This window comes from Pan paniscus, chromosome 20 (genome assembly GCF_029289425.2).
Source record: "Pan paniscus chromosome 20, NHGRI_mPanPan1-v2.0_pri, whole genome shotgun sequence".
Classification (NCBI taxonomy): domain Eukaryota; kingdom Metazoa; phylum Chordata; class Mammalia; order Primates; family Hominidae; genus Pan; species Pan paniscus.
The window spans coordinates 60,741,334-60,802,281 of NC_073269.2; the positions used below are offsets into that span (position 1 = coordinate 60,741,334).

Sequence of the window (60,948 nt, forward strand, 5' to 3'; positions counted from 1 at the left end):
TACCCTATACCTAAAGCCAAGATTTTTCCCTTTGAATATTAGTTTCTTCATCACTGTAGATAAGCAGGGAAAGAAAAAATTATTATACTATACTAGCCTTTTATGTGACCATGAGGATTTGGGGTAAGTAGGTGGACAGCTTAGATAATTCACCAGGATATTGATATAGGCTCCACAGCTGGAAATAACCAAGGATGAGTGCTGTGTTTTGAGTGGTCTCCCCCAGAAACGTTTGTTGAAATCCTAACCCCTAGTATGTATGAATGTGAACTCATATTATATAAAAAGGAATAAATAGCCCGAGCACAGCGGCTCACATCTGTAATCCCAGCACTTTGGGAGGCCAAAGCAGGTGGATCATTTGAGGTCAGGAGTTCTGGCCAATATGGCAAAACTTCATCTCTACAAAAAAAAAAATACAGAAAAAAAATTGGCTGGGTATGGTGGTGCATGCCTGTAGTCCCAGCTACTCAGGAGGCTGAGGCAGGAATTGCTGAAACCTGGAAGGCAGAGGTTGCAGTGAGCCAAGATCATGCCACTGCACTCCAGCCTGGGTGAGACAGCAAGATATTCTGTCAAAAATAAATAAATAAAAAACAGAAGAAGAAATACAAGAATGACAGCAAACTTTGTATTCAAAACTATGAAAGTAAGAAATAGGTGGACCAACATTTTTAAAGTGCTACAAGAAAATATTTCAAACTAGAATCTTTCAACCTGAAAAGGAAAACATTTTTCTGCAATAAAGGTGCCATTAAAAATGTCTCACAATTTATTACATGAAGCATTGTTCTACAATAAATGTTAAGCTCTTGAAGCAAAGATTAATGATACCATTTAGTAACTTGAATTTCAAAAAAGTGGAAGTATCACAAGAGGCAAATACGTGTGAAATTATTAAATGTTTCATATCAACACCCAACCTTATGCTGTCTACATAAGCTGCACTTCAAATACTAATCCACAAGATGTAAATATTGAAAGAATGACATTACATTGTCATGATAATGCCCAGTGCAAAATATGCTTCTAGTCAGCTGTATACATAGAATAGGTAAATGTTTGTAATAAAAGGTATTCCTCAATAGAAGTTTCTTAACTCAAAGAATGAAATATTTCACCATGCACATACAAAGAAGAGAAATATGGAGATATGAAGAGGAGTACTTCATAATGACAAAGAGGCAAATTCATAAATAAGACATAATCATCCTAAATGCCTACACACCTAAAGCTGGAACCTCAAAACACATTAAATTAAAGGCATAATTCAAAACATAATCAATCACATCCAAATTGCAGCTAGAGATAGCAACATTCACCTCACTTCCAGAACAAGTACACAGAAAATTATTAAGCATATGAAAGACTTGAAAAACATTTGTGTAGGTGGCGGGTGCATAAGGTTGGTGTTGATATGAAACATTTCATAATGGCAATAATCCTAGCACTTTGGGAGGCCAAAATGGGAGGATCACTTGAGGCCAGGAGTTTGAGACCAGCCTGGGCACCATAGCGAGACCCCGTCTCTATTTTTTTTAAATAAAGAAAAACATTTGAATGATTTTTTTCTTAATTGACATTTAGAAAACATCCACCTCAAATCTTCCTAATCCACAAACTTGTCTAGCACCCCTGGAACATTCACCAAAATAAAATTTTAAATGCTGAATCATAGGTAATATGATAGATGAAACAGTTGAATTAAATTATAAATGTACAACAAGGAAATGCTGGGGAAATTATCAAATATTTGAAAATTAATAAACACACATAGCAATAAACAATGAGTGGAAGAAAAACATTTCAAAGAAAGGTGGAAAATATTTTGTATCAATTAAAAATGAAAACACATCTCGGCAAATGACTGGGGATACAGATAGAACAGTGTTAAGGGACAATACGCCTCAAATGTCTATGTTAGAAAAGAAGGAAGAGCTGAGTAAATAGGTAACTTTCACTTGCAGAAATACTACACATCAGCAAATTAATTCCAAAGTAACGTTGAGGAAAAACATAAAATGGCAAGCAAATATATACGTGCATATGTACATACATTCATAAATGACAAACAGGACAGAAAAATCAGTGACATCAATTTTGTTCCTTAGAAGAAACAGGAAAATTGACCTCCAAAAAATTTCCAGGCCACATTTGGTCATGATGGAAATATTTTGGCACTTCCTGGTTAAGCTCAACACCAACTTGCACCCAAAACCAATAATTTCATTTCTAGGTAAATATGTCTAATTAATTCAGCATATGTATGCAAGGGATCACACAGAAACATGATTATCAAGGCCCGAGTTATAAAAGAGAAAATCCGGAAACAACACAAAGGTCCATGATAAAAAGAATGGATAATTACATGTTGATAAAGTTATGCATGGACTATTAAACTGCAATCCAAAAGAATAAAATAGAGCTATAAAATTCAATATGTATATGGTGTCATAGAAACATAAATGTGAGAAAAAGAAAGAAAAACACAAAATTTCTATTTTTTAAAATTTGAAACAACTATATATGTGAGTGCTTGGGGTATGTGTGTGTGTGTGTGTGTGTGTGTGTGTGTGTATAACCATATGTATATAAACGCACACATACACACACATATAGAATGTCCTGGCCAGGCATGGTGGCTCACACCTGTAATCTCAGCACTTTGGGAGGCTGAAGTGGACAGATCACTTGAGGTTAGGAGTTCAAGACCAGCCTGGCCAACATGGAGAAACCTCCTCTACTAAAAGTACAAAAATTAGGTGGGCGTGGTGGTGGGTGCCTGTAAATCCAGCTACTTAGGAGGCTGAGGCATGAGAATTGCTTGAACCTGGGAGGTGGAGGCCGCAATGAGCCAAGGTCTCACCACTGCATTCCAAACTGGGTGATGAAGTGAGATTGCATCTCAAAAAAAAAAAATGTTCTAAAAGTTGTGACTTGGGTGTGGCAGGTTGTGACATACTGCCAGCTGCTAGAAATGCTGGGGCAGGAGGATTGCTTGAACTCTGAAGTCAAAGAACAGCCTGGGGAAAATAGCACATGAAGAAGAGTTTGAATCTCAGATAAAAACAACAAAAATACATCAAAAGTCTTTAATGTAAGCCAAGCATTCAGTCATCTCCTGTATGACAGATTGGATCTGAGACGTGTTTTGAGTTGGTCATAGTGAAGGATGCAAGGTGTCAATTCTAGTAGGAACAATTTCCAGGAAGCCATGTTCCGCTCTTGACCAAACAGCCACTGGGCCTCATGCAAGGTAGAAATAGCCTGCATACGTCATCCTCCCATGATGTGGTCAGCATGTAAACTGCGTGAGCCCCTCACAACATCCTGTGTGCTGCTGAACTGAGCTGGGGCGCAGCCGCCTGTCTGCACCGGCAGCACCATGTCGCTCATGGTCGTCAGCATGGCATGTGTTGGTGAGTCCTGGAAGGGAATCGAGGGAGGGAGCGCTGGGGTGGAGATCTGGGCCTGGAGTGGAGATATGGGCCTGGAGTGGAGATATGGGCCTGGAGTGGAGATATAGGCCTCGAGTGGAGATATGGGCCTGGGGTGGAGATATGGGCCTGGAGTGGAGATATGGGCCTGGAACTGTAGATATGGGCCTGGAGTAGAGATATGGGCCTGGAACTGTAGATATGGGCCTGGAGTAGAGATATGGGCCTGGAGTGGAGATATTGGCTTGGAGTGCAGATATGGGCCTGGAATGGAGACATGGGCCTGGAGGTGGAGATACAGGCCTGGAGGTGGAGATATGGGCCTGCAGTGTAGATATGGGCCTGGAGTAGAGATATGGGCCTGGAACTATAGATATGGGCCTGGAGTGGAGATATTGGGCCTGGAGTGGAGATATGGGCCTGGAGTGGAGATGTTGGCTTGGAGTGCAGATATGGGCCTGGAAAGGAGACATGGGCCTGGAGGTGGAGATACAGGCCTGGAGGTGGAGATATGGGCCTAGAGTGGAGATATGGGCCTGGAGGTGGAGATATGGGCCTGGAACTGTAGATATGGGCCTGGAGTAGAGTTATGAGCCTGGAGTGGAGATGTTGGCTTGGAGTGCAGATATGGGCCTGGAATGGAGACATGGGCCTGGAGGTGGAGATACAGGCCTGGAGGTGGAGATATGGGCCTGGAGTGTAGATATGGGCCTGGAGTAGAGATATAGGCCTGGAGGTGGAGATATAGGCCTGGAGTGGAGATATGGGCCTGGAGTAGAGATATAGGCCGGAGGTGGAGATATGGGCCTGGAGTGGAGATATGGGCCTGGAGGTGGAGATATGGGCCTGGAGTGGAGATATGGGCCTGGAGGTGATGTACAGATGGATCATCCATCATGATCTTTCTTTCCAGGGTTCTTCTTGCTGCAGGGGCCCTGGTCACATGTGGGTGAGTCCTTCCCCCAAACCTTAGGTTGTCATCTCCCCACATAAGATGATGTTCCTGAAACGGGAGGCAGGTGACACAGGGGGTTGACTGATGGGCTGACCATGGGAAGCCATGTGGGAATCTCTCATGAGCTAGGAAAAGGAAGCCAGGGGAAGCTTCGCCACAGTTCTGTCCTAGCCCTCCCCAGCCTTTCTTTCCCTTGGCTGAGTCTGTGGGGACCCAGTGGGAGACTGAAGTGCTCAAAGGAGCGGTGTGCGGGGAGGAAGTGGTGTCACCGGCAGAGGAAGGGAGAGAAGCAGTGCAAGGAACAACAGGCCTCTGAGGACAAGAGCATAACTCACACCCTCCAGCGTTTCCATGACGGTAGGGGCTGCAGTGTGGCTGCTGTCATTCTACCTAAGAGGTGGGGGAACCACAGTCATGACCCTGACATTCCAGATCTTCTAATAGGAGCTCAGTTGTTTATTATGGTTCATGCATTAGCTGATCATGCCCTCCATCCTGTGTCTACCTTGTGTTCTTTTATGTAAGTAATTTTGCAGTATTAAAATCTAGTAAGAGTCGCTTATTCAGCACTTGCTTAAAGTTCTCAGCTGACACTTGCTGTAGGGAGACGCTATGTCTATGCGGGGTGGGTCCTTCCTGTAGCCCTGGGCACCCTGGTGTGGTAGGAGCCTTAGAAATGTGGAAATGGGAGAATCTTCTGAGCACAGGGAGGGAGGGGCGGCTCCACATCTTCCTGTCTAAGGCGGCGCCTCCTTCTCCCCAAGGTGGTCAGGACAAGCCCTTCCTCTCTGCCTGGCCCAGCACTGTGGTGTCTGAAGGACAACATGTGACTCTTCAGTGTCGCTCTCGTCTTGGGTTTAACGAATTCAGTCTGTCCAAAGAAGACGGGATGCCTGTCCCTGAGCTCTACAACAGAATATTCCGGAACAGCTTTCTCATGGGCCCTGTGACCCCAGCACATGCAGGAACCTACAGATGTTGCAGTTCACACCCACACTCCCCCACTGGGTGGTCGGCACCCAGCAACCCTGTGGTGATCATGGTCACAGGTCAGAGGCTTTCTGTCTGGGCTTCTCACTGTCCCACCTCCTGAATCCCAGAGCTTCTGGTGGGGGCGTCCATCAGGGTCCAATCATCCAGGCCCCGACTGTATTTGGGGTAAAGGGGGATTCAGTACAGAGAAATAGTTGCTGTGGTGGGAAGAATAATTGTCCCCAGTGATGGCTACATGGTAATCCATGGACCCTGTGACTATTTATGTTATAGGGCAGGGGACTGAAGGGGAAGATGGAGCTCAGGTTGTTGATGAGTTGACCTTGAGAAGGGGAGACAGCCTGGACTGTCCTGCTGTGCTCAGTGTAATCACAAGGGTCCTCATGAGAGGAGGAGGAAGAGGAGAGTGGGGTTAGAGCAACGTCGTGGGAGGGAGACTCCATCAGCCACAGCGGGCTTTGAAGATGGGGGAAGGCCATGAGTCACAAAGGCAGGTGGCCTCTAAGGGCTGGAGAAGTCAAGGGAACTGATTCTTCCCTGAGTCTCCAGAGGAAACACAACCCTGCAGATGCCTTGATTTTAGCCCAGAGAGAACTGGGCCCGATTTCTGTTCTCCAGAAGTGGAAGGGGTCATTGTATTCTCTCCTGCCCCATGTGTGTGACAATTTTCTCCAGCAGCAACAGGAAACCAACACAGGAACCCAGGTCAAGCACAAGTTAAGAAACCAAACAAGGAGAAGGTTGGCTACACTGATTTTAGCACGGGTGGGATACTGATGCTACCACCAGGCTCAATCCACATAGGGAGGGGTTGATGCTCCTGGAACCAGCACCAGGGGCCACCCTATGGAAGCTGGGGCCATGGAGAAGGCACAGACATGACAGGAGAGGCTCCCAATCCCCATCAGGAACAGGGACACTGATGCCTGCCTTACTGATGAGTTCGTACCTCCTGCCGGCCTTTCCAATCTGTCCAAAAGAGATTGATTCAGGCTGCTAAGAGCCTGGACATGCAGCCTGTCGTAGTTCCTCTTCCACCCCCACATAAACACCAGGAAAGAGATTAGTGGGAAACAGATACAACAGCCTAAGAGGTGACGCTGAGCACAGTGGGAAGGGAATCAGGGCTACTAGAGACAGAGAGACAGGGAAGAGGGAGGGAGACAGATGGAGGGACCTGCAACAGGGGTTATGGGCACAAAAGAACACGGAGACACAGAGAGGAAGGAGAGAGATAGACACCATGGAGGGGAAGCCTCACTTATTTCAGGTCCCATGAATGGGATGAGAAAGGGAGACGCCTTCTGAACTCACAACCTCTCTTCTTAGGAGTCCACAGAAAACCTTCCCTCCTGGCCCACCCAGGTCCCCTGGTGAAATCGGGAGAGACGGTCATCCTGCAATGTTGGTCAGATGTCAGGTTTGAGCGCTTCCTTCTGCACAGAGAGGGGATCACTGAGGACCCCTTGCGCCTCGTTGGACAGCTCCACGATGCGGGTTCCCAGGTCAACTACTCCATGGGTCCCATGACACCTGCCCTTGCAGGGACCTACAGATGCTTTGGTTCTGTCACTCACTTACCCTATGAGTTGTCGGCTCCCAGTGACCCTCTGGACATCGTGGTCATAGGTGAGAGAATACAGACCTGCCTCTCACCCTTGCTGGGAGAGGGAGTGAATGATCTAGGACTGGAAGCCCCAGGTGGTCATGAGGAAGATGAGTGTGGGGTTCCTATGGAGAGAAAGTGACTTGGTGAGGTCTGTACCAACAAAGGCAGAGAAACAGGAGACACAAGTACAGACCTCATGTCATAACATAGAAGCCAGACACAGGGGCCATACAAGGTGTTAGAAAAAGAGATAAAGAGGTAAAGAAGACACAGAGAGACAGACATGTCCCAGAGAGAGGTGTCCTTCCATGCTGACTTTGTTCAGAGACCAGGCACAGGTTAGAAGGTTCCATTCTGTTTTACCTCTACAAAGTGTTCTCTCCCAGGAGAACCCAAAGAGACACATCTATCTGGCCTGAGTTGGGCCCTGTGGCCCCAGGCTTGTGTCACCTACAGATGCTGTGTTTATTCTTAAACCTCTGCCTTCCATGCAGTGGAGCTGTCATCGTCCCAGGACACCATGGCCCCAGGTGAGGGAGCAGAACACCAACCCCTGTATGCTGTGAGTTCCTGGAGTCCCCAGACCGGATTCTGAGGCTCATATTCAAATAACACCACATGTTATAGGATTACTGAGAACAAAAGCCCACAGAGAGACACGGAGTGAAATCAGGGAAATCAAAAAGCAAAGACATGAACACACACACAGAATGAGACAGAAGAAGGGAATTGAGAGACTCACAGACACATAAAGAGATAGAAAAAGGGGGCAGAGAAGTGGAGCGTATGATGGAAGGAAGCAGAGAAAAGCCCTAAAATCAGAGCCCTGAGGGAGGGGCACAAAAACAGGGAAAGATAAAGATGTGGGGTTGGATTGCAGAGATTCCAAAAGGGAACTAGAGAGACTGAGAGGCAGAGAAAGACAAGGAGATGGAGAGAGACAGATGATAGATGGGTAGATAGATATAGATAGATGAAAGATAAAAGGTAGATGATAGATAATAGAGAGATAGGTGATAGATAAATAGATGATGAATGACAGATAGATGATATAGATAGATAAGTAGACAGACAGATTATATATAAATAGACATAGAGAGATAGATAAACACATGATGATAGATGGATAGATGCATACATACATACATTGATTGATAGATGATAGATAACAGAGAGATAGGTCATAGATACACAGATGATGATAGATGATAGATACATACATAGATAAATGATAGATCAATCAATAGATAATAGATAGAAATATGCAGAAAATTGTGAACAAGACAGAAAGTGAGAGACTGAGACTTAAAGAAAGAGAAGATCAAGTCAACCAATCCAAGAAGGGTCAGAGAGAATAAAACAGTACAAAAAAAGAAAACATAGCTAGGGATGGAGAAGTGAGGTCAGAGACCTAGAGAGAGAGAGAAGGTGGAAGGAGGAAATAGACATGAAGAGAGATGGGGGTGGAGGGTGAGACAGAGAAAGAGAGCATTAAGTCATAGAGCAGGGGAGTGAGTTCTCAGCTCAGGTGTGAGGGGAGCTGTGACAAGGAAGAACCTCCCTGAGGAAACTGCCTCTTCTCCTTCCAGGTCTATATGGGAAACCTTCTCTCTCAGCCCAGCCGGGCCCCACGGTTCAGGCAGGAGAGAATGTGACCTTGTCCTGCAGCTCGCGGAGCTTGTTTGACATTTACCATCTATCCAGGGAGGCGGAGGCCCGTGAACTTAGGCTCACTGCAGTGCTGAGGGTCAATGGAACATTCCAGGCCAACTTCCCTCTGGGCCCTGTGACCCACGGAGGGAGCTACAGATGCTTCGGCTCTTTCCGTGCCCTGCCCCACGTGTGGTCACACCCGAGTGACCCACTGCCCGTTTCTGTCACAGGTGAGAAAACACCATGCCTGTCCCATGTCTTGTGATCCTAGAGCCATAGCTGAGGAGCTTCCTGCTGATGATGGAGAGAAGCATGGACAGATGCCGAGAGAGAACATAGAGCATGGGTGCAAGGGTGGGGTCAGGGTGCAGGATGGCAGATAGGGCACCTCCAAACCCTCCTGTATGGCCTGCAAGGAGGCCCTTGATCAGGGCTCCAGGCACCCAGGCAGATGGAGAAAGAGGTCAGAACAGACCCAGAGGAGGGAGACTGGGCTCTGCCTGGGAAGATCAGAGGTTCCCTCAGCCCCTCAACCTTACCCACTTCCCAGAAGCCCATCCTGGCCTGTCACCCACAGAGAGATGTCATCACCAGCAACCCCTACACCCTTTTCTTTTTGTTTGAAGAAATATTTATTGAGGTGAAATATACCTATAAAGTTTGCCACCTTCACCATTTTTAAGTGTGAAGTCTACTGTTCATAAATACATTTATAGGCTGGGCACGGTGGCTCACGGTTGTAATCGCAACACTTTGAGAGGCCAAGGCAGGTGGATCATTTGAGATCAGGGGCTCAAGACCACCCTGGCCAACATGGGGAAAATCCATCTGTACTAAAAATACAAAATAATAATAATAATGATAATAATTAGCCGAGCATGGTGGCACATGCCTGTAGTCCCAGCTACTTGGGAGGGTTAGGCAGGAGATGCACTTAATTGCAGGAGGCGGAGGTTGCAGTGAGCTGAGATCATGCCACTGCACTGCAGCCTGGGCAACAGAGAGAGACACTCTCTCCAAATTAATTAATTAATTAATTAGTATTCTTTTTTTTACCCTCCACCCTTCCCTTCCTGGCCTCTGGTAGCCACCATTCTACTCTCTACCTTCGTGAGATCCACCTTTTAGCTCCTGCATATGAGTGAGAAATGGAAATACTTCTAATGACCTCCAGTTCCATTCATGTGGCTGTAAATGACAGGATGTTACTCTTTCTGTGGATGAGTTGTCCCTATTGTGTGTGTGTACCACATTCTCTCCATCCATTCATCCACTGATGGGCAGGTAGGTTGACTCCACATCTTGGCTACTGTGAACAGTGCTGGAACAGTCATGGGAGTGCAGATATCACTTCGATACACTGATGTTCTTTCCTTTGGGTTTACACCCAGTCATGGAATTGCTAGATTCTCTGGAAGTGTCTTTTTATGTTTTGTTTTATGGTTTTTGTTTTTGTTTTTGTTTTTTTTAGACAGTTTCACTCTTGTTGCCCAGGCTGGAGTGCAGTGGCGCCATCTGGGCTCACTGCAACCTCCACCTCCAGGATTCAAGAGATTCCCCAGCCTCAGCCTCCCAAGTAGCTGGGTTACTGGCTCCCAAGTAGCTGGGTTACTGGCTCCCACCACCACACTCGGCTAATTTTTATATTTTTAGTAGAGACAGAGTTTCGCTATATTGGCCAGGCTGCTCTTCAACTCCTGACCTCAAGTGACCTACCCACCTCGGCCTCCCAATGTGCTGGGATTACAGGCATGAACCACTGTGCCCGACCTCATTTTATCTTTTGAGGAACTTCCATACTCTTCTCCGTAATGGCTGTACTAATTTACATTCGTATCAACAGTGCACCAGATGCAACCCTGGTTGACTCAGCAGACAGAGCAAGAGACGTGCAGTAAGAGAGAATTTAGCTTATTTATGCACACAACACTTCCACTCACTCACTCGTTCAGCCAATGCCCCATGCTCAGGCTGTGCAGTGTGGAATATTTTCCTATTGTTGCCATAACAAATTTCCACAAGCTTCGTGGATGAAAACATGTTTTTCTTAATTATCTCATGGTGCTGTAACTCAGAAGTATGAAATGCATCTCACTGGGCTGATATCAAAGGGACAGTAAGGCTGAATTTCTTTTTAAGGTTCCAAGCAAGAATCTGCTTGGATCACGTTTCCCAGCTCCTAGAGGCTCTCACGTTCCTTGGCCCCTGGTCCCCTTCCTCCTTCCTCAAAGCCCACAAAGGCTGGTCACATCTCACATGGCATCATTCAGACTCTTCTTCTTTACCCACACCTTTTTCTCTGAATCCTGCTCTGCCTTCTTCCTCATCTTTTAAGGACTTTGGGATTCTATTGGGGTCACCAAGATAATCCATCTCAATCTCCCTAAAATCATCCAGCATACCCTCTTTTTAAGTTCAGCTGATTAGCAACCGTAATTCCATCTGCAATCTTCATTCCTCCTTTCCTGTAAAATAACATATTCACAAGCTATGGAGGCTAAGACAGGGACGTTTTGGGGTGGGGCAGCATTCTCTTGCCTTCCACAAATGGTAAACAGGATGCATTTGGCCTCTGCTCTTGGGACACTGATATTGCAGATGAGTAAATGCGAGGGCAGAAAATGAATGCACAAGGGTACCAATAAATGAATGATCCATTGGGAAGCATCTGTGCACCAAATCTGGGTTTTTTGTTTTTTGTGGGTTTTTTTTTTTTTTTTTTTTTTTTGAGGTAGAGTCTTGCTCTGTCCCACAGGCTGGAGTGCAGTGGCACAATCTCAGCTCACTGCAACCTCTGCCTCCTGGGTTCATGCGATTCTCCTGCCTCAGCCTACCGAGTAGCTGGGATTACAGCCACACGCCACCACACTTGGCTCATTTTTTGGTATATTTTTTAGTGGAGATGAGGTTTCACCATGTTGTGCAGGCTGTCTCAAAGTCCCAATCTCAAGTGATCTCACCACCTTAGCCTCCCTAAGTGCAAGGATTACAGGTGAGAGCCACTGCACCCAGCCAGGATTTAAAATAAATAATAGATAATGGTGAGTATATAATTTCAGGTGGCAGAGAAGATCTCACTGATCAGATAATATTTGTGACCTTAATGAAAAAAACGGATTCAACCCTTGGAATATTGATGGAAGGATTTTCCACACTGAGCTCTCAGCCTTGAAGGCATAAAGGTGGAAACATTCTTACATTCAAGGAAGTGGCTCTGCCTCAAATGCTGGGAATGAGATGGGGAGAATGACAAGACAACTGTAGAGAGATGGAGAGCACACTGGGTACACAGGAAACTAAGGAGGAACAAGGAGTGTGTGTTTGATACTCACAGACATTGGATTCAACTCAGGGCTAACAAGGAATCCCTACCTGATTAATAGTGACTGACATGAAAATAAGGGAGGCCCAGGTGCGTAACTGGAATCTAGGAGACCGTGGAAAAGGCAATTCCCGCCCCACTGGTGAAACGTAGGGTTGATTTACACACTAAATGAATGAAAGATGGATATAAGCTATGCTTGTGAGATACAATCATTTGCAGGGAGGGCTTGCTGGGTTTGATTTTTCCTAGTAGTTTAATCCTTGTTTCATTAATTTCTTTCTGAGATGTGTTTTTTTTTTCTACATCTAAATCAATACCTGGCAGAGGAGCGATAGACACATGAGAGGTGGTGCAAATGAAGGGACCTAGTATAATATAATATACAAGACTGTGGATGGGGGCTCACACCTGTAACCCAACACTTTGGGAGGCCAAGGCGGGTAGATCACTTAAGGGTAGGAGTTTGAGACCAGCCTGGCCAACATGGTGAAACCCTGTCTGTGCTAAAAATACAAAAATTAGCCCGATGCATTGGTGCCTGCCTGTAATCCCAGCGACTGGAGAGGCTGAAGCAGGAGAATGGCTTCAACCCTGGAGGCAGAGGTTGAGCTGAGATCCCATCACTGTACTCCAGCCTGACACAGGGGGACTCTGTCTCAAAAAATAAAAATAAAACATACATAATTATAATATGACACACAGAAATTACAAAGGCAACTGAATACCATCCATCGTTTTTCTATTTCTCTGTATTTAATTCTTTGACCCTTTATCTTATCCATTAAACAATCAGGCTAAAACCTCTTCCTTATTTGGCTTTCTGTGAGCTTGAGATCATATGGAAAATGTGAAAGCCTCCTGCACCCACCAGCACAGGTCCTGGAATAGAACACGTGCTCTGTTCATGGCATAAAACTTGCCCCTTCACCAAAATCCCCCAATTCATCTCTACTTCCAATCACCTATGGAGATACAGATAGATCTTGGGGAGGTAAACACTAATACTCTTTGGAGTGAGCTCAGATCTTGGACTCAGAGACCAGTGCCAGCACTAGCCCCTGGTCACATTTCGTACTAACTCACAGAAGGACAGGCTGTATTGAAACAATAAACGACGGAGAGGGTGGTCCTTCCCCGTGCTTCCCGGGTGGAATAGCAGCCTAATATATGTCTCAGGAGATCACAAAAAGTAGCACGTTGTTCCTGGGCTACATCATTATTTCATGGCTGTTTGATTTAAGTCAGTTCTACTTCACTTTTTTATCTTGATTTCATTTTTTCTTTCTTTTCTTGGAGAATGTAATTTTTTTGAGTCAAGAGGGTTGTGGAGGTAGAAACTGTAAAGCACATTCACCGTGTTTCAATCCCAGTCCAGTCTTCCCAGAGAAGACTCTAAACACCTCCTGGACTGCACCTGGGCCTATGCCAATTCCTATCACTCACCGTCACTCCAGGGAGACAGAACACACAGAGAATACGTTACACAGGCAGGTTCATTACTAACAGATAAGCAGCGAGTGACAACAGAAGCCTACATTTCAATGTGAGCCAGTCCCTCAAGGCTCAGAAAAGCTGCTCGAGACATGTGGAGTCACCCCATATGCAGTGTATCTGGGGGAACTCAAAAAGCAGCCCAGCCTGGGTTTTGTACCCTGGAGCCACAGGAAGCACTCAGCTAAAGCACTGCGTGACGTCCTCCTCCAGGAAGAACAGGAAGACAGCCCAGGCTGTTCTGGAACATTCCTCCTGATCTCAGGACGTTGCTGTCTTAGTCCATTTTTGTTGCTATAAAAGAACACTTGAGCCGGGTAACTTCTAAAGAAAAGAGATTGGTTTGCCTCACCGTTCTGCAGGCTGTACTGGAAGCATGGCACCAGCAGCTATTTCTTGTGACGGCCTCAGGCTGCTCCCACTCTGGCAGAAGGGAAGGAGGGTCTGTCTGTGCAGAGACCACAGAGATCACACGGCAAGAGAGAGAGCAAGGGGGAGGGGGAGCGATGGAGCTTCCAAGCTCTTTTGAACAACCAGCTCTCCAGGAACTAATAGAGGGGGAACTTGCTAACCCCATCTCCTTGGGACAGCATTGATCTGTTCATGATGGATCCACCTCCATGACCCAAACACCTCTCAAGAGGCCCAACCTCCCACCCTGGGGGTTAAATTTCAATGTGAGGTTTGAAGGGGTCAAACATCTAAACTAAAGTAGTTGTATCCTCAGCACGTTCTATGGTTACTATAACTGAGAAAGCAGGAGAAAGCTGGGTCTCCCGCCATCTGGGTGCTTGTCCTAAAGAGGTGTTTAATGTGGTTACCTGTCAATCAAAAAATGTGAGACAATTCATAAAGAGGAACTGCTATGATTAGCTTCTTATTGGTGTCTCGTCTTCTTCCAGGTAACCGCAGACACCTGCACCTTCTGATTGGGACCTCAGTGGTCATCATCCTCCTCATCCTCCTCCTCTTCTTTCTCCTTCATCGCTGGTGCTCCAACAAAAAAAAGTAAGTCTCACAAAGCAGAGGCCAGAGAGCTCAGGGCCATGTGGGGAAGCAGGATGGGAGCACTCAGGTGTGTGTTCCTCACCGGCAGGATGGTCCCTGGCCCAAGGCAGCAGCCACAGAGGCAGGACTTTCTAGAGAGAGCACCAGACTCCCTGCCCCTGCCTTCAGCTCACAGACCATTGCCTGACTCTGAACTGTATCCTCACGTCCCCTGCAGCCACTCACATCCAGAAGAAGGTTCCATGACAGGCAGAAAGTGGGAGACAGATCAATGGGATGGGAACTCAGAGCTATTCATGGGATGGGAACTCAGAGCTATTCATGGGATGGGAACTCAGAGCTATTCATGGGATGGGAACTCAGAGCTATTCATGGGATGGGAACTCAGAGCTATTCATGGGATGGGAACTCAGAGCTATTCATGGGATGGGTCCTTGAGCTCAGAGAGATAGAATGTCTGAGTCTGCTGTTGGCAACTGAGGGACCTCAGGCACCTATGGCCTCCCCCTGTGTGTTGGTATCTGCTTATGAAATGTGGACCCAGAAGTGCCCTCCAAGCTGTTTTGTTGATTTCTGTCTCCTACAGATGCTGCTGTAATGGACCAAGAGCCTGCAGGGAACAGAACAGTGAACAGGGAGGTAGGTGCTCCTCGGCCCAGCCTCGTGGCTAGTGTTATTCCCAAAGAGTCCTGGAAAATGTGAGCACCCTCCCTCACTCAGCATTTCCCTCTCTCCAGGACTCTGATGAACAAGACCCTCAGGAGGTGACATACGCACAGTTGAATCACTGCGTTTTCACACAGAGAAAAATCAATCCCCCTTCTCAGAGGCCCAAGACACCCCCAACAGATACCAGCGTGTACATGGAACTTCCAAATGCTGAGCCCAGATCCAAAGTTGTCTCCTGCCCATGAGCACCACAGTCAGGCCTTGATGGGATCTTCTGGGGAGACAACAGCCCTGTCTCAAAACCGGGTTGCCAGCTCCCATGTACTAGCAGCTGGAATCTGAAGGCATCAGTCTTCATCTTAGGGCATCGCTCTTCCTCACACCACGAATCTCAACATGCCTCTCTCTTGCTTACAAATGTCTAAGGTCCCTACCGCCTGCTGGAGAGAAAACACACTCCTTTGCTTAGCCCACAATTCTCCATTTCACTTGACCCCTGCCCACCTCTCCAACCTAACTGGCTTACCTCCTAGTCTACCTAAGGCTGTGATCACACTGAGGAACTCACAATTCCAAACATACAAGAGGCTCCCTCTTAACACGGCACTTAGGCACGTGCTGTTCCACCTTCCCTCATGCTGTTCCACCTCCCCTCAGACTATCTTTCAGCCTTCTGTCAGCAGTAAAACTTATACATTTTTTTAAATAATTTCAATGTAGTTTTCCCTCCTTCAAATAAACATGTCTGCCCTCATGGTTTCGGTAATGGGACTCTTTTCTTGCCTAAGGCTCCCGGTGTTATCAGTACTATGTCCATGTAACCCCATCTGTTCTCCACTGGGTTCTCACCCCTGGACTCTGAGCTTCTGGAAGCAGGGTGGAGCCTGATTGGTCTCTGAGACTCCAATTTCCATCCAAAGATGCAGCACACAGGAGGTTCCAAGGATCGTGAATCAGATGAACAAGTCATATTCTTACTCCCTGCAGACCTGCAAAGATGGCAGAGTCATTCCATGATGAAACATTTGTAGAGTCATAAGCCCTGTTAGTCTCATCTCCACAGGGACACACATCAACACATCATCTTTCATAATATAAATATACAGTCACTCCTCCATATCTGTGGGGTTTACAGGTGTTTATTGAACCAACAATAAATAAAAAATATTTTGAGGAAAAAATCCCCGAAGTTTCAAAAAGCAAAAAACTATGTTGAATCGACACAAATTGAGTGGCGTGTAGGCTGTGTCAGGAATTATAAGTAATCAAGAGATGATTTCATGTATACAGGAGGATGTGCATGGGTTCTATGCAATTGCTATGCTATTTTTTTTTTTTTTTTGAGACAGTCTCACTCTCTCACCCAGGCTGGAGTGCAGTGGCACGATCTCAGCTCACTGCAACCTCCGCCTCCCAGGTTCAAGCGATTCTCTTCCCTCAGCCTCCCCAGTAGCCTCCCCTAGGATTACAGGCACGTGCCACCATGCACAGATAAATTTTTTTTTTTTTGTATTTTTAGTAGAGATGGGGTTTCAGAATGTTGGACGGGCTGGTCTTGAACTCCTGACCTTGTGATCTACCCAACTCAGCCTCCCAAAGTGCTGGGATTACAGGCATGAGCCACGGTGCCCAGCTTCACTATGCCATTTCATGCAAGAGGCTTGAGCATCTGCAGATTTTGGTATCTGAATGGGGATCCTGGAACCAATCACCCAGGGATAGTGAAGGACCACGGTATATAATTTTTATTTGTCAATCTTAAAAATAAAGCATAAAAAATTTACAACAACAAGATAAAAAATAAGAAGCGTTTTTAAAGTGTGAGGATAAGTTTAGATTTATTTTTTCCTACGTGTAACCCTATGGTCCTGTGTTATTTTTTGAGAAAATATTCTATTCCACCTTAAACTACATGGCAGCCTTTGTCAACTATAAAGGGACTGTGTATCCACAGATGTATTTTAGACACACTTTTCTGTCCAGTGGTTCTCTGTATCCCCTCTCATGAGGATGCTGCATTTTATATAAACTTACAGAACCCCTTAAAATTTGGTAACCTCAGTCCTCTGATTTGTTATTATAGGTTATTTAGTTTGCTTTTTTTTTTTTTTCTTGAGACACACTCTTCCTCTGTCACCCAAGCTGGAGTTCAGTGGCTCGAGCTCAGCTCAATGCAACCTCCGCCTCCCAGGTTCAAGCAGTTCTCGTGCCTCTGGTTTAGTACTAGAAACTCAAGCAGGAAAATTAGAATGGCTTTTTGTCACAATTACTCTGATAATGTTAATAATACCTCTTAGATATTTTGCACATTACACATGAAGAAGAGTTTGAATCTCAGATAAAAACAAAAATTCATCAAAAGTCTTTAATGAAAGCACAGAATTCAATCATCTCGTGTGTGAGAGTTTGGATCTGAGACGTCTTTTGAGTCTGGTCATAGTGAAGGACGCAAGGTGTCAATTCTAGTGAGAACAATTTCCAGGAAGCCATGTTCCGCTCTTGAGCGAGCACCCACTGGGCCTCATGCAAGGTAGAAAGAGCCTGCGTACGTCACCCTCCCATGATGTGGTCAGCATGTAAACTGCATGGGCAGGGCGCCAAAAAACATCCTGTGCGCTGCTGAGCTGAGCTGGGGCGCGGCCGCCTGTCTGCACCGGCAGCACCATATCGCTCATGGTCGTCAGCATGGCGTGTGTTGGTGAGTCCTGGAAGGGAATCGAGGGAGGGAGTGCGGGGATGGAGATCTGGGCCTAGAGGTAAAGATCTGGGCCTGGAGTGGAGATATGGGTCTGATGTGGAGATATGGGCCTGGAGTGGAGATATGGGCCTGGAGTGGAGATCTGGGCCAGGAAGTGTTGATCTGGGCCTGGAGTGGAGATCTGGGCCAGGAAGTGTTGATCTGGGCCTGGAGCCTGGGTCTCTCCACAGCCGAGAGCCCTGTTCTTGGCAGCAGGTAGGCAGGGAGGCTAAGTTTACCTTCAGCCAATCAGGGGCCTGGCTACCAAGACTCACAGCCCAGTCGGGGCAGCAAGGGAGGCCTGGTTTGCCTGCAGGTGGATGGTCCATCATGATCTTTCTTTCCAGGGTTCTTCTTGCTGCAGGGGTCCTGGCCACACATGGGTGAGTCCTTCTCCAAACCTTAGGTTGTCATCTCCCCACATAAGAGGATTTTCCTGAAACAGGAGGGAAGCCCGGTGGGGGATTTTCTTATAAACAAGGATGACGAGACCCTGGGGTGCTCAGCCCACAGTTCCGACCTTGCCCTCCCCAGCCTTCCTTTCCCTGGGCTGAGTCAGGTTCTGTGGGAACCCGGGAGGGTAGACTGGGGTCCTCCAAGCTGTGCTGTGCGGCGGGGATGTGGTGTCACTGGCAGAGGCAGGGAGCAAAGCAGTGCTAGGAACAGCAGGCCTCTGAGGACAAAGGTGTAACTCACACCCTCCAGCGTTTCCATGACGGTAGGGGCTGCAGTGTGGCTGCTGTCATTCTACCTAAGAGGTGGGGGAACCCCAGCCATGGCCCTGACATTCCAAATCCTCTGATGGGGGCTCAGTTGTGTATTGTGGTTCACACATTGGCTGCTATTCCATTCACAAAGGACATGCCCTCGACTCCATGTCTATTTGTGTTGTTTTACGTGAGTAATCTTGCACTATTAAAATCTAGTAAGAGTCGCTTATTCAGCACCTGCTCAAAGTTCTCAGCTGACACTTTTGTTGCAGGGAGACGCCATGTCTATGCGGGATGGGTCCTTCCTGTAGCCCTGGGCACCCAGGTGTGGTAGGAGCCTTAGAAAGTGGAAATAGGAGAATCTTCTGAGCACAAGGAGGGAGGGGCGGCTCCACATCTTCCTGTCTAAGGCGGCGCCTCCTTCTCCCCAAGGTGGTCAGGACAAGCCCTTCCTCTCTGCCTGGCCCAGCGCTGTGGTGTCTGAAGGAGAATATGTGACTCTTCAGTGTCGCTCTCGTCTTGGGTTTAACGAATTCAGTCTGTCCAAAGAAGACGGGATGCCTGTCCCTGAGCTCTACAACAGAGTATTCCGGAACAGCCTTTTCATGGGCCCTGTGACCCCAGCACATGCAGGGACCTACAGATGTCGGGGTTCACACCCACACTTCCTCACTGGGTGGTCGGCACCCAGCAACCCCCTGGTGATCATGGTCACAGGTAAGAGGGCTCCTGTCTGGGATTTTCCTTGTCCCACCTCCTGAGTCCCAGAGCTTCTGGTGGGGGTGTCCACCAGCGTCCCATCATCCAGACCCTAACTGTATTTGGGGTAAAGGGGGATTGAATGCAGGGAAATGGCTGCTGTGGTGGGAAGAATAATTGTCCCCAGTGATGACTACATTCTAATCCCTGGAGTCTGTGACTATTTATGTTATAAGGGAAGGGACAGAAGGGGAAGATGGAGCTCAGGTTGTTGATTAGTTGACCTTGAGATGGGGAGATGGCCTCGACTGTCCTGCTGGGCTCAGTGTAATCACAAGTGTCCACATGAAAGGAGGAGGAAGAGGGGAGTGGGGATTAGAGTAGCGTAATGGGAGACTCCATCAGCTTTGAAGGTGGAGGAAGGCCATGAGCCATGAATGCAGGTGGCCTATAGAGGCTGGAAAAGTCAAGGAACTGATTCTCCTGTGTCTCCAGAGGGAACACAGCCCTGCAGATGCCTTGATTTTAGCCCAGGAAAAACAGGGTCCGATTTCTGTCTCCAGAATTGGAAGGGGTCAGTGTGCTCTCTCCTGCTGCCATGCTTCTGATAATTTTCTACAGCAGCAACAGGAAACCAACACTGGAACCCACGTCAAGGACAAGTTAAGAAAGGACACAAGGATAGCCAGGCATGGTGGCAGGTGCATGTAATCCTAGCGACTCGGGAGGCTGAGGGCAGGAGAATCACTTGAACCCAGGAGGCAGACGTTGCAGTGAGCCTAGACCACACCACTTCACTCCAGCCTGGGCGAAGGAGTGAGACTCTGTCTCTAAAATTAATTAATTAATTAAAGAAACCAAACAAGGAGAAGGTTGGCTACACCGAGATCAGCAAGGGTGGGATTATGATGCCACCACCAGGCTCCATCCACATAGGGAGGGGTTGATACTCCTCCAACCAGCACCAGTAGCCAGCCTATGGAAGCTGGCACAGGCATGGCAACAGTGGCTCCCAGTCCCCACCAGGAACAGGGTGTGTGGACACTGGTGCCTGCCTTACTGATCAGTTCATACCTCCTGCCAAGGATTCCAATTCGTCCAAAACAGATTGAACCAGGCTGCTAAGAGCCGGGACGTGCAGCCTATCCTGGTTCCTCTTCCACCCCCACATCGACAGCAGGAAAGACATTAGAGTGAAATAGGTACAACAGCCCAAGAGATGAGGCTGAGCCCAGCAGCAAGGGAATCAGAGGCTACTAGAGACAGAGGGACAGAGAAGAGGTAGGGAGACAGATGGAAGGACCTGCACCAGGAGTTATGGGCACAGAAAAGAACATGAAGACACAGAGAGGAAGGAGAGGGATAAGACACCAGCGAGGGGAAGCCTCACTCATTCCAGGTGCCATGGATGGGATGATAAAGAGAGACACCTTCTAAATTCACAAACTGTCTTCCTAGGAGTCCACAGAAAACCTTCCCTCCTGGCCCACCCAGGTCGCCTGGTGAAATCAGAAGAGACAGTCATCCTGCAATGTTGGTCAGATGTCATGTTTGAGCACTTCCTTCTGCACAGAAAGGGGATGTTTAACGACACTTTGAGCCTCACTGGAGAGCACCATGATGGGGTCTCCAAGGCCAACTTCTCCATCGGTCCCATGACGGAAGACCTGGCAGGGACCTACAGATGCTACGGTTCTGTTCCTCACTCCCCCTATCAGTTGTCGGCTCCCAGTGACCCTCTGGACATCGTGATCACAGGTGAGAGTGTCCAGACATTCTTCTCATTGTCATTGGGATGCAGAGTGAAATGATCCACGACTTGGAGGCCCAGGTGGTTGTAAGGAAGATGAGCTTGGTATTCTTATGGAGAGAGACTGACTTGGTGAGGTCTGTACCAACAGAGACAGAGAAACAGGAGACACAAGTACAGACCAGGTGTCATAACAGAGGACAGATACTGAGAGTTAGAAAAGAAAGAAAGAGTTAAAGGAGACAGACAGACAGACATGTCCCAGAGAGAGGTGTCCGTCCATGCTGACTTTGCTCACAGACCTGGCACAGGTTAGAAGTTTCATTTCTGTTTTACCTCCACAAAGTGTTCTCTACCAGGAAAACCCAAGGACACCCATATTTCTGACCTGAGTTGTGTCCTGTGGCCTCAGGCTTTCTGGCACCTACAGATGCCGTGTTTATTCTGACACCTCTGCCTTCCATGAAATGGAGAGTAATCGTCCCAGGATATCATGGCCCCAGAACGCCAACCCCTGTATGCTGTGTGAACTTGCAGTCCCCAGACTAGATTCTGAGGCTCACATTCCAAATAACCCCACATATGATAGGATCACTGAGAGACACAGAGAGAAATCAGGGACACCAAAAAGCAAAGACATAAACACACAGAGAAAGAGCCAGAGGAAGGAGATTGAGAGACTCACAGACACATAAAGAGAGAGAAAAGAGGGCAGAGAAATGGAGACAATGATGGAAGAGAGCAGAGAAAAGCACTAAAATTAGAGTCTTGAGGGAGAGGCACAAGGACATAGAAAGATAGAGATGTGGGGATGAATTGCAGAGATTCCAAAGAGAACTAGAGAGACTGAGAGGCAGAGCGAGACAGATGATAGATGGATAGATACAGATAGATGGTAAATAGGTAGATGATAAATAATAGGTTATAGATACATAGATGATGATTGATTGATTCATTAATAGATGATACATAGACATCATGAAGATGAAGATAGATATATAGATAATACATAGAGATAGAGAGGCAGAAAAAGAGAGAAATCATAGAGAGAGACAGATGATACATAGATATAGATAATAGATGATTGATGGATAGATAGACGATGGATAAATAGATGATATATAGATATAGATGGCAGGTAGAGAATTTGTAGTTAGACACTGAATAGATAAATAGATAGATCAATAGATAATAGATAGAAATATGCAGAAAGTTATGAACAGGACACAAAGTGAGAAACTCAGAATTTAAAAAAGTAACATCAAGTCAACCAATCCAAGGAGAGTCAGAGAGAATAAAACAATCCAAAAAGGGAAAACATATCTAGAGGTGGGGAAGTGAGGTCAGAGACCTAGAGAGACAGAGAAGGTGGAAGGAGGAAATAGACATGAAGAGAGATGAGTGGAGGGTGAGAGAGAGAGAGAGCATTAGGCCATAGAGCAGGGGACTGAGTTCTCAGCTCAGGTGGGAGGGGAGCTGTGACAAGGAAGAACCTCCCTGAGGAAACTGCCTCTTCTCCTTCCAGGTCTATATGAGAAACCTTCTCTCTCAGCCCAGCCGGGCCCCACGGTTCTGGCAGGAGAGAATGTGACCTTGTCCTGCAGCTCCCGGAGCTCCTATGACATGTACCATCTATCCAGGGAGGGGGAGGCCCATGAACATAGGCTCCCTGCAGTGACCAAGGTCAACGGAACATTCCAGGCTGACTTTCCGCTGGGCCCTGCCACCCAGGGAGGGACCTACAGATGCTTCGGCTCTTTCCGTGTATCTCCCTACGAGTGGTCAAACTCGAGTGACCCACTGCTTGTTTCTGTCACAGGTGAGGAAAGCCCATGCCTGTCCTATGTCTTATGATCCTAGAGCCTTAGCTGAGGAACTTCCTGCTGATGATGGAGAGAAGCGTGGACAGATGCAGAGAGAAGATGAAGCCTGCATGTGAGGGAGGGATCAGGGCACAGGATGGCAGACAGGGCACCTCCAAACCCTCCTGCACGGCCTGCATGGAGGCCCGCGGCCAGGGCTCCAGGCACCCAGGCAGATGGAGAAAGCGGTCAGGAGACACCCAGAGGAGGGAGACTGGGCTAAGTTTGGGGACATCAGAGGTTCCCTCAGCCCCTTAACCTTACCCATTTCCCAGAAGCCCTTCCTGGCCTCTCATCCACACAGAGATGTCATCACCAGCAACCCCTACACCCTTTTCTTTTTGTTTGAAAAAATATTTATTGAGGTTGAATATACCTATATCGTTTACCACCTTTAACTTTTTTTTTTTTTTTGAGGCAGAGTCTAGCTCTGTCCCCTATGCTGGAACGCAGTGGCACAATCTCAGTTCACTGCAACCTCAACCTCCTGGGTTCAAGCGATTCTCCTGCCTCAGCCACCTGAGTAGCTGGTACTACAGGCGCGCACCACCATGCCAGGCTACTTTTTGTATTTTTAGTAGAGAGGGGGTTTCACCATGTTGGTCGAGATGGTCTCGAACTCCTGACCATGTGATCCACCCCCATCGGCCTCCCAAAGTGCTGGGCTTACAGGCATGAGTCACCACGCCCAGCCACATTTACCATTTTTAAGTGTAAAGTCTAGTGGTCATAAATACATATATATATATATATATATATATATATATATATATATATATATATATTTTTTTTTTTTTTTTTTTTTTTTTTTACCCTCTACCCTTTTCTTCCTGGCCTCTGGTAGCCACCATTCTACTCTCTACCTTCATGAGATCCACCTTTTAGCTCCTGTATATGGATGAGAAATGAGAATCTTTGTAATGACTTCCAGTTCCATCCATGTGGCTGCAAATATCAGGATGTTATTCTTTCTATGGATGAGTAGTCTCCACTGTGCGAATGTACTACATTCTCTCTATCCATTCATCCACTGATGGGCAGGTAGGTTGACTCCACATCTTGGCTACTGTGAACAGTGCTGCACCAATCATACGAGTGCAGATATCACTTCGATATATTGATTTACTTTCCTTTGGATATAAACCCAGTAGTGAAATTGCTGGATACTATGAAAGTTCTCTTTTTATTTTTTTGTTTGTTGTTTTGTTTTTGTTTTTGAGACAGTTTCCCTCTGTGCCCAGGCTGGAGTACAAGTGATGTGATCTTGGCTCATTGCAACCTCCGCCTCCTGGGTTCAAATGATTTTCCTGCCTCAGCCTCCCTAGTAGCTGGGATTACAGGTGCACGCCACCATGCCTGGCTACTTTTTGGTTTTTTTAGTATAGATGGGGTTTCCCCATGTTGGCTGGGCTGCTCTCAAACTCATGACCTCAACTGAGGTGCCCGCCTCGGTCTCCCAAAGTGCCGGGATTACAGGCATGATCCACCTCATCCAACCTCTTTTTAGTTCTTTAAAGGACTTCCACACTTTTCTCCGTAATGGCTGTACTAATTTACACTCCTACCAACAGGGTACCAGGGTTGTCCTTTCTCTACCACTTTGGCAGCATTTCTTTCGCCTGTCTTGCAGCTAAAAGCCATTTTATTTTATTTCATTTTATTTTGAGATGGAGTTTCGCTCTTGTCACCCAGGCTGGAGTGCAGTGGCGTGATCTCGGCTCACCGCAACCTCCACCTCCCAGGTTCAAGCGATTTTCCTGCCTCAGCCTCCCAAGTCGCTGGAATTACAGGCACACGCCACCACGCCCGGATAATTTTTGTGTTTTTAGTAGAGACAGTGTTTCTCCATGTGGGTCAGGCTGGTCTCAAACTCCCGACCTCAGGAGATTCGCCCACCTCGGGCTCTCAAAGTTCTAGGATGACAGACGTGAGCCACCACGCCCAGCCTAAAAGCCATGTTAATGGGATGAGATGAAAACTCACTTCAATTTTAATTTGCATTTCTCTGATGATGAGTGATACTGAGCACTTTTTCATATGCGGGGAAATTTCATGTCTTTTGCTCCTTTTTCAATTAAATCATTTGTTTTATTGAGTTGTTTGAGCTTCTTATATTTCTAGTTATTAATCCCGTCTCAGATGCATAGTTTGCACATATTTGCTCCCAATCTGTGGGTTGTCTCTTCACTTTGTTGGTTTATTTTTAGCGGTGCATAAGTTGCTTAGTTTGAGGTAATCCCAATGGTCTATTTTTGCTTCGATTACTTGTGTTTTGAAGGTTTAAAACAAAATGTCTTCCTTCAGACAAATGTCGTGGAGCATTTCCCCAATATTTTCTTCTACGTGTTTCATAGGTTCAGGCCTTTGACTCACATCTTTAATCCATTTTCATTTGATTTTTGTGTATGGTGACAGGTAGAGGTGCAGTTTCATTCTTCTGCATGTAGATGTCCAGGTTTCCCGGCACTGTTTATTGAAAAGACTGTCTTTTCCTGATTGTAAGTTCTTGGCACCTTTGTCAAAGTCCACTGGATGGGCTGGGCATGGTGGCTAACACCTGCAATTCCAGCACTTTAGGAAGCCGAGGCAGGTGGATCGCCTGAGGCCAGGAGTTCAAGATCAGCCTGGCCAACATGGTGAAACATCATCTCTACTAAAAATACAAAAATTAGCTGAGCATGGTGGTCAGCACCTGTAATACCACTACTCAGGAGTTTGAGGCAAGAGAATTGATTGAACCCAGGAGGCTGAGGTTGCAGTGAACCAAGATTGCACCTCTGCCCTCCAGCCTGGGTGACAGAGTGAAACTCCACCTCAAAAGAAAAAATCAAAAAACATTGGATGTAAATGCATGGATTATATCTGTGTTCTTCATTCTGCTCCATTGTTCTATGTGCCTTTCTTTATGCCAACATCATGCTGTTTTGCTTACTACAGCTCTGTAACATATTTTGAGATCAGGTACTGTGATGCTCCTGTTTTCTCTTTATACCTTGAAGTCTCAAGACAGTGGGTGTCACATACAAAAATTACGGAAAAAAGGATCCCAGGACTCCCAGGGCACAATATTAGATAACAGAGTGTTGGCCGTGAACCAACCTCAAAGATTTCCATTGAGTAGAGGACAGGCAGCCTCATTTCCTCACCTCTCTCCTGTCTCATGTTCTAGGAAACCCTTCAAATAGTTGGCCTTCACCCACTGAACCAAGCACCAAAACCGGTGAGTACAGAACCCTCTTATATCCGCTTTTGGAAACCTGGGGAGGTGGAAACCTTGGATTCAGGCGTTGACTCAGCATCTCACAGCTCTGACATTGTGCGCCTGTCTTCTACCATCTCTGAACTCCAGATACCCCAACAGCGAAAGGGATCTGGGCCCAACACAGGGCTCAGTGAAATCTCTTAATCTCTCATTTTATGGAGCTGAGACCTCCTACAAGCTAGAAGAATGATTGCCAATCTGACATCCTTCTCAGGAAAAATGCAATGTTTGTTCTGCCTGCATTCCTAACTGGAGGATAAATTCCTGGGGGCTTGAGAGAGGGAAGGGAAGGGAACATCTGATGAGGGCGAGGTGTTTTAGAGAAGTTCCACTTGCCCAGGAATGAATTACTGTTGGTCATGAAGCAACCCTGGCTGACTCAGCAGAGCAAGAGCCTTGCCGTAACAGAGAACAGAGCTCATGCACGCACACTTCGACTCACTGACTTATTCAGCCATGGCCCCATGCTCAGGCTGTGCAGTGTGGAAGCTTTTCCTCTTGTTGCCATAACAAATTTCCACAAGATTCATGGGTGAAAACAAAACGGTTATTTAATTATCTTACACAGCTGTAGCTCAAAGTATGAAGCGCATGTCACTGGGCTAAAATCAAGGTGACAGCAAGGCTGCCTTCCCTCTGAAGGTTGCAGGCGAGAATCTGCTTCTACTTGTCCCAGTTTCTAAAGGTTCCCAGTTCCTTGGCTCCTGGTCCCCTTCCTCCTTCCTCAAAGCCCACAAAGACTGATCACATCTCACATGGCATCACTCAGACCCTTCTTCCTTACCACACCTCTTTCTCTGAATGCTGCTCTCCCTTCTTCCCCTTCTTTTGAAAACTTGGGGATTCTATTGGGTTCACCAAGATGAAAATCCATCATAATCTCCCGGAAGTCATCCAGGATACCCTTGTTTTAAGTTCAGCTGATTAGCAACTGTAGTTCCATCTGCAATCTTCATTCCTCCTTTCCATGTAAAATAACATATTCACAAGCTATAGAGGCTAGGACAGGGACATTTTGGGGTGGGACAGCATTCTTCTGCCTTCCACAAACAGTGAACAAGATGCATTTGGTCTCTGCTCTTGGGACACTGATATTGCAGATGGTTAAACGGGAGGGCAGAAAATGAATGCACAAGTGAACCAATAAATGAATGATCCATTGGGAAGCATTTGTGCATGAAATCTATTTGTTTGTTTGTTCATTTGTTTATTCAGACAGAGTCTCCCTCTGTCTTCCAGGCTACAGTGCAGTGTCACAATCTTGGCTCACTGCAACCTGCGTCTCCTGGATTCAAGTGACTCTCTTGCCTCAGCCTCTCGAGTAGCTGGGATTACAGGCAACTGCCACCATGCCCGGCTAATTCTTTTTGTATATTTTTTGTAGGGAGGATGTTTCACCATGTTGGCCAAGCTTGTCTGAAACTCCCAACCTCAAGTGATCCAACCATCTCAGCATCCCAAAGTACTGGGATTACAGGCGTGAGCCACTGTGCCCAGCCAGAATTCAAAATCAATAATAGATAATGCTGAGTGTATGATTTTGGGTGACAGAGAAGGTCTCATTAATCAGATATTTGTGACATTAATGAAAAACACCGATTGAACCCCTGAAAGATTGGCGGAAGGATTTTCCACACACAGCTGTCAGCCGTGAAGGCACAAAGGTGAAAACAATCTGATGTGGAAGGAAGAGGCTCTGCCTGAAATGCTGGGAATGAGATGGGGAGAATGACAAGACGACTGTGGAGAGACGGAGAGCACACTGGGTACACAGGAAACTAAGGAGGAACAAGGAGTGTGTGTTTGATACTCACAGCCGTTGGATTCACCTCGGGGTAACCAGGAATCCCTACATGATTAATAGTGACTGACATGAAAATAAGGGAGGCCCATGTGCATAACTAGAATCCAGGAGACTGTGGAAAAGGCAATTCCTACCCCACTGGTGAAATGTGGTGCTGATTTAGTCCCTAAGTGGATGAAGCAGATGGATATAAGATAGGCTTGTGAGGTAGAATCACTTGCAGGGAGGGCTTGCAGGATTTGATTTTCCTAGTTGTTTAATCCTCGCTTAATTAATTTCTTTATGAGATTTATTCATCCTACACATAAACCAATACCTGGCAAAGGAGTGACAGATATATGAGGGGTGGTGGAAATGAAGGGATCTATTATAGCATAGTATACAAGTCTGTGAATGGTGGCTCACGCCTGTAACCCAGCACTGCAGGAGGCCAAGGCGGGTGGATTCCATGAAGTCAGAAGTTCGAGACCAGCCTGACCAACACGGTGGAACCCTATCTCTACTAAAAATACAAAAATTAGCCGAGCATGCTGTTGCATCCCTGTAATCCCAGCTCCTACTCTGGAGGATGAAGCAGGAGAATGACTTCAACCCAGGAGGTGGAGGTTGCAGTGAGTGGAGATTGCATCACTGCACTCCAGCCTGGGTGACACAAGGAGACTCCATCTCAAAAAATAAAAATAAGAAATGCATAAATATAATAAAACACACGCGAATGACAAAGGCACCTGAATTCCAATCATCATTTTTCTATTTGTCTATAATTACTTCTTTGATCCTTTATCTTATCCGTTAGGCAATCAGCCTAAAACCTCTTCCCTATTTGGCTTTCTGTGAGCATGAGATCGTATAAAAAAAGTGAAAGCCCGCTGAATCCTCCAGCACAGATCCTGGAATAGACAAAGTGCTCTGTTCATCACAAAAAAAAATGCCCTCTCACCCAAATCCCCACATCACCCCTACTTCCAATCACCTGTGGAGATTCAGATAGGCCATGGGGAGGTAAACAATACTCCTTGGTGTGAGTCCAGATCTTGGAATCAGAGATCAGTGCCAGCACTAGCTCCTGCTCCCCTTTCCTACTAATTCACAGGAGGACAGGAGGTATTGAAGCAATAGATGGCCGAGGGGGTGGTCCTTCCCCCAGCCTCTCGGGTAGAACAGCAGCCTAACATGTGTCTCCTGAGATCACAAAGAGTAGCACGTTTCACACGGGCTTCAGCACTATTTCCTGGCTGTTTGACACAAGAGAATCCTACTTCGCTTTTTTTTATCTTGATTTCACTTTTGTTTCCTTTTCTTGGAGAATGCAAGTTGTTTGACTCAAGAATGCTGTGGATGTAGAAATCCTAAAGCACATTTGCTGTGTATCAATCCCAGTGCAGTCTTCCCAGAGAAGACTCTAAACACCTCCTGGACTGCACCTGGGCCTATGCCAATTCCTATCACTCACCGTCACTCCAGGGAGACAGAACACACAGAGAACACATTACACAGGCAGGTTCATTACTAACAGATAAGCAGCGAGTGACAACAGAAACCTACATTTCAATGTGAGCCAGTCCCTCAAGGCTCAGAGAAGTTGCTCGGGACATGTGGATTCACCCCATTTGCAGTGTAGCTGGGGGAAGCCAGAAAGCAGCCCAGCCTGGGTTTTGTACCGTGGAGCCACAGGAAGCTCTCAGCTAAAGCACTGCATGACGTCCTCCTCCAGGAAGAACAGGAAGACAGCCCAGGCTGTTCTGAGACGTTCCTCCTGATCTCAGGATGTTGCTGTCTTAGTCCATTTTTGTTGCTCTAAAAGAACACTTGAGCCTGGGTAACTTCTAAAGAAAAGAGATTTGTTTGCCTCACAGTTCTGCAGGCTGGGTGCTTGTCCTAAAGAGATGCTGTATGTGGTTACCTGTCAATCAAGAAATGCGAGACAATTCATAAAGAGGAACTGCTATGATTAGCTTCTTATTGGTGTCTCGTCTTCTTCCAGGTAACCCCAGACACCTGCACGTTCTGATTGGGACCTCAGTGGTCATCATCCCCTTCGCCATCCTCCTCTTCTTTCTCCTTCATCGCTGGTGCTCCAAAAAAAAAAGTAAGTCTCACGAAGCAGAGGCCAGAAAGCTCAGGGCCATGTGGGGAAGCAGGATGGGAGCAGGCACGTGTGTGTTCCTCACAGGTAGGATGGTCCCTGGCCCAAGGCAGCAGCCACAGAGGCAGGACTTTCTAGAGAGAGCACCAGACACCCTGCCCCTGCCTTCAGCTCACAGACCATTGCCTGACTCTGAACTGTGTCCTCACGTCCCCTGCAGCCACTCACATCCAGAAGAAGGTTCCATGACAGGCAGAAAGTGGGAGACAGATCAATGGGATGGGAACTCAGAGCTATTCATGGGATGGGAACTCAGAGCTATTCATGGGATGGGTCCTTGAGCTCAGAGAGATAGAATGTCTGAGTCTGCTGTTGGCAACTGAGGGACCTCAGGCACCTATGGCCTCCCCCTGTGTGTTGGTATCTGCTTATGAAATGAGGACCTGGAAGTGCCCTCTGAGCTGTTTTGTTGACTTCTGTCTCCTACAGATGCTGCTGTAATGGACCAAGAGCCTGCAGGGAACAGAACAGTGAACAGGGAGGTAGGTGCTCCTTGGCCCAGCCTCGTGGCTAGTGTTATTCCCAAAGAGTCCTGAAAAATGTGAGCACCCTCCCTCACTCAGCATTTCCCTCGCTCCAGGATTCTGTTGAACAAGACCCTCAGGAGGTGTCATACGCATAATTGGATCACTGCGTTTTCACACAGAGAAAAATCACTCGCCCTTCTCAGACGCCCAAGACACCCCCAACAGATACCAGCGTGTACACGGAACTTCCAAATGCTGAGCCCAGATCCAAAGTTGTCTCCTGCCCACGAGCACCACAGTCAGGACTTGAGGGGATCTTCTAGGGAGACAACAGCCCTGTCTCAAAATCAGCTTGCCAGCTCCCATGTACCAGCAGCTGAAATCTGAAGGCGTCAGTCTTCATCTTAGGCCATCTCTCTTCCTCACACCATGAATCTGAACATGCCTCTCTCTTGTTTACAAATGTGTAAGGTCCCCACTGCCTGCTGGAGAGAAAACACACTCCTTTGCTTAGCCCACAGTTCTCCATTTCACTTGACCCCTGCCCACCTCTCCAACCTAACTGGCTTACCTCCTAGTCTACTTGAGGCTACAATCACACTGAGGAACTCATAATTCCAAACATACAAGAGGCTCCCTCTTAACGCAGTACTTAGACACGTGCTGTTCCACCTTCCCTCATGCTGTTCCACCTCCCCTCAGACTATCTTTCAGCCTTCTGTCAGCAGTAAAACTTATAAATTTTTTTGAATAATTTCAATGTAGTTTTCCCTCCTTCAAATAAACATGTCTGTCCTCATGGTTTCGGTAATGGAACTCTATTCTTGCCTAAGACTTCCGGTGTTATCATTACCATGTCCACATAACCCCATCTGTTCTCCACTGGGTTCTCACCCCTGGACTCTGAGCTTCTGGAAGCAGGGTGGAGCCTCATTTGTCTCTGGGACTCCAATTTCCATCCAAAGATGCAGCACGTAGGAGGTTCCAAGGATCGTGAATCATATGAACAAGTGATATTCTTACTCTCTGCAGACCTGGAAAGCTGGCAGAGTCATTCCACGATGAAACATTTGTAGAGTCATAGGCCTTGTTAGTCTCATCTCCACGGGGACACATATCAACATATCATCTTTCAAACTATAATTATACAGTCACTTCTCCATATCTGTGGGGTTTACAGGTCTTTATTGAACCAAGTATAAATCAAAAATATTCAGAGAAAATATCCACAAACTTTCAAAAAGTAAAACTGTCTTGAATGGACACAAATGAGGCGGTGTGTAGGCTGTATCAGGAATTATAAGTAATCTAGACATGATTTCATGTATACAGGAGGATGTGCATGGGTTATATCCAAATTCTGTGTCATTTTATGTAAGAGGCTTGAGCATCTGCAGATTTTGGTATCTGAGTGGAGATCCTGAAACCAATCACCCACGAATAGTGAAGGATGACCGTATATGACTTTTATTTCTCAAATTTAAAAATAAATCATAAAAAATGTACAATAACTAGATAAAAACTAAGAAGTGTTTTTATAGTGTGAGAATAAGTTTAGATTTATTATTTCCTATGTGTAACCCTTTGGTTTAATATTATTTATTGAGAAGACATTCTATGCCACCTTAAACCACACGGCAGCCTTTGTCAACTCTAAAGGGACTGTGTGTACATGGATGTACTTTAGACACTGTTTCTGCTAAAGGGCTCTCTGTGTCCACACTCTTGAGGATGCTGCACTTTATGTAGCCTCATAGAACCCTTTAAATTTAGTAGCCAGAGCCCTCTAATTTGTTATTATAGGCTATTTGCTATTTTTGTTTTTCTTGAGGCGGAGTCTTACTCTGTCGCCCAGGCTGGACTGTAGTGGTGCAATCTCAGCTCACTGCAACCTCCGCCTCCCAGGTTCAAGCGATTCTCGTGCCTCAGCCTCTTAAGTAGCTGGCATTACAGGTGCCTGCCACCAGGCATGGCTAATTTTTGGATTTTTAGCAGAGACATGGTTTCACTGTGTTGGCCAGGCTGCTCTCAATCTCCTCATCTCAGTTCATCCGCCCACCTCGGCTTCCCAACGTGCTGGGGGAAACTTGATTTTCTATAGCATTATGTTACTGGATATTTCTGTAAAATTTAAAATGAGGGAGGGAGAGAGACAGACAGAGAGCAAACTCCAGAGTTAGGACTCTGGAATCTTGGGTCATGAGACAAATTTTAGATAAAACTATAAAAATTCAGAATTTACATGTGTGGTTTTTGCTGATAAAGCACAATTCTAAGATTGTAAATAACTGCATAATCCTTCCCTGGGAGTTTAAATCATTTTAACAGGTTCTGCTGTAATACTAGAAATACAAGCATGTACAATTCTAATGGTTTATTAGTCACAATGACTCTGAAAACATTAATAATACCTATTAGATATTTTGCATATTACACATGAAGAAGAGTTTGAATCTCAGATGAAAACAATAAAAATACGTGAAAACTCTTTCATGTTATCACAGATTTTAGGCATCTCATGTTTGGGAGGTTGGATCTGAGACGTGTTTTGAGTTGGTCATAGTGAAGGACCCGAGGTGTCAATTCTAGTGAGAACAATTTCCAGGAAGCCATGTTCCGCTCTTGAGCGAGCACCCACTGGGCCTCATGCAAGGTAGAAAGAGCCTGCGTACGTCACCCTCCCATGATGTGGTCAGCATGTAAACTGCATGGGCAGGGCGCCAAATAACATCCTGTGCGCTGCTGAGCTGAGCTGGGGCGCGGCTGCCTGTCTGCACCGGCAGCACCATGTCGCTCATGGTCATCAGCATGGCGTGTGTTGGTGAGTCCTGGAAGGGAATCGAGGGAGGGAGTGCGGGGATGGAGATTGGGGCCCAGAGTTGGAGATATAGGCCTGGAAGTGGAGTTATGGGCCTGGAGTGGAGATCTGGGCCTGGAGTGGAGATCTGGGCCTAGAGATGGAGTGATGGGCCTAGAAGTGGAGATCTGGGCCTGGAGTGGAGATCTGGGCCTGGAGTGGAGATAGGAATCTGGAAGGGAGATAGGGAGATTGGGCTGGGGTGGAGATATGAGCCTGGAGTGGAGACATGGGCCTGGAGGGGAGATATGGGCCTGGGTGTGGAGATATGGGCCTGGAGTGGAGATATGGGCCTGGAGGTGGAGATATGGACCTGGAATGGAGATATGAGCCTGGAGTGGAGATATGGGCCTAGAGTCGAGATACGGGCCTGGAGGTGGAGATCTGGGCCTGGAGTGGAGATCTGGGCCTGGAGTGGAGATATGAGCCTTGAGTGGAGATATGGCCCTGGAGTGCAGATATTGGCCTGGAGTGGAGATATGGGCCTGGAGTGGAGATATGGGCCTGGAGGTGGTGATATGGGCCTGGAGTGTAGATATGGGCCTGGGGTGGAGATATGGATCTGGAGTGGAGATATGGGCCAGGAGTGGAGATATGGGACTGGGGTGGAGATATGGGACTGGAGTGGAGATATGGGTCTGGAGTGGAGATATGGGCCTGGAGTGGAGATATGGGCATGGGGTGGAGATATGGGACTGGAGTGGAGATATGGGACTGGAGTGGAGATATGGGACTGGGGTGGAGATATGGGACTGGAGTGGAGATATGGGTCTGGAGTGGAGATATGGGCCTGGAGTGGAGATATGGGCATGGGGTGGAGATATGGGACTGGAGTGGAGATATGGGACTGGAGTGGAGATATGGGCATGGGGTGGAGATATGTGCGTGGGGTGGAGATCTGGGCCTGGAGTGGAGATATGGGTGTGGGGTGGAGATATGGGCCTGGAGTGGAGATATGGGTCTGGAGTGGAGATATGGGACTGGAGTGGAGATATGGGCCTGGAGTGGAGATATGGGCATGGGGTGGAGATATGGGACTGGAGTGGAGATATGGGACTGGAGTGGAGATATGGGCATGGGGTGGAGATATGGGACTGGAGTGGAGATATGGGTCTGGAGTGGAGATATGGGCCTGGAGTGGAGATATGGGTGTGGGGTGGAGATATGGGCCTGGAGTGGAGATATGGGTCTGGAGTGGAGATATGGGACTGGAGTGGAGATATGGGCCTGGAGTGGAGATATGGGACTGGAGTGGAGATATGGGCATGGGGTGGAGATATGGGACTGGAGTGGAGATATGGGACTGGAGTGGAGATATGGGCCTGGAGTGGAGATATGGGTCTGGAGTGGAGATATGGGACTGGAGTGGAGATATGGGCCTGGAGTGGAGATATGGGCATGGAGTGGAGATATGGGACTGGAGTGGAGATATGGGACTGGAGTGGAGATATGGGACTGGAGTGGAGATATGGGCATGGGGTGTAGATATGGGACTGGAGTGGAGATATGGGCCTGGAGTGGAGATATGGGCCTGGAGTGGAGATATGGGTGTGGGGTGGAGATATGGGCCTGGAGTGGAGATATGGGTCTGGAGTGGAGATATGGGACTGGAGTGGAGATATGGGCCTGGAGTGGAGATATGGGACTGGAGTGGAGATATGGGCATGGGGTGGAGATATGGGACTGGAGTGGAGATATGGGACTGGAGTGGAGATATGGGACTGGAGTGGAGATATGGGCATGGGGTGGAGATATGGGACTGGAGTGGAGATATGGGACTGGAATGGAGATATGGGCGTGGGGTGGAGATATGTGCCTGGAGTGGAGATATGGGTGTGGGGTGGAGATATGGGCCTGGAGTGGAGATATGGGCGTGGGGTGGAGATATGGGTATGGAGTGGAGATATGGGCATGGGGTATAGATATGGGCCTGGAGTGGAGATATGGGCGTGGGGTGGAGATATGGGCCTGGAGTGGAGATCTGGGCCTGTGGTGGAGATATGGGCCTAGGATGGGGATATGGGCCTGGAATGGAGATATGGGCCTGGGTGTGGAGATATGGGACTGGAGTGGAGATATGGGCCTGATGTGGAGATATGGGCTTGGAGTGGAGATATGATCCTGGAGTGTAGTTATGGGCCTGGAGGTGGAGATCTGCGCCCGGGGAGGAGATATGGGCCTGGAGTGGAGATATGGGACTGGAGAGGAGTTATGGGCCTGGAGTGGAGATATGGGCCTGGATTGGAGATATGGGCCTAGGGTGGAGATCTGAGCCTGGATTGGAGATGTGGGCCCGGATTGGCTAGATGGGTCTAGGGTGGAAATATCGGCCTGGAGTGGAGATATGGGCTTGGGGTGGGGATATGGACTTGGAGGCTGGGTCTCTGCACAGCCGAGAGCCCTTTCTTGGGTGCAGGTAGGCACTGAGGGTGAGTTTCCCTTCGGCCCAGGAAGGGCCTGGCTACCAAGACTCACAGCCCAGTGGGGGCAGCAAGGGAGGCCTGGTTTGCCTGCAGATGGATGGTCCATCATGATCTTTCTTTCCAGGGTTCTTCTTGCTGCAGGGGGCCTGGCCACATGAGGGTAAGTCCTTCTCCAAACCTTAAGGTGTCATCTCCCCACATAAGAGGATTTTCCTGAAACGGGAGGGAAGTCCTGTCCGGGAGTCTCTCACAAACTAGGAAGAGGGGACTCTGGGGTGCTCGGCCCACAGTTCCGACCTTGCCTCCCTGGCCTTTCATTCCCTTGGCAGAGTCAAGTTCTGTAGGGACCAGGGTTAGACTGGGGTGCTCAAAGCTGGGTTGTGTGGTGGGGAAGTGGTAGGAACAGCAGATCCTCTGAGGACAAAGGTGTTACTCACACACTTCAGCGTTTCCATGACGGTAGGGGATGCAGTGTGGCTGCTGTCACTCTACCAGAAGAGGTGGGAAACCACAGCCATGGCCCTGACATTCCAAATCCACTGATGGGGGCTCAGTTTTTTATTTTCATTCAGGCATCTGCTGATATTCCATTCTCAAAGGACATGCCCTCCACCCCATGTCTACCCTGTGTTGTTTTATGTGAGTAATCTTACAGTATTAAAATCTAGTAGGAGTCTCTTACTCAGCACTTGTTCACAGTTCTCAGCTGACACTTTTGTTGTAGGGAGACACCTTGTGTTTGTGGGATGGGTCCTTCCTTTAGCCCTAGGCACCAAGGTGTGATAGCAGCCATAGAAACGTGGAAAGTGGGGAGAATCTTCTGAGCACAGGGAGGGAGGGGCGGCTCCACATCCTCCTCTCTAAGGCAGCGCCTCCTTCTCCCCAAGGTGGTCAGGACAAGCCCTTGCTTTCTACCTGGCCCAGCCTTGTGGTGCCTCCAGAACATGTGACTCTTCGGTGTCACTCTAATCTTGGGTTTAACAACTTCAGTCTGCACAAGGGTGATGGTTTGCCTGTCCCTGAGCTGTACAACAGAATATTCTGGAAAAGCCTTTTCATGGGCCCTGTGACCCCGTCACACGCAGGGACCTATAGATGCCGGGGTTCACACACACACTCCCCCAGTGTGTGGTCGGCACCCAGCAACCCCCTGGTGATCATGGTCACAGGTCAGAGGGCTCCTTTCTGGGATTCTCCTTGTCCCACTTCCTGAATCCCAGAGCTTCTGGTAGGCATGTCCTTGAGGGTCCCATCACGCAGGACCTCACTGTATTTGGGGTAAAGGGGGACTGAATACAGGGAAATGGTTGCTGTGGTGGGAAGAATAATTGTCCCCAATGATGACTGCATTCTGATCCCTGGAGTCTGTGACTATTTATGTTATAGGGGAAGGGACTGAAGGGGAAGATGGAGTTCAGATTGTTGATGAGTTGACCTTGAGATGGGGAGAGAGCCTGGACTGTCCCGGTGGGCTCAGTATAATCACAAGGGTCCACATGAAAGGAGGAGGAAGAGGAGAGTGGGGATTAGAGCAGCGTAGTGGGAGACTCCATCAGCTGTGAGGGTGGATGAAGGCCATAAGCCATGAATGCAGGTGGCCTATAGAGGCTGGGAAAGTCAAGGAACTGATTCTCCTGAGTCTCCAGAGGGAACACAGCCTTGCAGATGCCTTGATTTTAGCCCTCGAAAAACAGGGTCCGCTTTCTGTCTTCAGAATCGGAGGGGGTCAGTGTGCTCTCTCCTGCTGCCATGCTTCCGATAATTTTCTACAGCAGCAACAGGAAAACAACACTGGAACCCAGGTCAAGGACAAGTTAAGAAAAGACACAAGGATAGCCAGGCATGGTGGCAGGTGCATGTAACACTAGCGACTCGGGAGGCTGAGGGCAGGAGAATAGCTTGAACCCAGGAGACAGAGGTTGCAGTGAGCCTAGACCACACCACTTCACTCCAGCCTGGGCGAAGGAGTGAGACTCTGTCTCTAAAATTAATTAATTAATTAAAGAAACCAAACAAGGAGAAGGTTGGCTACACCGAGATCAGCAAGGGTGGGATGATGATGCCACCACCAGGCTCCATCCACATAGGGAGGGGTTGATACTCCTCCAACCAGCACCAGGAGCCAGCCTATGGAAACTGGCACCATGGAGAAGGCACAGGCATGGCAAGAGTGGCTCCCAGTCCCCACCAGGAACAGGGTGTGTGGATACTGGTACCTGCCTTACTGATCAGTTCATACCTCCTGCCAAGGATTCCAATTCGTCCAAAAGAGATTGAACCAGGCTGCTAAGAGCCTGGACATGCAGCCTATCCTGGTTCCTCATCCACCCCCACAACGACAGCAGGAAAGACATTAGAGTGAAATAGATACAACAGCCCAAGAGATGAGGCTGAGCCCAGCGGCAAGGGAATCAGAGGCTACTAGAGACAGAGGGACAGAGAAGAGGGAGGGAGACAGATGGAAGGACCTGCACCAGGAGTTATGGGCACAGAAAAGAATATGAAGACACAGAGAGGAAGGAGAGGGATAAGACACCAGAGAGGGGAAGCCTCCCTCATTCCAAGTGCCATGGATGGGATGATAAAGAGAGACACCTTCTAAACTCACAACCTCTCTTCCTAGGAGTCCACAGAAAACCTTCCCTCCTGGCCCACCCAGGTCGCCTGGTGAAATCAGAAGAGACAGTCATCCTGCAATGTTGGTCAGATGTCATGTTTGAGCACTTCCTTCTGCACAGAGAGGGGATGTTTAACGACACTTTGCACCTCATTGGAGAGCACCATGATGGGGTCTCCAAGGCCAACTTCTCCATCGGTCGCATGACGAAAGACCTGGCAGGGACCTACAGATGCTACGGTTCTGTTACTCACTCCCCCTATCAGTTGTCGGCTCCCAGTGACCCTCTGGACATCGTTATCATAGGTGAGAGTGTCCAGACATTCTTCTCATTGTCATCGGGATGCAGAGTGAATGATCCAGGACTTGGAGGCCCAGGTGGTTGTAAGGAAGATGAGCTTGGTATTCTTATGGAGAGAGACTGACTTGGTGAGGTCTGTACCAACAGAGACAGAGAAACAGGAGACACAAGTACAGACCAGGTGTCATAACAGAGGACAGACACAGGGGCCATACAGGGAGTTAGAAAAGACAGAAAGAGTTAAAGGAGACAGACAGACAGACATGTCCCAGAGAGAGGTGTCCCTCCATGCTGACTTTGCTCACAGACCTGGCACAGGTTAGAAGTTTCATTTCTGTTTTACCTCCACAAAGTGTTCTCTACCAGGAGAACCCAAGGACACCCATATTTCTGACCTGAGTTGGGTCCTGTGGCCTCAGTCCTTGTGGCACCTACAGATGCCGTGTTTATTCTGACACCTCTGCCTTCCATGAAATTGAGAGTAATCGTCCCAGGATATCATGGCCCCAGAACACCAACCCCTGTATGCTGTGTGAACTTGTGGTCCCCAGACTGGATTCTGAGGCTCACATTTCAAATAACCCCACATATGAGAGGATCACTGAGAGGCACAGAGAGAAATCAGGAACACCAAAAAGCAAAGACATAAACACACAGAGAATGAGCCAGAGGAAGGAGACTGAGAGACTCACAGACACATAAAGAGAGAGAAAAGAGGGCAGAGAAGTGGAGAGAATGATGGAAGGGAGCAGAGAAAAGCACTACAATTAGAGTCCTGAGGGAGAGGCACAAGGGCATAGAAAGATGGAGATGTGGGGATGAATTGCAGAGATTCCAAAGAGAACTAGAGAGACCGAGAGGCAGAGCAAGACAGATGATAGATGGATAGATATAGATAGATGATAAATAGGTAGATGATAGATAATAGGTTATAGATACATAGATGATGATTGATTGATTCATTAATAGATGATACATAGAGATGATGATGATGAAGACAGATAGATAATATATAGAGATAGAGAGGCAGACAAAGAGAGAAATCATAGAGAGAGAGGGATGACACATAGATATAGATAATAGATGATTGATGGATAGATAGACAATTGATAGATAAATAGATGATATATAGATATAGATGACAGGTAGAGAATTTGTAGATAGGCACCGAACAGATAAATAGATAGATCGATAGATAATAGCTAGAAATATGCAGAAAGTTATGAACAGGATGCAAACTGAGAAACTCAGAATTAAAAAAAGTAACATCAAGTCAACCAATCCAAGGAGAGTCAGAGAGAATAAAAGAATCCAAAAGGGGAAAACATATCTAGAGGTGGGGAAGTGAGGTCAGAGACCTAGAGAGACAGAGAAGGTGGAAGGAGGAAATAGACATGAAGAGAGATGGGGTGGAGGGTGAGAGAGAGAGAGAGCACTAGGCCATAGAGCAGGGGAGCGAGTTCTCAGGTCAGGTGTGAGGGGAGCTGTGACAAGGAAGAACCTCCCTGAGGAAACTGCCTCTTCTCCTTCCAGGTCTATATGAGAAACCTTCTCTCTCAGCCCAGCCGGGCCCCACAGTTCAGGCAGGAGAGAGCGTGACCTTGTCCTGCAGCTCCCAGAGATCCTATGAAATGTACTATCTATCCAGGGAGGGGGAAGCCCATGAATGTAGGCTCCCTGCAGTGCGCAAGGTCAACAGGACATTCCAGGCAGACTTTCCTCTGGGCCCTGCCACCCACGGAGGGACCTACAGATGCTTCGGCTCTTTCCGTGACGCTCCCTACGAGTGGTCAAACTCGAGTGACCCACTGCTTGTTTCTGTCACAGGTGAGGAAAGCCAATGTCTGTCTCATGTCCTATGATCCTAGAGCCTTAGCTGAGGAGCTTCCTGCTGATGATGGAGAGAAGCATGGACAGATGCAGAGAGAAGATGCAGCCTCGGTGTGAGGGAGGGATCAGGGCACAGGGTGGCAGACAGGGCACCTCCAAACCCTCCTACACGGCCTGCATGAAGGCCCACGGCCAGGGCTCCAGGCACGCAGGCAGATGGAGAAAGCGGTCAGGAGAGACCCAGAGGAGGGAGACTGGGCTCAGTTTGGGAAGATCAGAGGTTCCCTCAGCCCCTCAACATTACCCATTTCCCAGAAGCCCATCCTGGCCTCTCACCCACACAGGGATGTCATCACCAGCAACCCCTACACCCTTTACTTTTGTTTGAAAAAATATTTATTGAGGATAAATATACATATATAGCTTACCACCTTTAACATTTTTTTTTGAGGCGGAGTCTAGCTCTGTCCCCTATGCTGGAGTGCATTGGCACAATCTCAGCTCACTGCAACCTCTGCCTCCTGGGTTCAAGCGACTCTCCTGCCTCAGCCACCTGAGTAGCTGGTGCTACAGGCGTGCACCACCACACCAGGCTACTTTTTGTATTTTTAGTAGAGAGGGGGTTTCATCACGTTGGTCGACCTGGTCTCGAACTCCTGACCACGTGATCCACCCGCATCAGCCTTGCAAAGTGCTGGGATTACAGGCATGAGCCACCGCGCCTGGCTACGTTTACCAATTTTAAGTGTAAAGTCTAGTGGTCATAAATACATTTATATATATATATATATTTTTTTTTTTTTTTTTACCCTCCACCCTTTTCTTCCTGGCCTCTGGTAGCCACCATTCTACTCTCTACCTTCATGAGATCCACCTTTTAGCTCCTGTATATGGGTGAGAAATGGGAATCTTTGTAATGACTTCCAGTTCCATCCATGTGGCTGCAAATATCAGGATGTTATTCTTTCTATGGATGAGTAGTCTCCACTATGCGAACATACTACATTCTCTCTATCCATTCATCCACTGATGGGCAGGTAGGTTGACTCCACATCTTGGCTACTGTGAACAGTGCTGCACCAATCATACGAGTGCAGATATCACTTCGATATATTGATTTACTTTCCTTTGGACATAAACCCAGTAGTGAAATTGCTGGATACTATGAAAGTTCTCTTTTTAGTTTTTCGTTTGTTGTTTTGTTTTTGTTTTTGAGACAGTTTCCCTCTGTGCCCAGGCTGGAGTACAAGTGATGTGATCTTGGCTCATTGCAACCTCCGCCTCCTGGGTTCAAATGATTTTCCTGCCTCAGCCTCCCTAGTAGCTGGGATTACAGGTGCACACCACCATGCCTGGCTAATTTTTGTATATTTTAGTATAGATGGGGTTTCCCCATGTTGGCTGGGCTGCTCTCAAACTCATGACCTCAACTCAGGTGCCCGCCTCGGTCTCCCAAAGTGCCGGGATTACAGGCGTGATCCACCTCACCCAACCTCTTTTTAGTTCTTTAAAGGACTTCCACACTTTTCTCCGTAATGGCTGTACTAATTTACACTCCTACCAACAGGGTACCAGGGTTGTCCTTTCTCTACCACTTTGGCAGCATTTCTTTCGCCTGTCTTGCAGCTAAAAGCCATTTTATTTTATTTTATTTATTTTATTTTGAGATGGAGTTTCGCTCTTGTCACCCAGGCTGGAGTGCAGTGGCGCGATCTCGGCTCACCAAAACCTCCACCTCCTAGGTTCAAGCGATTCTCCTGCCTCAGCCTCCCGAGTAGCTGGAATTACAGGCACACGCCACCACGCCCGACTAATTTTTATATTTTTAGTAGACACAGTGTTTCTCCATGTGGGTCAGACTGGTCTCAAACTCCCAACCTTATGAGATTCACCCACCTCAGGCTCTCAAAGTTCTAGAATGACAGACGTGAGCCACCACGCCCGGCCTAGAAGCCATTTTAATGGGGTGAGATGAAAACTCACTTTGATTTTAATTTGCATTTCTCTGATGATGAGTGATACTGAGCACTTTTTAGTATGTGGGGAAATTTCATGTCTTTTGCTCCTTTTTCAATTAAATCATTTGTTTTATTGAGTTGTTTGAGCTTCTTATATTTCTAGTTATTAATCCCGTCTCAGATGCATAGTTTGCACATATTTGCTCCCAATCTGTGGGTTGTCTCTTCACTTTGTTAGTTTATTTTTAGCGGTGCAGAAGTTGCTTAGTTTGAGGTAATCCCAATGGTCTATTTTTGCTTGGATTACTTGTGTTTTGAAGGTTTAAAACAAAATGTCTTCCTTCAGACAAATGTCCTGGAGAATTTCCCCAATATTTTCTTCTACGTGTTTCATAGGTTCAGGCCTTAGACTCACATCTTTAATCCGTTTTCATTTGATTTTTGTGTATAGTGACAGGTAGAGGTGCAGTTTCATTCCTCTGCATGTAGATGTCCAGGTTTCCCTGCACTGTTTATTGAAAAGACTGTCCTTTCCTCATTGTGAGTTCTTGGCACCTTTGTCAAAGTCCATTAGATAGGCTGGGCATGGTGGCTAACACCTGCAATTTCAGCACTTTGGGATCCCGAGGCAGGTGGATCACCTGAGGCCAGGAGTTCAAGATTAGTCTGGCCGACGTGATGAAACATCGTCTCCACTAAAAATATAAAAATTAGCTGAGCATGGTGGTCAGCACCTGTAATACCACTACTCAGGAGTTTGAGGCAAGAGAATTGATTGAACCCAGGAGGCTGTGGTGGCAGTGAACCGAGATTGCACCTCTGCACTCCAGCCTGGGTGACAGAGCAAGACTCCATCTCAAAAGAAAAAAGAAAAAAACATTGGATGTAAATGCATGGATTATATCTGTGTTATTCATTCTGCTCCGTTGTTCTATGTGCCTTTCTTTATGCCAATGTCATGCTGTTTTGCTTACTACAGCTCTGTAACATATTTTGAGATCAGGTAGTGTGATGTTCCTGTTTTCTCTTTATACCTTGAAGTCTCAAGACAGTGGGCGTCACATACAAAAATTACGGAAAAAAGGATCCCAGGACTCCCAGGGCCCAATATTAGATAACAGAGTGTTGGCCATGAACCAACCTCAAAGATTTCCATTGAGTAGAGGACAGACACCCTCATTTCCTCACCTGTCTCCTGTCTCGTGTTCTAGGAAACCCTTCAAATAGTTGGCCTTCACCCACTGAACCAAGCTCCAAAACCGGTGAGTACAGAACACTCTTATATCTGCTTTTGGAAACCTGGGGAGGTGAAAACCTTGGATTCAGGCGTTAACTCAGCATCTCACAGCTCTGACATTGTACGCCTGTCTTCTACCATCTCCGAACTCCAGATACTCCAACAGCGAAAGGGATCTGGGCCCAACCCAGGGCTCAGTGAAATCTCTTCATCTCTCATTTTATGGAGCTCAGACCTCCTACAAGCTAGAAGAATGATTGCCAATCTGACATCCTTCTCAGGAAAAATGCAATGTTTGTTCTGCCTGCATTCCTAACTGGAGGATAAATTCCTGGGGGCTTGAGAGAGGGAAGGGAAGGGAACATCTGATGAGGGCGAGGTGTTTTAGAGAAGTTCCACTTGCCCAGGAATGAATTACTGTTGGTCACGAAGCAACCCTGGCTGACTCAGCAGAGCAAGAGCCTTGCCGTAACAGAGAACAGAGCTCATGCACGCACACTTTGACTCACTGACTCATTCAGCCACGGCCCCATGCTCAGGCTGTGCAGTGTGGGACCTTTTCCTATTGTTGCCATAACAAATTTCCACAAGATTCGTGGGTGAAAACAAAATGGTTATTTAATTATCTTACAGTGCTCTAGCTCAAAGTATGAAGTGCATCTCACTGGGCTAAAATCAAGGTGACAGCAAGGCTGCCTTCCCTCTGAGGGTTCCAGGCAAGAATCTGCTTCTCACTTCTCCCAGCTTCTAAAGGCTCCCAGTTCCTTGGCTCCTGATCCCTTTCCTCCTTCCTCAAAGCCCACAAAGACTGATCACATCTCACATGGCATCACTCAGACCCTTCCTCCTTACCACACCTCTTTCTCTGAATGCTGCTCTCCCTTCTTACTCATCTTTTGAAAACTTGGGGATTCTATTGGGTTCACCAAGATGAAAATCCATCATAATCTCCCGGAAATCATCCAGGATACCCTTGTTTTAAGTTCAGCTGATTAGCAACTGTAATTCCATCTGCAATCTTCATTCCTCCTTCCATGTAAAATAACATATTCACAAGCTATGGAGGCTAGGACAGGGACATTTTGGGGTGGGACAGCATTCTCCTGCCTTCCACAAACAGTGAACAAGATGCGTTTGGCCTGTGCTCTTGGGACACTGATATTGCAGATGGTTAAATGGGAGGGCAGAAAATGAATGCACAAGTGGACCAATAAATGAATGATCCATTGGGAAGCATCTGTGCATGAAATCTATTTTTTGTTTGTTCGTTTGTTTATTGAGACAGAGTCTCCCTCTGTCTTCCAGGCTACAGTGCAGTGTCACAATCTTGGCTCACTGCAACCTGTGTCTCCTGGATTCAAGTGATTCTCCTGCCTCAGCCTCTCGAGTAGCTGGGATTACAGGCAACTGCCACCATGCCCGGCTAATTCTTTTTGTACATTTTTTGTAGAGAGGATGTTTCACCATGTTGGTCAAGCTTGTCTGAAACTCCCAACCTCAAGTGATCCAACCGTCTCAGCATCCCAAAGTACTGGGATTACAGGCGTTAGCCACTGTGCCCAGCCAGAATTCAAAATCAATAATAGATAATGCTGAGTGTATGATTTTGGGTGACAGAGAAGGTCTCACTAAACAGATATTTGTGACATTAATGAAAAACACGGATTGAACCCCTGAAAGATTGGCGGAAGGATTTTCCACACACAGCTGTCAGCCGTGAAGGCACAAAGGTGAAAACAATCTGATGTGGAAGGAAGAGGCTCTGCCTGAAATGCTGGGAATGAGATGAGGAGAATGACAAGACAACTGTGGAGAGACGGAGAGCACACTGGGTACACAGGAAACTAAGGAGGAACAAGGGGTGTGTGTTTTATACTCACAGCCATTGGATTCACCTCAGGGTAACCAGGAATCCCTACATGATTAATAGTGACTGACATGAGAATAAGGGTCGCCCAGGTGCATAACTGGAATCTAGGAGACTGTGGAAAAGGCAATTCCTGCCCCACTGGTGAAATGTGGTGCTGATTTAGACCCTAAGTGGATGAAGCAGATGGATATAAGATATGCTTGGGAGGTGGAATCATTGGCTGGAAAGGCTTGCTGGGTATGATTTTCCTAGTTGTTTAACCCTCGCTTAATTAATTTCTTTCTGAGATTTATTCCTCCTACACATAAATCAATACCTGGAAAGCAGTGACAGATATATGAGGGGTGGTGGAAATGAAGGGACCTATTATAGCATAGTATACAAGTCTGTGAACGGTGGCTCACGCCTGTAACCCAGTACTGCAGGAGGCCAAGGCGGGTGGATTCCATGAAGTCAGGAGTTCCAGACCAGCCTGGCCAACATGGTGAAACCCTATCTCTACGAAAAATACAAAAATTAGCCAAGCATGGTGGTGCATCCCTGTAATCCCAGCTCCTACTCTGGAGGATGAAGCAGGAGAATGACTTCAACCCAGGAGGTGGAGGTTGCAGTGAGTGGAGATTGCATCACTGCACTCCAGCCTGGGTGACACAAGGAGACTCCGTCTCAAAAAATAAAAATAACAAATGCATAAATATAATATAACACACGTGAATGACAAAGGCACCTGAATTCCAATCATCATTTTTCTATTTCTCTATAATTACTTCTTTGATCCTTTATCTTATCCATTAGGCAATCAGCCTAAAACCTCTTCCCTATTTGGCTTTCTGTGAGCATGAGATCATATAAAAAATGTGAAAGCCCGCTGAATCCTCCAGCACAGATCCTGGAATAGAGAAAGTGCTCTGTTCATCGCAACAAAAAACATGCCCTCTCACCCAAATCCCCCACCTCACCCCTACTTCCAATCACCTGTGGAGATTCAGATAGACCATGGGGAGGTAAACATTAATACTCCTTGGAGTGAGTCCAGATCTTGGAATCAGAGATCAGTGCCAGCACTAGCTCCTGCTCCCCTTTCCTACTAATTCACAGGAGGACAGGTGGTATTGAAGCAATAGATGGCCGAGGGGGTGGTCCTTCCCCCAGCCTCTCGGGTGGAACAGCAGCCTAACACGTGTCTCCCGAGATCACAAAGAGTAGCACGTTTCACACGGGCTTCAACACTATTTCCTGGACGTTCGACATAAGAGAATTCTACTTCGCTTTTTTTAATCTTCATTTCACTTTTGTTTCCTTTCCTTGGAGAATGCAAGTTGTTTGACTCAAGAATGCTGTGGATGTAGAAATCCTAAAGCACATTTGCTGTGTATCAATCCCAGTGCAGTCTTCCCAGAGAAGACTCTAAACACCTCCTGGACTGCACTTGGGCCTATGCCAATTCCTATCACTCACCGTCACTCCAGGGAGACAGAACACACAGAGAACACATTACACAGGCAGGTTCATTACTAACAGGTAAGCAGTGAGTGACAACAGAAACCTACATTTCAATGTGAGCCAGTCCCTCAAGGCTCAGAAAAGCTGCTCGGGACATATGGAGTCATCCCATTTGCAGTGTAGCTGGGGGAAGAGAGAGCAGCCCAGCCTGGGTTTTGTACCCTGGAGCCACAGGAAGCACTCAGCTAAAGCACTGCATGACGTCCTCCTCCAGGAAGAACAGGAAGACAGCCCAGGCTATTCTGAGACGTTCCTCCTGATCTCAGGACGTTGCTGTCTTAGTCCATTTTTGTTGCTCTAAAGGAACACTTGAGTCTGGGTAACTTCTAAAGAAAAGAGATTGCTTTGCCTCACCATTCTGCAGGCTGTACTGGAAGCATGGCACCAGCATCTATTTCTTGTGATGGCCTCAGGCTGCTCCCACTCTGACAGAAGGGAAGGAGGGTCTGTCTGTGCAGAGACCACAGAGATCACACATCAAGAGAGGGAGCAAGGGGAGGGGGAGCAATGGAGCTTCCAAGCTCTTTTTAACAACCAGCTCTCCAGGAACTAATAGAGGGGGAACTTGCTAACCCCGTCTCCTTGGGACAGCATTGATCTGTTCATGATGGATCCACCTCCATGACCCAAACACCTCCCAAGAGGCCCAACCTCCCACCCTGGGGGTGAAATTTCAATGTGAGGTTTGAAGGGGTCAAACATCTCAACTAAAGTAGCTGTATCCTCAGCACGTTCTATGGTTACTATGAGAGCTATAACCGAAAAAGCAGGAGAAAGCTGGGTCTCCTGCCATCTGGGTGCTTGTCCTAAAGAGAGGCTGTATGTGGTTACCTGTCAATCAAGAAATGCAAGACAATTCATAAAGAGGAACTGCTATGATTAGCTTCTTATTGGTGTCTCATCTTCTTCCAGGTAACCCCGGACACCTGCATGTTCTGATTGGGACCTCAGTGGTCATCATCCTCCTCATCCTCCTCCTCTTGTTTCTCCTTCATCGCTGGTGCTCCAACAAAAAAAGTAAGTCTCATGAAGCAGAGGCCAGAGAGCTCAGGGCCATGTGGGGAAGCAGGATGGGAGCACTCAGGTGTGTGTTCCTCACCGGCAGGATGGTCCCTGGCCCAAGGCAGCAGCCACAGAGGGAGGACTTTCTAGAGAGAGCACCAGACACCCTGCCCCTGCCTTCAGCTCACAGACCATTGCCTGATTCTCAACTGTATCCTCACGTCCCCTGCAGCCACTCACATCCAGAAGAAGGTTCCATGACAGGCAGAAAGTGGGAGACAGAATCAATGGGATGGGAACTCAGAGCTATTCATGGGATGGGAACTCAGAGCTATTCATGGGATGGGAACTCAGAGCTATTCATGGGATGGGAACTCAGAGCTATTCATGGGATGGGAACTCAGAGCTATTCATGGGATGGGTCCTTGAGCTCAGAGAGATAGAATGTCTGAGTCTGCTGTTGGCAACTGAGGGACCTCAGGCACCTATGGCCTCCCCCTGTATGTTGGTATCTGCTTATGAAATGAGGACCCAGAAGTGCCCTCTGAGCTGTTTTGTTGACTTCCGTCTTCTACAGATGCTGCTGTAATGGACCAAGAGCCTGCAGGGAACAGAACAGTGAACCGGGAGGTAGGTGTTCCTTGGCCCAGCCTCGTGGCTAGTCTTATTCCCAAAGAGTCCTGGAAAACGTGAGCACCCTCCCTCACTCAGCATTTCCCTCTCTCCAGGACTCTGATGAACAAGACCCTCAGGAGGTGACATATGCACAGTTGAATCACTGCGTTTTCACACAGAGAAAAATCACTCGCCTTTCTCAGAGGCCCAAGACACCCCCAACAGACACCAGCGTGTACACGGAACTTCCAAATGCTGAGCCCAGATCCAATGTTGTCTCCTGCCCATGAGCACCACAGTCAGGCCTTGATGGGGTCCTCTACGGAGACAACAGCCCTGTCTCAAAACTGGGTTGCCAGCTCCCATGTACCAGCAGCTGGAATCTGAAGGCGTCAGTCTGCATCTTAGGGCATCGCTCTTCCTCACACCACGAATCTGAACATGCCTCTCTCTTGCTTACAAATGTCTAAGGTCCCCACTGCCTGCTGCAGAGAAAACACACTCCTTTGCTTAGCCCACAATTCTCCATTTCACTTGACCCCTGCCCACCTCTCCAACCTAACTGGCTTACTTCCTAGTCCAATTGAGGCTGCAATCACACTGAGGAACTCACAATTCCAAACATACAAGAGGCTCCCTCTTAACGCAGCACTTAGACACGTGCTGTTCCACCTTCCCTCATGCTGTTCCACCTCCCCTCAGACTAGCTTTCAGCCTTCTGTCAGCAGTAAAACTTATATATATTTTTTTTAAATTTCAATGTAGTTTTCCCTCCTTGAAATAAACATGTCTGCCCTCATGGTTTCGGTAATGGGACTCTTTTCTTGCCTAAGGCTTCCGGTGTTATCATTACTATGTCCATATAATCCCATCTGTTCTCCACCGGGTTCTCACCCCTGGACTCTGAGCTTCTGGAAGCAGGGTGGAGCCTCATTTTGTCTCTGGGACTCCAATTTCCATCCAAAGATGTAGCACATAGGAGGTTCCAAGGATCGTGAATCACATGAACAAGTGATATTCTTACTCTCTGCAACCTGGAAAGCTGGCAGAGTCATTCCAGGATGAAACATTTGTAGAGTCATAGGCCTTGTTAGTCTCATCTCCATGGGGACACATATCAACACATCATCTTTCATACTATAAATATACAGTCGGTCCTCCATATCTGTGGGGTTTACAGGTGTTTATTGAACCAACTATAAATAAAAAATATTCAGAGAAAATATCCACAGAGTTTCAAAAAGCATAACTATGTTGAATGGACACAAATGAAGCTGTGTGTAGGCTGTATTAGGAATTATAAGTAACCTAGAGATGATTTCATGTATACAGGAGGATGTGCATATGTTATTTGCAAACTGTGTTCCATTTCATATAAGAGGCTTGAGCATCTACAGATTTTGGTATCTGAGTGGAGATCTCGAAACTAATCACCCACGAATAGTGAAGGATGACTGTATATGACTTTTATTTCTCAAATTTAAACATAAATCATAAAAAATGTACAACTAGATAAAAACTAAGAAGTGTTTTTATAGTGTGAGTTAGATTTATTTTTTCCTAGGTGTAACCCATTGGTTTAATATTATTTATTGAGAAGACATTCTATGCCACCTTAAACCACACAGCAGCCTTTGTCAACTAAAAAGGGACTGTGTGTACGCGGATGTACTTTAGACACTGTTTCTGCTAAGGGGCTCTCTGTGTCCACACTCTTGAGGATGCTGCACTTTATGTAGCCTTATAAAACCCTTTAAATTTAGTAGCCAGAGCCCTCTAATTTGTTATTATAGGCTACTTGCTATTTTTTTTTCTTGAGGCGGATTCTTGCTCTGTCGCCCAGGCTGGACTGTAGTGGTGCAATCTCAGCTCACTGCAACCTCCGCCTCCCATGTTCAAGCGATTCTCGTGCCTCAGCCTCTTGAGTAGCTGGCATTTCAGGTGCCTGCCACCAGGCTCGGCTAATTTTTGGATTTTTAGCAGAGACACGGTTTCACTGTGTTGGCCAGGCTGCTCTCAATCTCCTCATCTCAGTTCATCCGCCCACCTCGGCTTCCCAACGTGCTGGGGAAACTTGATTTTCTATAGCATTATGTTCCTGGATATTTCTGTAAAATTTAAAATGAGGGAGGGAGAGAGACAGAGAGAGAGCAAAGTCCAGAGTTGGGACTCTGGAATCTTGGGTCATGAGACAAATTTTAGATAAAACTACAAAACTCCAGAATTTACATGTGTGGTTTTTGCTGATAAAGTACAATTCTAAGATTGTAAATAATTGCATAATCCTTCCCTGGGAATTTAAATCATTTTAACTGGTTCTGCTGTAATACTAGAAATACAAGCATGAACAATTCTAATGGTTTATTAGTCACAATGTCTCTGAAAACACTAATAATACCTATTAGATATTTTGCATATTTCACAGGAAGAAGAGTTTGAATCTCAGATAAAAACAATAAAAATACATGAAAAGTCTTTCACGTTAGCACAGATTTTAGTCATCTCATGTTTGGGAGGTTGGATCTGAGACGTGTTTTGAGTTGGTCATAGTGAAGGACGCGAGGTGTCAAATTCTAGTGAGAACAATTTCCAGGAAGCCATGTTCCGCTCTTGAGCGAGCACCCACTGGGCCTCATGCAAGGTAGAAAGAGCCTGCGTACGTCACCCTCCCATGATGTGGTCAGCATGTAAACTGCATGGGCAGGGCGCCAAATAACATCCTGTGCGCTGCTGAGCTGAGCTGGGGTGCGGCCGCCTGTCTGCACCGGCAGCACCATGTCGCTCATGGTCGTCAGCATGGCGTGTGTTGGTGAGTCCTGGAAGGGAATCGAGGGAGGGAGCGCGGGGGTGGAGGTCTGGACCTGGAGGTAAAGATATGGGCCTAGAGGTGGAGTTATGGGCCTGGAGTGGAGATCTGGGTCTGGAGTGGAGATCTGGGCCTGGAGTGGAGATAGGAACCTGGAGGGGAGATAGGAGCCTGGAGTGGAGACATGGGCCTGGAGGTGGAGATATGGGCCTGTAGTAGAGTTATGGGCCAGGAGTGGAGATATGGGCCTAGAGGTGGATATCTGGGCCTGGAGTGGAGATATGGGCCTAGGATGGAGATATGGGCCTGGATTGGAGATATGGGCCTAGGGTGGAAATATCAGCCTGGAGTGGATATATGGGCCTGGAGTGGAGATATGGGCTTGGGGTGGGGATATGGGCTTGGGGTGTGGATATGGGCCTGGAGGCTGGGTCTCTGCACAGCTGACAGCCCTGTTCTTGGGTGCAGGCAGGCACTGAGGGTGAGTTTCCCTTCAGCCCAGCAAGGTCCTGGCTACCAAGACTCACAGCCCAGTGGGGGCAGCAAAGGAGGCCTGGTTTGCCTGCAGATGGATGGTCCATCACGATCTTTCTTTCCAGGGTTCTTCTTGCTGCAGGGGGCCTGGCCACATGAGGGTGAGTCCTTCTCCAAACCTTAAGGTGTCATCTCCCCACATAAGAGGATTTTCCTGAAACAGGAGGGAAGCCCGGTGGGGGATTTTCTTATAAACAAGGATGACGAGACCCTGGGGTGCTCATCCCACAGTTCCGACCTTGCCGTCCCCAGCCTTCCTTTCCCTTGGCTGAGTCAGGTTCTGTGGGAACCCGGGAGGGTAGACTGGGGTCCTCCAAGCTGTGCTGTGCGGCGGGGATGTGGTGTCACTGGCAGAGGAAGGGAGCAAAGCAGTGCTAGGAACAGCAGGCCTCTGAGGACAAACGTGTAACTCACACCCTCCAGCGTTTCCATGACTGTAGGGGCTGCAGTGTGGCTGCTGTCATTCTACCTAAGAGGTGGGGGAACCCCAGCCATGGCCCTGACCTTCCAAATCCTCTGTTGGGGGCTCAGTTGTGTATTGTGGTTCACACATTGGCTGATATTCCATTCACAAAGAACATGCCCTCGACTCCATGTCTATTTGTGTTGTTTTATGTGAGTAATCTTGCAGTATTAAAATCTAGTGGGAGTCCCTTACTCAGCACTTGCTCAAAGTTCTCAGCTGACACTTTTGTTGTAGAGAGACGCCAAGTCTATGCAGGGTGGGTCCTTCCCGTAGCCATGGGCACCCAAGTGTGGTAGGAGCCTTAGAAACAAGGAAAGTGGGGAGAATCTTCTGAGCACTGGCAGGGAGGGGCGGCTCCACATCCTCCTCTCTAAGGTGGCGCCTCCTTCTCCCCCAGGTGGACAGGACAAGCCCTTGCTGTCTGCCTGGCCCAGCCCTGTGGTGCCTCGAGGAGGACATGTGACTCTTCTGTGTCGCTCTCGTCTTGGGTTTACCATCTTCAGTCTGTACAAAGAAGATGGGCTGCCTGTCCCTGAGCTCTACAACAAAATATTCTGGAAGAGCATCCTCATGGACCCTGTGACCCCTGCACACGCAGGGACCTACAGATGTCGGGGTTCACACCCGCACTCCCCCATTGAGTGGTCGGCACCCAGCAACCCCCTGGTGATCGTGGTCACAGGTCAGAGGACTCGTGTCTGGGATTCTCCTTGTCCCACTTCCTGAATACCAGAGCTTCTGGTGGGGGTGTCCACCAGGGTCCAATCATCCAGGCCCTGACTGTATTTGGTGTCAATGGGGATTGAATACAGGGGAATGGGTGCTGTGGTGGGAAGAGTAACTGTCGGCAGCATGGCTATATTGTAATCCTTGGAGCCTGTGACTATTTATGTTATAGGACAGGGGACTGAAGGGGAAGATGGAGTTCAGGTTGTTGATGAGTTGACCTTGAGATGGGGAGATGACCTGGACTCTCCCACTGGGCTCAGTGTAATCACAAGGGTCCACATGAGAGGAGGAGGAAGAGGAGAGTGGGGATTAGAGCAGTGTAGTGGGAGGGAGACTCCACCAGCCACTGTGGGCTTTGAAAGTGGAGGAAGGCCAGAAGCCACGGAATGCAGGTGGCCTTTAGGGGCTGGAGAAGTCAATAGAACTGATTCTCCCGAGTCTCCAGAGGGAATGCAGCCCTGCAGATGCCTTGATTGTAGCCCAGGAAGAACAGGGTCTGATTTCTGTCTCCAGAAGTGTTCTCTCCTGCCGCCATGTTTGTGATAATTTTCTGCAGCAACAACAGGAAACAACACAGGAATCCAGGTCAAGGACAAGTTAAAAAACCAAACAAGAGGGTTGGCTACCCTGAGGTCAGCAAGGGTGCACTGCTGATGCCACCACCAGGCTGGAGCCGCATAGGGAGGGATCCACAGGGAGAGTTGGGGGTGGAGGGTGAGAGAGAGAGAGAGAGCATTAGGTCATAGAGCAGGGGAGTGAGTTCTCAGCTCAGGTGTGAGGGGAGCTGTGACAAGGAAGAACCTCCCTCAGGAAACTGCCTCTTCTCCTTCCAGGTCTATTTGGGAAACCTTCGCTCTCAGCCCAGCCGGGCCCCACGGTTCACGCAGGAGAGAACGTGACCTTGTCCTGCAGCTCCAGGAGCTCATTTGACATGTACCATCTATCCAGGGAGGGGAGGGTCCATGAACCTAGGCTCCCTGCAGTGCCCAGCATCAATGGAACATTCCAGGCTGACTTTCCTCTGGGCCCTGCCACCCACGGAGGGACCTACACATGCTTCGGCTCTTTCCATGACTCACCCTATGAGTGGTCAGACCCGAGTCACCCACTGCTTGTTTCTGTCACAGGTGAGGAAAGCCCATGCCTGTCCCATGTCCTGTGATCCTAGAGCCTTAGCTGAGGAGCTTCCTGCTGATGATGGAGAGAAGCATGGACAGATGCAGAGAGAACACGCAGCATGGTGTGAGGGAGGGATCAGGGCGCAGGATGGCAGACAGGGCACCTCCAAACCCTCCTGCACGGCCTGCATGGAGGCCCGTGGCCAGGGCTCCAGGCACCCAGGCAGATGGAGAAAGAGGTCAGGACAGACCCAGAGGAGGGAGACTCGGCTCAATTTGGGGAGATCAGAGGCTCCCTCAGACCCTCAACCTTACCCATTTCCCAGAAGCCCATACTGGCCTCTCACCCACAGAGAGATGTCATCACCAGCAACCCCTACACCCTTTTCTTTCCGTTTGAAAAAACATTTATTGAGGTTAAATGTAACTATAAAATTTGCCACCTTTACCATTTTTAAAAGTAAAATCTAGTGGTCATAAATACCTTTATATGCTGGGTGCAGTGGCTCACAGTTGTAATCTCGGCGCTTTGAGAGGCCAAGGAAGGTGGATCATTTAAGATCAGGGGCTCGAGATCAGCCTGGCCAACATGTGGGAAATTCATCTTTACTAAACAGACAAGAAAAATTGGCCGGGCATGCTGGCATGCACCTGTATTCCTAGCTACATGGGAGGCTGAGGCAGGAGAAGTACTTAAGCCCAGGAGGCAGAGGTTGCACTGAGCCGAGATCAGGCCACTGCACTGCAGCCTGGGAGACAGAGAGAGATTCTGTCTCTAAATAAATAAATACATCTATATTCTTTTTTATTGTTGTTGTTACACTCCACCCTTTACTTCCTGGCCTCTGGTAGCCACCATTCTGCTCTCCACCTTCATGAGATCCACCTTTTAGCTCCTGTATACAGGTGAGAAATGGGAATCTTTGCAATGACCTCCAGTTCCATCCATGTGGCTGCAAATGTCAGGATGTTATTCTTTCTAGGGATGAGTACTCTCCACTGTGTGTGAATGTACTACATTCTCTCTATCCATTCACCCACTGACGGGCAGGTAAGTTGACTCCACATCTTGGCTACTGTGAACAGTGCTGCACCAATCATACGAGTGCAGATATCACTTCGATACACTGATGTCCTTCCCTTTGGGTTTACACCCAGTAGTGGAATTGCTAGATCCTATCAACAGGGTACCAGGGTTCTCCTTTCTCAACCACCTTGCCAGCATTTATTTTGTCTGTGTTTCAGATAAAAGCCACTTTAATGGGATGAGATGATAGCTCACTGTGATTTCAATTGGCATGATTAGTGATACTGAGCACTTTTTCATGTACATGTTCGCCATTTGTACGTTTTGTTTGTTGAGAAATGTCTGTTCAGGTCTTTTACTAATTGTTAAATTAAATTCATTGTTTTATACCGTTGCTTGAGTTTTATGTATATTCTAGTTATTAATCCCCTCTCAGATGCATACTTCACAAATATTTTCTCCCAATTTGTCTCTTCTTCACTTTGTTGGTTGCTTCCTTTGCGGTGCAGAAGCTGCTTACTTTGATGTAATCCCGAAGGTCTATTATTTTGTTTTGATTTCTTGTGTTTTTGAGATTTCAAATAAAATGTCTTTCCTCAGACAAATGTCCTGGAGCATTTCCCCACTCTTTCCTTTTAGACACTTAATGGTTTCAGGCCTTACGTGTTTCTTCCATTTTCATTTGATTTCTGTGTATGGTGAGAGGTAGAGGTGCAGTTTCATCAACTGCATGTAGATACCAGTTTTCCCTGCTCCATTTATTGAAAAGACCGTCGTTTCCTGATTGCAGGTTCTTGGCACCTACAATCGTCAAAGTCCATTGGATGTGAATGCATGAATTATATCTGTGTTCTTCATTCTGCTCCATTGCTCTATGGGCCTTTATGCCAATGTCATGCTGTTGTGCTTACTACAGCTTTGTAACATATTTTTAAGTCAGGGAGTGTGAGGCCTCCAGCACCTGTTTTGTCTTTATTCCTCGAAATCTCAGGACACTGGGCATCATTTAACAATGATGATGGAGAAGGGGATGCCAGGACTCCTAGGACCCAACATTAGATAACAGAGTGTTGGCCATGAACCAACCTCAAAGATTTCCTTTGAGTAGAAGACAGGCATCCTCATATCCTCACCTCTCTCCTGTCCTGTGTTCTAGGAAACTCTTCAAGTAGTTCATCTTCACCCACTGAACCAAGCTCCAAAACTGGTGAGTAAAGATCCCTCTTATCTCTGCTTTTGGAAACCTGGGGAGGTTGGTATCTTGGATTCAAGCATTGGCTCAGCACCTCCCAGCTCTGTGACTGTGGGCCTGTCTTCTAACATCTCTGACCCCCAGACACTACAACAGTGAAGGGTATCTGAGGACAGCAAAGGGCTCAGTGAAGTCTCTTCATTTCAAATTTCTGCAGCTGAGACCTCCTCCAAGCTAGACGGACAAGTACAAATCTGACATCCTTCTCAGGGATAATGTGGTGTTTTTTCTGCCTGCATTCCGAATTGGAGGATAAATTCGAGGGGACTTGAGAGAGGGAGGGGAAGGGAACATCTGATGAGGGCAAGGTGATTTAGAGAAGTTCCACTTGCCAAGGAATGAGCCCCTGTTGGTCATGATGCGACCTTGGCTGAGTCAGCAGAGCAAGAGCCTTGCAGTAAGAAGGAACGTAGTTCATCCACGAATATGACACTTCCACTCACTCACTCGTTCAGCCACTGCCCTGTGCTCTGACTGTACAGTGTGGAACCCTTTCCTGCTGTTGCCATAATAAATCTCCACAAACTTCATGGATGACAACAACACAGCTTTTAAAATTATCTTACAGTGTTATAGCTCAGAAATATGAAATGCATTTCACTGGGCTAAAATCAAGGTGACTGTGAGGCTGCCTTTTCTCTGAAGGTTCCAGGCGAGAATCGGCTTTTCACATTTCCCAGCTCCTAGAGGTTTCCACATTCCTTGGCATCTGGTCCCCGTCCTCCTTCCTCGAAGCCCACAAAGGCTCGTCACATCTCTCACGTGGCATCACTCAGATCCCTCTTCCTTACCTCACCTCTTTCTCTAAGTGTTGCCCTGACTTTTTCTTCCTCTTTTAAAGACTTTGGGATTCTATTGAGTTTACCAAGATAATCCATCACAATCTCCCTAAAATCACCCAAGATAACCTCCTTTTAAGTTCAGATGATTAGCAACCATAATTCCATCTGCAATCTTTATTCCTCCTTTCATGTAAAATAACATATTCCCAAGCTATGGAGGCTAGGACAGGGACATTTTGGGGGTGGGCCAGCATTCTCCTGCCTTCCACAAATGGTAAACACGATGCATTTGGCCTCTGCTCTTAGGACACTGACATTGCAGATGGGCAAATGGGAGGGCAGAATATGAATGCACAAGTGGACCAGTAATGATTGATCCATTGGGAAGCATCCGTGCATGAAATCTATTTACTTATTTATTTATCTATTTATATATTTATGTATTTATTTATTTGCAGCGAAGTCATTCTCTGTCCCCAGGCTGGAGTGCAGTGGCATGACCTCAGCTCACCACAACCTCCACCTCCCGGGTTCAAGCGTTTCTCCTGCCTCAGCCTCCTGACTAGTTGTGATTCCAGTCCCCTCCACCACACCCAGCTAATTTTCTTTTATATTTTTTAGTAGAGATGGAGTTTCACCATGTTGCGCAGACTGTCTCCAACTCCCAACCTCAAGTGATCCAACCGTCTCAGCATCCCAAAGTACTGGGATTACAGGCGTGAGCCACTGCGCCCAGCTGAAATTTAAAATAAATAATAAAGAATACTAAGTGTATAATTTCAGGAGACAGAGAAAGTCTCACTAATCAGATAATATTTGTGACCATAATGAAAAAAAAGGTAGATTCAACCCTTGGAAGATTGGCAGAAGGATTTTCCACACACAGCTGTCAGCCGTGAAGGCACAAATGTGAAAACAATCTGATGCTGAAGGAAGAGGCTCTGCATTCAAATGCTGGGAATGACGTGGGGAGAATGACAAGACGACTGTAGAGAGACGGAGAACACACTGGGTACACAGGAAACTAAGGAGGAACAAGGAGTGTGTGTTTTATACTTACAGCCCTTGGATTCACCTCGGGGTAACTAGGAATCCCTACATGATTAATAGTGACTGACATGAAAATAAGGACACCCAGGTGCATAACTGGAATCTAGGAGACCGTGGAAAAGGCAATTCCCGCCCCACTGGTGAAATGTGGTGCTGATTTAGACACTAAATGAATGAAGTAGATGGATATAAGATATGTCTGTGAGGTAGAATCATTTGTAGGGAGGTCTTGCTGGATTTGATAATGCCTACTTATTTAATTTTGAATTTATTAATTTCTTTCTGAGATTTATTTTTCCTACATGTAAATCAATATCTGGCAGAGGAGTGATAGATAGATGAGGGGTGGTGCAAATGAAGGGACTTATTATAGCATAATATACAAGTCTGTGAACGGGAGCTTACGCCTGTAACCCAACACTTTGGGAGGCCAAGGCGTTTGGATCACTTGAGGTCAGGAGTTTGAGACCAGCCTGGCCAACATGGAGAAACCCCATGCTCTTTTTAGCAACCAGTCCTAGGGACCTCATGGAGAACTTGCCAACCACGTCTCATGGGGACAGCATTAATGTATTCATGATGGATCCACCCCCATAACTGGAACATCTCTCAATAGGCCCAACCTCCCACACTGCGAGATAAGTGTCAAAGTGAGGTTTGGCGGGGTCAAACATCCAAACTATAGCAGTGGTATCCCCAGCATGTTCTCTGATTATTTTGAGAACTATAACTGAGAAAGCAGGAGAAACCTGGGTATCCTGCCATCGGGGAACTTGTCCTAAACAGATGTTGTATGTGCTTAGCTGGCAACCAAGAAATGAGAGACAATCCATAAAGAGGAACTGCTATAATTAGCTTCTTATTGGATTCCCACCTTCCCCCAGGTATCCGCAGACACCTGCACATTCTGATTGGGACCTCAGTGGCTATCATCCTCTTTATCATCCTCTTCTTTCTCCTTCATCGCTGCTGCTCCAACAAAAAGAGTAAGTCTCATGACGCAGAGGCCAGAGACCTCAGGGCCATGTGGGGAAACAGGATGGGAGCACGCGGGTGTGTGTTCCTCACTGGCAGGATGGTCCCTGGCCCAAGGCAGGAGCCACAGAGGCAGGGCTTTCTAGAGAGAGCACCAGACACCCTGCCCCTGCCTTCAGCTCACAGACCATTGCCTGATTGTGAACTGTATCCTCATGTCCCCTGCAGCCACTCACATCCAGAAGGTTCCATGACAGGCAGAAAGGGGAGACAGAATCACTGGGATGGGAACTCAGAGCTATTAATGGGATGGGTCCCTGCTGTCAGAGAGAGAGAATGTCTGGGTCTGGCTGATGACAGCTGAGGGACCTCAGGCACCTATGGCCTCCCGCTGTGTGTTGGTGTCTGCTCATGAAATGAGGACCCAAAAGTGCCCTTCCAGCTGTTTTGATGACTTCTATCTCCTACAGATGCTGCTGTAATGGACCAAGAGCCTGCCGGGGACAGAACAGTGAACAGGGAGGTAGGTTCTCCTCAGCCCAGCCTCATGGATCGAGTCTTATTCCCTAATAGTCTTGAAGAATGTGAGCACCCTCCCTCACTCAGCATTTCCCTCTCTCCAGGACTCTGATGATCAAGACCCTCAGGAGGTGACATATGCACAGTTGGATCACTGCGTTTTCACACAGACAAAAATCACTGCCCCTTCTCAGAGGCCCAAGACACCTCCAACAGATACCACCATGTACATGGAACTTCCAAATGCTAAGCCAAGATCATTGTCTCCTGCCCATGAGCACCACAGTCAGGCCTTGAGGGGGTTTTCTAGGGAGACAACAGCCCTGTCTCAAAATCACCTTGCCAGCTCCAATGTACCAGCAGCTGGAATCTGAAGGCGCGAGTCTGCTTCTTAGAGCATCGCTCTCCCTCACACCACAAATCTGGTGCCTCTCTCTTGCTTACAAATGTCTAAGGTCCCCACTGCTTCCTGAGAGAAAACACACTCTTTTGCTTAGCCCACAATTCTCTATTTCACTTGACCCCTGCCCACCTCTCCAACCTAACTGACTTACTTCCTAGTCTACCTGAGGCACTGATCACACTGAGGAACTCACAATTCCAAACATACAAGAGGCTCCCTCTTAACATGGCACTGAGACACGTGCTGTTCCACCTTCCCTCATGCTGTCTCACCTTTCCTCAGACTATTTTCCAGCCTTCTGTCAGCAGTGAAACTTATAAAACTTTTTGTGATTTCAATGTAGCTGTCTCCTTTTCAAATAAACATGTCTGCCCTCATTGCTTTAGGTAATGTGACACTATTCGCTGAAAGAAACCGCTGTTATCATTACCATGTCCACATAACCCCATCTGTTCTCTGCTAGGTTCTCACCCCTGGACTCTGAGCTTCTGGAAGCA

General features: G+C 47.4%; 4 protein-coding genes and 1 long non-coding RNA gene across 8 annotated transcripts; 4 read left to right on the forward strand and 1 right to left on the reverse strand.

Annotated features, from left to right (window-relative positions):
- Window positions 1–3,385: 3,385 nt before the first annotated feature.
- Window positions 3,386–15,656, forward strand: LOC100994016 (killer cell immunoglobulin-like receptor 3DL3). The gene is given in 9 exon segments (XM_063599644.1): window positions 3,386–3,419; window positions 4,351–4,386; window positions 5,157–5,441; window positions 6,715–7,014; window positions 8,584–8,877; window positions 14,366–14,470; window positions 15,058–15,110; window positions 15,209–15,364; window positions 15,366–15,656. Coding segments are annotated over 9 exon segments (1,380 nt in total). The 3' UTR covers window positions 15,483–15,656.
- A 2,090-nt stretch (window positions 15,657–17,746) lies between these two features.
- LOC134729566 (killer cell immunoglobulin-like receptor 2DS1) lies at window positions 17,747–30,919 on the forward strand. Of its 3 annotated transcripts, XM_063599654.1 has the most exons (9): window positions 17,814–17,838; window positions 18,225–18,260; window positions 19,020–19,304; window positions 20,745–21,044; window positions 22,562–22,855; window positions 26,068–26,118; window positions 29,949–30,053; window positions 30,540–30,592; window positions 30,691–30,732. In XM_063599654.1, the coding sequence occupies exons 1-9, from the start codon at window positions 17,814–17,816 to the stop codon at window positions 30,730–30,732; spliced, it is 1,191 nt and encodes a 396-aa protein (XP_063455724.1). The 3 variants fall into 3 exon arrangements, with proteins under 3 accessions (XP_063455726.1, XP_063455724.1, XP_063455725.1); XM_063599656.1 differs by lacking the exon at window positions 19,020–19,304 and having other exon boundaries at window positions 17,747–17,838; window positions 30,691–30,919; XM_063599655.1 differs by lacking the exon at window positions 26,068–26,118.
- Window positions 30,920–32,939: 2,020 nt separating this feature from the next.
- Window positions 32,940–36,197, reverse strand: LOC130540998 (uncharacterized). Its single transcript, XR_008955032.2, has 3 exons — window positions 36,155–36,197; window positions 35,804–36,070; window positions 32,940–33,405 (listed from the first exon to the last, which is right to left on the reverse strand). It is a non-coding gene; the product is annotated as an uncharacterized LOC130540998 (long non-coding RNA).
- Window positions 33,307–49,589, forward strand: LOC134729565 (killer cell immunoglobulin-like receptor 2DL1). Of its 2 annotated transcripts, XM_063599652.1 has the most exons (9): window positions 33,365–33,398; window positions 35,982–36,017; window positions 36,745–37,026; window positions 38,517–38,780; window positions 40,309–40,602; window positions 43,775–43,825; window positions 48,086–48,190; window positions 48,753–48,805; window positions 48,904–49,080. In XM_063599652.1, the coding sequence occupies exons 1-9, from the start codon at window positions 33,365–33,367 to the stop codon at window positions 49,078–49,080; spliced, it is 1,296 nt and encodes a 431-aa protein (XP_063455722.1). The 2 variants fall into 2 exon arrangements, with proteins under 2 accessions (XP_063455723.1, XP_063455722.1); XM_063599653.1 differs by lacking the exon at window positions 36,745–37,026 and having other exon boundaries at window positions 33,307–33,398; window positions 38,481–38,780; window positions 48,904–49,589.
- Window positions 49,590–51,565: 1,976 nt separating this feature from the next.
- LOC134729567 (killer cell immunoglobulin-like receptor 2DL5A) lies at window positions 51,566–60,325 on the forward strand. The gene is given in 9 exon segments (XM_063599657.1): window positions 51,566–51,599; window positions 52,196–52,231; window positions 52,994–53,278; window positions 54,159–54,452; window positions 56,627–56,677; window positions 59,439–59,540; window positions 60,000–60,052; window positions 60,153–60,303; window positions 60,306–60,325. Coding segments are annotated over 9 exon segments (1,026 nt in total).
- Window positions 60,326–60,948: the final 623 nt, after the last annotated feature.

Coding starts and splice junctions, on each gene's coding strand:
- LOC134729565 (XM_063599652.1), top strand. CDS start 33,365: ATGTCGCTCATGGTCATCAGCATGGCGTGTGTTG. Junction 38,781..40,308: donor TCTGGACATCGTTATCATAG/GTGAGAGTGTCC, acceptor TTCTCCTTCCAG/GTCTATATGAGAAACCTTCT. Junction 43,826..48,085: donor TGAACCAAGCTCCAAAACCG/GTGAGTACAGAA, acceptor ATCTTCTTCCAG/GTAACCCCGGACACCTGCAT.
- LOC134729566 (XM_063599654.1), top strand. CDS start 17,814: ATGGTCGTCAGCATGGCGTGTGTTG. Junction 18,261..19,019: donor GGGGTCCTGGCCACACATGG/GTGAGTCCTTCT, acceptor CTTCTCCCCAAG/GTGGTCAGGACAAGCCCTTC. Junction 30,593..30,690: donor ACAGAACAGTGAACAGGGAG/GTAGGTGCTCCT, acceptor CCCTCGCTCCAG/GATTCTGTTGAACAAGACCC.